A 64,894-nucleotide genomic window follows, 5' to 3' on the forward strand; every position below is an offset into this window, starting at 1 on the left:
GACTCTGGATTGGGAATAAACCCCGGATCCAGCACTGAGAGCAGCCCCACAGGAGGGAAATCCTGCTGGGATGCCCAGGGAACGTCCCCGTCCCTGCTGGTGCCACTCACCTGAGGATTGTCCCCGGGCAGGCAGAGTTTTTGGGGTGACACCCCAGCCCAGAGAGAGGTTTTGGGGTGACACCCCCAGCCCAGACAGAGGTTTTGGGGTGACACCCCAGCCCAGACAGAGGTTTTGGGGTGACACCCCAGCCCAGACAGAGGTTTTGGGGTGATGCCCCAGCCCAGACAGAGGTTTTGGGGTGACACCCCCAGCCCAGACAGAGGTTTTGGGGTGACACCCCAGCCCAGACAGAGGTTTTGGGGTGACACCCCAGCCCAGACAGAGGTTTTGGGGTGATGCCCCAGCCCAGACAGAGTTTTGCAGCCCAGACCCCACTGAGGCATTCCTCCCACCATTTCGGCACAGATTTGGGCACAGAGCAGCAGCTCCTGCTGCCCTTTGCCCCTCTGGAACGGGATCATCCCTGAGCCCTCCCAAACCCCCCGAGGTTCCTTTGGCCACATTCCTGGCTCAGAGGAGCCCAGGAAAACCCGAAATTCCTGCCGGGATTTCTCCCAGTGCATTAAAACCCAGGAGCTGTGGTGTTCCAGCTCCAGGCCCTTCGGGATGCTCGGCAGGATGGAGGAAAAGGGGATTTCATTCCTTGTGCCCTCGCCCAGCCGACCTTCCCCAATCAAACATTAACTCTGCAGCAAACAACCATCAGCGAGCCTCTGCTGCCTTTAATAATTAAGGCTTTTATGAATCCACCGGCTCCCCGTGGAGCAACAGGTGCCTGCAGAAGGAATTCTGCCGTCACTGAGGGGAGGAATAAAGGAACGGCAGCGCCGGGCGGGCGAGGAAAAGGGCTTTGGATTGCTCTGCACTGGCTGGAGGTGCTGGAGCTGCTGCTGGAGCTGTAATTACACAGATTATTAATTGCCAAACGCCAGGCTCGGGCCTTTCCGGAGAGAAATTGGGCTCCTGGCAGCCCAAAGTGCAATCAGGCCTCCAGCAGCTGCTGGAAAATCCAGGGAGAGGGGAGGAGAGGAATCCAGGCAGGCAAAGGAACCCTCTGGAATGAGGAGAGGAAGGAGCTGCTCCTCCTCAGAGCCCACAGCACCCAGCTCAGCGACGGCTTTGGCTTGGGGACGGTGCTCGGAGCTCCAAGAATTTAAAAAAAAATTTAAAAGAATTTAAAAAAAATTTAAAAATCAGTGCCAGGGGGAGCCCAGAGCGTTCTGCCAGGCAGGAGTGGCAAGCCCTGGCTCTCCTGTGCGGTGACAGAACAAATAAAGTCACCAGAGCCACCCAGATCAGCTCTTCCAGCTGGGAAAAGCTTCTCCCCTTTTCTCCTTTTCTCTTTTTTGTGCCTTTTGGTGCCTCCTCAGCTGGGTCAGGGCCGGCCGGGGCAGCTGGCACACAGGACTTGCAGAGGGGGAAATCGATAACGTTGGTTTATGTAACTGCAGGGGAACGTCAGTGCTGCAATAGGGGCAGCAGGAAACGCTCCCGTTGGATCAGAACCCGATGGGAACGGCAGGGAGCAGGAAACACCAGATTCCCAGTTAAAATAGGAGTAATTTAAACATTCCTTTTGCTGGTACTGAAGTTTGGCTGCTGTGGGTAAAACACCCGAGCACAAACCCGAGGATTCCTGAGCTCCGGGCTTCCCAGAGAAATCCCCTCTCCCTTCGCACAACAACAACGCCACGAAGTTACATCCGGAGGTCGCATTTAGGGAAAAAAAGGGAATTTTTTCCAGCCCGTGGGGCTGGAGAGAGCTCAGGGTTGGGTCTCCAGGCTCATCCAAGGCGCCCTGGGCCCTCTCGTGGCTGCTGGGGACAGGACACGAAGGAATTTTCCTTCGATTTTCTGCCACACACCCATTTGGCGTTATTGGAAGGAGAATTTTTTGGGGGGTTTGGAGTGCAGAAAAATCTATCCGCTGCACACGAATGTCCTGGAAGAGAAAATGTTTGGAGCAGCTCCTGGGCACGGGAAGGGGGTTGGATTGGGAATAATCCAGGTGGGTGTCACACTGGTGGTGGCTTCAGAACAAAAATTAAAAATATAAAGGTGATAAAGATAAGAAAAATGATAATAAAGATTCCTCAGGGAAGCCCTGGCAGTGTCTCCAGCAGGATCCTGGGGCAGAGCAGGTTGGAATTTCCTGGTAAATTTTACCTGGACGCCAAATGCAGCCCAAAAATTCAGGAGCCAAAGGAAGAGGGAAAACCCAAATTCACCCCAAATCCAACTGCAGGATTCCCAAGAGATTTTACAACGCAGAGAAGGAAAACCAGGGACAAGCTGCTCCTGCTTTTGTCTGAAAAAGGACAGAGGTCAAACTTTGACTTCTCCAAGTCCAAGAAATTTAAATTTACCTGATTTTCCAGCCCACAGATGGGGGAAGCTGCTGATTTTATACAGGAACCCAAAAAAAGAGCTGCTCTTCCTTCTGTTTCCCTGCTGCCAAAGGAAAAACCTACCTGGAATAACAAACCCAACTTACCCTTTGTGCTCCTACATCAGGGCAGCTAAAAAGGGAAAAAAAATTAAATTATTTCCTTTTTATCTGCAAGAAGATGTTTATTCTTGGTAAAGCCCACAGGAATAAAAAAGGATGCAGCCATGACCAAGGACTGAACAAAACCTGTGCCCCAGGGGGCAGCCAAAGGAGGGAGCTCAGCACAAAAATCAGGGACAAAATTCCACGTTCTGCAGGAGGATCTGACAGCTCTGGGTGACACTCCCGTGGTGACAGTGACACGGGGGTGGCCCCAAAACCCAAATCACAGCAACACCCACACCTGGACAAAGCTGGGAGCTGGAGCCCAGGGCAGCTCAGGCATTGAAAGGATGGATTTGGGATTTCTCCATTGGCTTGAGTCTCCTCCTCCTTTTTTGCTGTTGTTCCATGAGGCAACGTGCCAATTAGCACCATAATGAAAACCCCAAATAGTTCCTTTTTAGAACTTCCAGAGTCCACTGCATGTTTGCAGAATCCTAAAGCTGAGGTTGGGATTTTCTCTCGGCTTCCCCCCCCCCCCCCCATCCCAAACTCTGACCCATTGCAGGGCAAAAACCCCTTTAAAAAAATCCCTTTTCTGTGGATGGAGACACACATTTTAAACTTTGTGTGCAAATCTGTGAGTTTCCTTAAAAACCCCTTAACCAAAAAAACCAAAAAAACCCGACCCAAACTCCTTGGCTGGAAACCACTGAGACAGAAGGGGAGACAAAAAGCGTATAAATGACAGGTGAATAAAATAAAATAAAATAAAAAAACCCCAGAACTGCAGCTTTTATTAGGCAGCTTTACAGTGTCTCGTGTACAGAACATTGCACAGCTCCACCTTCACCCTCCTGGGGGGAGCACCCAGGACACAACAACTGCTGGGTTTGGACCAAAAGGAAACAGAGGATGGAGCCCGTGCTGAACACCCACAGCAGCAGGAGCAGCGGGCAGCAGGCTCTGCAATGAGCTTTGATGCAGAAGCTGGATGACAGTGAAAGGGGAGAAGGGTGGGGGAAAAAATAGTTTAAACCATCAAGTTTCCTCTTGAAATGTCTTTTCCCAAGGCACTGTGAACAAGACTGTTGAGCAATTCTCAATGACTGAAAAAAAAAAGAAAAAACAAAAAACCAGCAATGGGGATTTATAAATATTTCACACAACAACCACCATCACATCATCAGCTGTTCTTTATTCCTTCCCTTCAACAACGCCCCTGGAATTTGTTTGGTCCTTTGAGGGAGGGGGGAGAGAAAAAAAAATCAAATTATCTTCTGCAACATCCACGTTGTTTTGTATTTAATACATCCATGAATCAAAGCTTTGTTGGATTGTTTTAACCCTTTCAACTGGGGAAAACTGAAGGGTTTTTCCTCACTGGATGAATCTGCAAATTCAATTTGATCATTAAATAAAAAAAGAACTGAGGAGAAAGGGTTGAAAACCAAGCAAAGCCCTGTATGGTTTTTTTTTTTGTTTGCTTTTTTTTTTCAAGAGGAAACCATGCAAGAGTACATAAAAAGGCAAAAAATTGGCTACTTGAAAAAAACCAAGAATCGTTTTTTAATGCGTTGGCCAAGGGAAAAAAAAACACAAATCGCAAAAGAAGTTCTGTGTGTGAGGTTTCCTAAAGATTTACAAGAAAAAAAAAAAACAAAACCTGATGGGCAGTTCTAGTCAAATGCTCTTTTTTCTTTTTTTCTTTTTTTTTGTTTTTTCTCCTGCTGGAAATGACAACAAACACAGTCCCACACGAAACGATTTTCCTCATGACTGCAAGAGAGCCCTGGGGGATTCCTGCAGGGCACAGAGAACCCGGGCTTCGATTTATTTCTTCAGGGGCTGATAGACAGAGGCGTTGGGGTCCAGCCCAGAGGGGCTGGGCTCCACGAATTTGGAGGAATAGTGTGGGGACACGGGGCTCAGAGTGCTGGTGGCTGCAGTGTAGGTGATGCTGGGCATCACTGCCATCACCTCCGCGATCTTCTGCTTCAGCTCCTTGATCTCCTGGTCCTTCTGCAGGATCTGCCCTGAAAACGCCAAAGCACAGCGCTCAGAAACAGCAGGTCTGGAACTCTCCAGGCGGTCAAAATATTCCCTTCTCCTGTGGCCTGACAGCCCTGAAATCCCCCCCAGAGCAGCTCCTGATTCCTCTGTAATCAGCTCCAATTACCACAGGATAAAACCCGACACTCCCATTTTAATTTTGCATTGTTTGGATTCACAGCTGCACCACCACCCCCAAGGATTATTTCTATTTCATCTCGTTTTTTTCTGCCATTTTTTCCCTGCCTTTTGCCATTGCCCTTCTCCAAACTCCTCACAAAAGCCCAAACGTTTGGTTGTAAAACCTGTTCACTTTCCGAACTGCCCCACTCCCATGGTTTCTCGCTGAGCTGCCACACCACAGCAATTCCTGAAAGCAGGTGACCAAAAAAAACCCACTGCTGAGACAAAACCAAACCATTTCTCCCTCTAATTAAATATCCCTGCAATCAAACAGCCCTCTGCAGGGAAATTAAACTGGTGTTAAAGGCAGAATTATTGAATTTTGCTCCGTGGTTTACACAGCTGCACAAAGCCTGGCCTGGGTTTTGTTTCGGTTTTCTGCTCCCTCTGGTGGCACCAGCAGCAGTGCCCACACTCCCCTCACTTGCTGAGGCCTAAAACAGGTCGGCTTCTCCCCAAATTTAAGTTTTATTTACTTGAGGAGCAATAAAATATTAATATTAGGATGAAAAGGCAGCAGCTTAATAACAGGCTCAATTAAACTCATTGATCTCTTTTAGAGAGGGAGTTTTTTCAGAGCTTTAAAAGATCTCCAGCTCCTTGTAATGGTTTATAAAATGCAGGAAATAGTCATTAATTAATTGAAACACCTATTTTAATGTCTATCATCAGCTTGATGGGCTGGGAAGGTGAGGTCAGATGGTTTAAGCTCCACATTCCCAAAGCTGGAAACTCCAAATTCCCTCTGAGAACTGAGAGGGGACCACAAAATTCCAGGATTTCCCCCTAATGTGTGTGGAATGGAAGCCCCCAGGTACCTTGGGCAATCTCCAGCTGCCTTTTTGCATCTCCGAGGGCAGAGAAAAGGTCCAGCTTGATCCTGGTCTCTGCACTCAGGCTGTTCTCCAGGTGCTGGGTCTTGTCCTGCATGGCTGACAGGGCTGACATCAACACCTCCGTGTCCTTTTCGTTCTCCTTGTACTTCCTCAGCTCCTGCAGGGGAAAATCCCCATGGGAATGGCAAAAACGTCAGCCTGGGGGGCAAAAGTGTCAGCCTGGGGGGCAAAAAATATCATCCTGGGGGTAAAAATGCCATCCTGGCGTGCAAAAAAATGTCACCTGGGGACAGAAATGTCACCTGGGGACAGAAACACCATCCTGGGGGGCAAAAAATTTCATCCTGGGGGTAAAAAATGCCAGTCTGGGAGACTTTACACAGCAGAGAGCCCCAAGAGTCTTTTCCCTTCCCCACACTGGGCCTGGGTTAATTAACCTGCTGGTTAATTAAGGTCGCCAGTATCACCGCCAGTAATTACAGGTGGGCAGCCTGCAGGTGATTGAAGCCAGAACTGCAGCCCCATTTGCTCTGGGCCTCTCCCTCCACCCAAAAAAGCCCCAAAATCCCTTTCCAAGGGGCAGCTGAGCTCCACAGCCAGGCTGGAGGAGTGGAAAAAGGCTGGAATCACACCACTGGTCACTCTGAGAGCATCAAATCCACCTCAAACACATCCCCAGGTGCCACATCCACGGGTCTGGACACTTTTTGGACACTTCCAGGGCTGTGGATTGCACCACTGGGCAGCTCCTTCCAACACGGAAAAAGCTTTCCTAAAATCCAATCTAAATGGCTGATTCAAGGAATTATTTTTAGCTCACATCAAACCTCACTGTGCTGCAAATGCCAGAAATTGAGGGAAATTCAGGGAAAAAAGAAAACAAGGAGTAATTATCCTGGATGTAAGAGCCAGGCAACCTGTGGCTGGGGGGAAATAAAAAATACCCACAGAAATATTCTGTGCCTTCAAATGGAGGGACAACAGTGCAAAGGAGGAAATATTAATGCCTGCAACAAAGAGCTTCTCTAACGCCTTGAAGATGCTAAAAATGCATAAAATTAAAAAGCTTAATTAGAGCTGGGTTTAATTGTCTGAAAGCCGTGCTCAAACACTCCACGGATAATCCACACTTGTTGTGGAGGGTTTGGTAAATCCAGGGATGAGGAGGCTGCACCTGGGCTGGGAAACAAGTCCCCAGCAGCAGCAGGTGGGTTTGGAAGAGGCATTAAAAATCCATTTTCATGCAGCTTGTCAGTCTGAGCACATCTTTAGGACAGGAGTAAGGGCACACATTTGAGCTGTGACAAAGCCAACCCTGTTTGCTGCACGTCTACCATGAAGTGTTTTCAATATTCAGGCACTTTCACAAAGAAAAAAAATAAAATAGCCTGGCAATTGCTCCAGACTGCCCTGAACCAGCAGCTTCTAGTGAAATTTAGATTTATTATAATGAGGCTGCCACAGGCTCCTGGCATGAAGAGAAAAATGTTGTTGAGGGGATTCTACCCTCAGCCTACACAGACCAGAGGGTTTGGGGGAAAAAAAATCCCCATTTAACAACAGAATGGTGCGGATTGAGTCTCTGGACGCTCCCTGAACATGGAATGGTGTGGATTGAGCCTCTGGACATTCCCTGAACATGGAATGGTGTGGATTGAGCCTCTGGACATTCCTTGAACATGGAATGGTGTGGATTGAGTCTCTGGACGCTCCCTGAACATGGAATGGTGTGGATTGAGTCTCTGGATGCTCCCTGAACATGGAATGGTTTGGATTGAGCCTCTGGACACTCCCTGAACATGGAATGGTGTGGATTGAGCCTCTGGACACTCCCTGAACATGGAATGGTTTGGATTGAGCCTCTGGACACTCCCTGAACATGGAATGGTGTGGATTGAGCCTCTGGACACTCCCTGAACATGGAGAACCTGCACTCCCTGGGCAGATGCAGGGATTTGGGAGGGCTGGGAGCTCTGCTGGCCCGAGCCCCTGGAGCTGTGGCATTACCTGAACTTTCATTTCCAGCTCTCTGATCTGATCCTCCTTCAGTTTGATGTCGATTGTTAACTTCTTGCACTCTGTCTCCAGCTCCCGGATGCGATTCCGTAAGGACTCGGTGCATTCCCCCCTGCAGGGACAGCACAGCACAGAGCACATGAAATGACAGCCAGGCTGCCACCCCTCAGCTCTTTGCAACTGGGAAAATTAAAATAAAAACCGAAGCATTGAAAAGAAGAAGCCAATTCTGGTCTTCTCAGCAAAATGATTCCCCTCACAGTGACAGTGCAGGAAGTTATTCAGTATTACACCTCAAGGACTTGGAGATTTGGGATATTGATGAAATATTCATCAATATGAGATGCAGGAGGGCAGGAAAGCAGGAATAATTCTGTACAGAAAGCAGGAATAATTCTGTACATTTGGAGCCCTGCAGGTTGAAGTGATCCCAGTTTGTGCTGTGGCACTACAGCAACCCCACAGTGCTGAGCACTGGGAGCCACTGCCCCAGCAGGACAATTGCAGCATTTGGGGCAATGTGACTGCAGAAATCCCGAATTCCCAGTCCCCAGGTGACAGGAGAGGCTCCTGAGAGCAGGATCCAGCAGGTGATTCAGAGCACACTCATCCTGCACACGTGGAAATGTCATGTAGGCACCGAGGCCCAGCTCCAGGGGAGGACATCTCCCAGCGCCGCCTTGTTTGAACACAAATAAACCTCTCAAGGCAAATAAAGCCGGGTTTTAAAATAAAAGATCCACGCCAGGCTCCTCCTCCCTGCCCCAGAGCCCCCCCAAGGGCACAGCACCTGGTAGCAGCAGCGAAGGCCACAGCTCGTGCAGCAGTTGCTTCTTCCAACTTCTTCCTTTTCTTTTCTTCCATTAATTGTTTTTCTACAAAGGTTCTTGCCTCCTGCTCTGCCTTTAGCTTCTTCTCCAGCTGGCTGATCATCTGTTTGTCTTTTTGTTTCATCTGTACAGCGTTGTGCAATCTGCAGGGGACAGGATCCATTTATTAAGGTCAAACTGGATCTTCCTCCCGTTTCGGGATTATTTAACACAATCCCCCTCTGCAGCCCCCAGGCAGGGGCACCTACTAGTCATAAATGACAACACAGTTGGATTTCACATTTCTATACCAGCTTTTACTTATATATATATTTACTAATATACTTATATATACTATATAAGTATATATAATATTTTTATAAAATATAAAAAATACATACACATTACACATAATACTTGTACACATCATATATACATTGTATGCTACAAGTACACATTTTATATACATGATATATAATATTGGTACACATTATATATACAGGAGATATAATATGTACATGTACTTATGTGCATGATATATGTACGTGTATTTATATACATTATACACAATACATACACATTATATATTATAAGTACACATATTTTATATGCACTATATATTTATGCACATTCTGTATTATGCATACATTCTATATACTATCCATACACATCCTATACTTTAAATGCATTATATACTATATATATGTACTAGATCTAGTGTATGTATACTATAATATGTGTATGTATACTACATATAATGTGTATACAGTATATATACTACATATAATGGGTATATATACATACTATATATAATGTGTATATATTATGTATACATATGTACATATATATACTATATATACTATGTATATATACATACTATATATAATATGTATATATAGTATGCATACTACATATATTGTACAGATATAGTATTTCTACTATATATATTGTATATGTATAGTATGTATACTACATATAATGTGTATCTATACATACTATATATAATGTATATATAGTGTGTATATATAGTATGTATATATATGTCGATATATATACACTATATATAACATGTGTATATAGTATGTATACTACATATAATGTGTATATAGTATTTATACTACATACAATGTGTATATATACGGTATATATACACACACACACTAGAGATTTTAGCCTATCTACACGTGACATATCCCCTCCACAGCCACTCTCTGTTATCCACACACGATATATCCCCTCCATCCCCACCCTGCACTATCCATACAGGCCACATCCCGCCCGGACCCACTCTCCGCGCCCCGTTAACCCTCCGCAGCCCGGTGCGCACGTACTTGTTCTGCAGCAGCTCGTTCTCCTGGCGCAGCTGGCCCATCTCGGCGCGGCTGCCGCGCTCGGCCGAGCTCAGCGAGCTCACCTGGCTGCGCAGCTCCTGCTCCACCTGCCGGCTGGCCTGCAGGTCCGCCTTCAGCTTCTTGATGTCCTGCTCCAACCTGGGGAGACAGCCACACCTTCAGCCCGCCCCCAGCCGGCCCTGGCCGCTCTCCAGGCCCGTGTCCTTGCTAAACCATCGGGTTCTATGGAACTCCCCACAGACACTTCAGAGCTTCGCACAGGAGTTCGCCTCCGTGACGCGGTAAAACAAATCCCATGGGATTGCATTTCCACGCACACGCAGAGCCAGGCTTTGTTCTGTCCACGAACGCTGGGTTTGGCTTGTCACCCAGAGCTGAGCTCTGCTCAGTTGTCACCTCCACAACACGTCGGTGTTTCCTTGCAGCACATGATGTGCTCGCTGAGGAAGGAGGACGTGTGAAGTCATCCCCAGCTCGGGAGTCAGTAAATTTAGTTTTAATTGCTCTCGAACACAGCCCATCTGCTCTACGCTTGAAATTGTAGCTTTGGAAAGTTCCTGAAAGATCCGTGTGATCTTATTAATTAAAACCTTGTTAAATACAACACAACGTTTCGGAAGGGAGGCACTCAGCTCGCTTTGATTTTCCCCCCCCCACAAATAAGGTTATTGATTCTTAGAATAAAAACACATCACAGCTGAATAATCAACCTCTTTAAACTCCGCTACACACTCATTTAAAGCAAATCCACCCCAGCCGTTCTCACACAACCCTCCTCTGCTCTGCCAGGTATTGAGCTGAGAGCTTTAAAATGCCCATCAAGAAGATGAAGGTGGTTTTATTTCCCGAGGTTCCATTCTGGATTCGTGGCAGTGGGACATGAAGATGAGGAGAACAGTCACAAGAGCCAAGAAGAGCTGCTGCCCTCAGTGACACCCAGCACTACAGATGAATGGCTGCAGCTCTTTGATTCCTTCAAGAAACATTTCTGGGTTTCAGGGCAGGGAAATCACTGAGAGATGAGCAGGGAGAACACCCCGTGCCACTGAATCCAGAGGGGAAGCGTGGAACCACCAAAGATGTGGGAATCCAGAGAAAAATCTCAGCCCCCTCCTCCTGCCCCAGCTGCCTCTCAGGTCTATGAAGTGCCCTCCTGGGAAGAGGAATTCCTTCAGTGCACCATAAATGGGTAAAAACACCCTTAAACAGGAAAAAAAAAATCAATTTACAGGCAAATAGCAAGAGCACAAGGCAAACACCCACCTCAAAGGGAAGTGCCCAAATCACTTCGACACCTGGTGCTCTGCTGAGGGAAAGGATTTGCAAACCTGACCAAATACTCTAAGCTCAGCCTCAAAATGGGAGCAGCAGCAGCTGCTTTTGGGTGAGTGGTGCCAGCCTGTGCAGGGTTAAATGATGGACAGGGCAAAGAAAGCAGAGTTTCATCTCGCCTGCCATAAAAGCAGCAGCCCAGTGTTTTAGAGAGAGCAAATGTTTTAATTAAAGGGAGTAAGAAGCTGTAGGAACCACAACCAGGCCGGTGTGTGCCAACAGCTGATTGGTTTTAATCCAGGTTTTCATTAAAAAATGCTGTTCCCATGGAGGAACGCACCTGAACCCCCACTTCGCACCGACCCACAAATATTTCCAATATCCATGGCTACAGTGAAGTGACAACTGAAGAGAAGAGCTGTAAATTACAGCTCAGACTATGCCAAAGTAAGACAGCCCAGGATTTATTTTGGGTATTGAGTATTCCAGGAAAAAGCAGCCCAGAGCACACAGAGCCAGAAGAGCCCAGAGGTGCTGGCACAGGACAGGCTGAATTTGTATTTTTGGCAGTGGGGAACTGCTGTGAGTTCAGGGCTGTGGGGGCATCTCTGCTTGGTGACATTCCTGCACCTGAGTGTTCCCAGGGCTGCTCCAAATAAAACTGGGATGGGAAAACCTGCAGGATCCAGCCCTGCAGCAGAGATCAGGTCACAGCTTGTCCCTCTGTGTGTGGGGGATTTGTGGGATGGGGGCTCAGGGAGGGTGGAACATCCAGGAGACATCACTCCAAAGGGGCCAGAATAAAAATTAACACAGAAAATTCCTCTCCTTCCAGCCACACAAACGCATTGGAAATTGCTTTATCAACGGGCTTGTTGGGAATGAGGCTTCACAGGAAGATTTTAGCAGGTTTTAATCACCCCCTTTTCATTACACTGAAGGTTTTGCTCCAGCTTTAAACACCAGAGCAGAGAATATCTGTTCGGTGCCAGTTACAGAGCAAATGCAGGCTCCTGCCTCCCCAAACCAGGGAGGAAAATCAAAATCCAGCATCATGCAAAGGCCTCCCTGGTGCTTCCCCTGCCCCAATTAGGCAGAGACAAGTTCATTAAGAAAAAGAAAACCGGGAGGGAGTCACCCCTCAGACCCACAGGTGCTCCTGGCACTGTCACAGAGCTCACCTCCCCGAAAGGACATGGAAACCACCCCAAAATAAAAGCCCATCAAGGTAAACCAACACAAAACCATAAAAAATGACTGCTGCAAAAAATGAGTGCAGGGAGCTGCCCTGCTCCCCTCTGGACAAACGAGCCACTAAACCAGCGTTTTCCTCATTATTGTTCTCCTCAGCCTGATTTCATTTGCTGCTTACGTCTCCTACTTCCAGGGTTATTGGAGAAAGTGATTTCCAGAGGAGGGGGAGCAAAGCAACCCCGAGGTCTGGAGGATGTTTCACTCCTTCTGACACAGAACTGCTTTTAAATGAGGCTTTGGGTGCAGATTACGTCGTGCTGTTTATACAAGCGAGGCCAATTCCCTCCGTTTGTCATTCCTCTGACTGCAGCTTTACCCGTTCCCTCTGCTGAGCACCTCCCGTCGCTCCTGGAGAGGAGAATCCACCAGGGAACACCTCGGGGAGGGAGCATTTCCCCAAACACCTCTGGGGACACTGATGGGTGAACTTAAAACAACTCAATGCAGCTTTAATGCTCCCCAGGGCCGATGTCGGGGTGCTCAGTTTACTCCATCCCATCATCACCCGGCAATTCCTCTCGAATGAAACCCAGTTTATATAAGAATTATCATTTTAAAGCGCCCACGAGGCGCTGAGCTGCTCTCCAAAAGGCCCAGCTCTGGCTCGAGCAGCTCCTGCAGTGAAGCCGCTCCTCTGAAGTGGCCACTTGTGCTCCTGCAGCCCTGAGCTGCTCCTGCTGGCTCTGAGGAGCAGCTTCCATTCCCAGAAAAAAGCCAGGGATCCACGGAAAACCAGGATCCTCCTTTCATTCCCCAAAAAAGCCAGGATCCCCCTTTCATTCCCCCCCAAAAAGCCAGGAATCCACAGAAAAACCAGGATCCTCCTTTCATTCCCCAAAGAAGCAGGGATCCACAGAAAGCCAGGATCCTTTCCCTGCTCCAAGGCAGCTCAGTTTCTGTGCTCTCTGCTGCCTTGGGAAGGGTCTGCAGGAGGGATTGGCTCCCACAGTCCTCACTCACGTTCCCAATCCTGATTTTCCTGCCCTGTGCTTGCAGGGAAGCCTGGCCCTTACCCCCTACAGCTGACGCAGGAAACCTTCTGCTGCTTTAGTGCCCCTCAAGGCACGGCTCCAGTCCCCTCTCTGCCCAGCAGTGCTGCCACCAAATCCCACACCATCAGCACCAAATGGCCACAAAAATCACATTAGAACCCCCCGGCCTGTCTCTGCAGGCAACACCATCTAAAAAAAAAAAGCCAAATAAGCTGTGCCAGAGCACCTCTTGCTTCCCCAAGAATTTTCCCAGCCCAACTGCCAGGAGATGTCCTCGTTATCCGGGGGAATAATTAGTACATGAGACAGCTTGTTCATCACCTCGTGTGCCAAAGGCAGGACCTCTGTGGATACACACAGTCCTGCCAGGTTTTTTTGGGCGCTTTCAGTGCAGGGATTTTTAAGGGTGCTAAAAGGCAGGGGCAGGTCATGGGGTTGTTTCGTGCAATAAACAGCAACAACAACAACAACAAAAATAATTCTGCAGCAATTGCAGCTTGGATTTGTTCCATCTGTTGAGGCTCTGAATCTGCTTCGCCTCAGAAGTGAGAGTGAGATGGGAAAAGAATGGATTTGCTCTGTACCTCCTGACAAAGAGCAGCAAAGGGCAGAGGGACACCAGGCTGACCCCAAATGGATCCCCCCACTGGCCCCGCTCATTCCCATTGGGAAAGAAGCCTCAGAACCCAGAGGTGCAGTGGTGAGGGGCTGCACAGGCACCAGCAGATTCCAGCACCCCCAGGAGATGTCTCAGGAAAGCCCAGAGCTCCCTGAGCCTCTGGGAACCCTCAGCTCTGCCTCGGCACGGATGGAACAACCCCCAGGGATGGGCAGCAGGGAGTTCCTCTCCACAGAACCACCCAGGCCCTCTCCGTTCCACCAGACAGAGCAAAAAATAAAAGTTCAGCTTCAAATAAGAGCAGTATTGTCTATATAAAATGTGTAATTATATATAAAATATAGAATTAATTATAATTATGCTGGACCCTTCCAGAGAGATCACCCCAAGTGTACCAAAGTGAAGAAGCCTGTAAAAGTCCTGCTCTCCAAAAGCTGCTGATCCTGTCTCCAGCCCTGTCAAACCCAAGCCCAGCAGCAGCAGGAATATTTCCCATTTGCTCCTGGTTACTCAGCTCAGGGCCACCGTGAGTGGACGCAAAAGGAAAGCAGCTGGGCTCTGCTATGCTGCTGAGAGGCTGCTGGACACGGGGTGACAAGAAGCTGCTTTATTTGGAAGCTGAGCAGAGCTGACCTGGGCCTGGACAAACGCAGGGCTTCACTCAGCCCTTTCCAGGCTCCAGCAGACTGGAAGTTTAACACCAGGAAGGAGTAACAAACACTCCTGGAAGTGGGAAAGATGAAGAACAAATGCCTGGCACTCCAGGGACGGGATAACTGATGAGGTTAAAATAAAAAAAGCCCCATGAATTTTTAAATTTAAGTGCATCCATCCCATCCTATTTGTCAGGTGGGTTTATGCTCCCAGTGGTGTGGGAGCTCCACGGGCAGGATGAGCAGAAACAAGATTTCCTGGATGATTTCAGGCAGCAGCTGCAGCAGCAGCACGCTGGGGTTTGCTGCTCCCCCTGCACAGGGACATCAGGGACAAGGGATTTGCAGCACAGCTCCACACCCACACATCCCCAAAACACTCGTCTGAAGAAGTTCAGTCCCCTCTCAGGGCGGAGTGAGGCACTTTCTGTGCTCTCTGTCCTTCCCCAGAGGGCTCCAGGAATTCCCTAAGGAATTCTGTTTGGTTGCAGACTTGTGATCCAAAACTCACCTTGGGCAGTTGGTGACATTTTGGGCAAGGTGACATTTTCCTGAGCTCCCACGTAAGGGTTTCAACGTGAAATTTAAGCTTTAAACACACCCCAGGTTTAAATCTCAGCGCCTGTCACAGCCACACAGTTCTGAGCCTGGCAGGTCATTCCTAAAGGATTCCTTCCCTTCCCTCTTCTCAAGGCTTTGGAATGTTTGCAAGTGCTGAGCTGACCCTAAAAACAAACCAACCTTATAAAGAGCGCAGAGCTGCCAGCTGAGCACAGGAACAACCTGCATCCCATAATCCTGCCTGCCCTGGGTTCACAGTCCAGATTGATCAGCTGCTTCTCTGATTTAGGTATCAATTAGTGTGGCTCTTTAATTGGCAGGGGCATGTCAATCAAGGGCAGAGAAGAAAATAACGTTTCCATTGAAGTAATTGTGCTCCCACAGCACAAATCCTCAGAGACAAAAGCCCAATTACCAAAGGTACCTGCAGGGAAAACAAGCCTGATGTGCCAATTAAGTTGGCCAACGCTGATTTGGAGGAAGAAGGAAAAAGAGAGGCAGGAGGGAAATGCTGGAGAAGGGCAGAGTTGTGGAGCAGTTTTTGTTGCAGACGTCTCCCCATGCACAGTCACTTCCCTCACTGCTGCTTTTCCTGGCACCATCTGCCTCACATCTCCCTCTGAACCTCCCAGGAGCAGAGGAAAAGCTGCTGAGAAATTCCCAAAGCAATCCCTGAGAGCTGTGCCTGCACCAGGGCTGTGGGCAGAGCTGAACCCAGCCCCACAGCAGCCCTGACCCAGCCCCACAGCAGCCCTGCCTCGCTGCACCCTCTGCCTCCACGCTGGGAATTAAAGATTAAAGCAAAAGCCAAACACCTCAAAGGAAAAACAAACCCAAAGCACTTGTTCAGGCACCAAGAGACCCCATTGAAGTCCCTGGGGAGGCAGAGGTCGCTCCACAGAAGAGCTGTCAAGGAGAGGTGAGCTGATTTTCTCCACGTTTTCCTCCTGCCTTCCACCAGGGTATTTGTGGTGCCTCACAGCAGCCCTGTGAGGCTGGGGAGCAGCAGATCCTGAGCCAGAAATGAAGCAATCTGCTCCAGGCTGCACATCAAACAAAAAAACCCAGCAACAGAGCCCCAGACATCTCCTGCAGATCTCATCCCACCACCACCACACAACCTCTGCCTTCTCTACGTGAGCATCAAGGACATTTTCCTAACGAAAAGCAAACGAAAGCCCTGATGGGCCAAGGCAGGACGAGACAAGGCTCAGGCCCAACTTACCTGACCAGTGCATCTGGTTTGCTTAGCTGGTTATTAGGAATACAGTTTTCCATTAAGTCCTTGTGTGTGCTGGGGCTCTTGCTGGCACATTTCTGTTTTCTCTCGTTTTTGGAGGAGGAGGAGGAGGAGGAGGAGGACGACGGGATGCTCCCGTTGGTTGCACTGTGGCTGCGGGGTGAGGAGTTCACAACCCCACTGACATTTTTGTAGTTTTTGGACGAGGCAGTGCATGAGTCCTCTTTCAAGAGGTTTTCTGTACTTCCTACAAGATCATTGTTTAATCTTTTACTATTGATATGGTTCTCCATATATTCGATTTCTTGTATTTTAGAGTCTACGGGTTGCAAAATGTTGTTGTTTATCCCAAGGTTGTGTTTCTTTGCATCCTTGTCCTTTTCTTTCCCTTTTTCTCGATATTCCAGCTCTGGCAACGTTGTAGAGATTTTTTTATTGGCTGGAATGCCTCCATTGTGCTGCAGGAGTATTGAGGAATCCATATCAGATAATCCTTTGGCTGCTGCAACACCAAAGTGAAAAAAAACCAAAAAACCAACTTAGTTCATTAAATCCATCAATACCGGGCCACAGAAAAGAAAAAATCATTATGGACATCCATCATTCCTGCAGGAAACAATCAGTGTTGGAGAGGCTCTAGGAAAGAGCGTCCACAGTCACCTATCAGAAGGCTATTTGCCTCATTCCAGGCAGGAAACGGGGATTTAAAAATAAATGCTAGATTTAATTTAATCATATATTTAATTTAGTAATAAATACTAGAGCTTCACTCAACACTGACTGAGCAGATTGATGCAGCTGCTGATGAGGAGCTGAGCAGAGGGGCCATCATTCACTTTTCCTGCCACGTTAACCACCCCAAACTGATTTCACCCCTGAGCTCACCACCCCCCCGGCAAACCCAGCACTTCGTTTTCTCTTTCTCAGGGAACAGAGAACACAAGGAGGGAAAACTTGCCTTCCTCTGCCTCCCTCTCTTGCCTTTGCAGCATCTGCTGCTCTGGGGGCAGAGCCTGCTGCAGGAGCTGCATGTAGAACTCGTTCTCCTTCTGCACCTCCTTCTGCTTCCTCAGACGCATCTTGTAGCTGACGTAGCTTTTAAAGCCAAAGCCCAAAGTCACAACTGGGTAGCCAATGCTAAACAGGGGAAAAAAACCTTATTATTAGCCATTATTATTTATATAATTAATATATCGATATTATATATATAGCCATGAGAGCAAATTAATCAAGTGTATCCACCTGGGAACAACTTCCCCAGGAAATGGGATTTGCCACAGTTTATTCCCCCAAGTCACAACTGGGTAGCCAATGCTGAAGAGGGGAAAAAAAGCAATATTATTAATAATTTCTATTATTTTTTAATATTATATAAACTATAGCCATGAGAGCAAATTAATCAACTAATATACACCTGGGAACAAGTTCCCCAGGAAATCATCTAGGAAGTTGTTTTTGCCACTGTTTATTCCCCAAAGTCACAATAGGGTAGCCAAAGCTAAGGAGGCAAAAAACCCCCAATATTATTAGTCATTATTCTTAATATAATTAATATATTAATATTATATAAGGTATAGCCATGAGAGCCAATTAATCAGGTGTATACACCTGGGAACAAGTTCCACAGGAAACGATCTAGAAAGTGGATTTTGCTGTTCCACAGGAGCTTTTGAGAAATGTCCACACTACAAACTCCTGACAGCACAGAGAGGGGGCACTGGGTCCTTGTTCACACACATTTCCCGTGGAATATTTCATGGCAGAAGCCAAACAAAAGCCCCAATTATTCATTTTCCTGCTGAAATCCAGGTGAACAGGAAAAGGACAGGGAAGCACTTACCAGTGTGCTGCAAATGGACGGCAAAGGTCCACGTGGAAGTTTTTTAAATCTTTAAATCTAATGGCTGCTTCAATATAAACAAAAAGTATCCACAGTGATACTGTTGGTAAGCACACACCTCGTTCTGTGGAGAGAAGGGAAAGAGAGGCACCTCAGGGACAGAAAACAGCCAGCAAGGGTTGGAAAAAAATTGATTTTAAAACACTTCAGGAGTCTAAGGAAACAAACCTTAAAGATTTCACCTAAAAAGATCATAACTGAAAAAAAAAATTTAAAAAGCAAGTTCTTATCAACTGGGATGAGCAATTCCTGAGGCTGCCATGAATTCAAATATGAAATCAGCTCAAGAGCTGCAGCTAAAACTGGCCCATCAAGTTCCTCCTTCCAAGCATCAACCCTGAACAACTCCAGATGAGGCTTTCGCATATTAACACAGCTCTAAAAATAACCCCAGCTTCTGCAGGTACCTGAAATTGGGCAGCAAGTGGTTCCCAGCATCTGCCATCAGCTCCCACACTGCCGTCATTAGCTGTGACTAATTTGTCACTAATTTGTCACAGAGCTGGGTGAGGGATGATCCACAGCGCCCTGCAAGCCCCTGGCACCAGGGCTGACACAAAATGTCCCACAAAGCCCAAATCCCAGGGATCTGGGGAGGGAAAATTACCCCTAAAAATAAAATTAAATCGGATTTTATTCCTCAAGTGTTTTGATAGAGGGAAGGAACGAAACCACCTCCTCCCCCAGCTCCAAACCAGGGATTTATGAGAACAAACCCAAATAACTCAGGGAGAAAAGGGCAGAGCAGGGGACAGGAATTCTCCATATAAGTCTCCAACTGTCAGGGCAGGCTCTGCTCTCACCAGCTCAGGAACTGGACCCAGCTGACACAAAGCTTTGCTGAAGCAGAATTAAACTCTGGTCACTGAAATAACTGATATTTGATTATTGTTAACTCAATTAACAGCACACCAACTGACTGTGGAAGAACAGAACACTGCCACCAACTCTCCCTGTGTGCTCTGCATTCGTTGAATCACTGCAGGAGAGTTTTAAAGTCAGGAATTTCATTTTCCTTTAACTGCTCTGGAATTCCTGCGCATTCCACTCCAGCTCCTCCTTACTGGAGACGCCCCCCAGGCGCAAAACAAAAAACCAAAACATTTTTACAACAAAAGTTACCAAAAAAAGAAATGACAAATCAAGAATGATGCCCCACCTGTGTGCCACACATACTGTACCCACACGTAGGTGCTGGCAGCAAAGAACAGCCACTGGATTGGGATGAAGAGCAGACAGATGATGTTGGAGGTGAATGCTACACACACAAAAAACACTGAGAAGGCCTGAAAGAGAGGAGGGAGGGGGATCAAGTAGAAGGTTTGGTTATTCCAGGAAAAATAACCAATAGAGGGTTTTTTACAGGTATTAAAATACATAATATCTACAATACAATATAATAATACACATATAGTACATTTTATACAAAATACCTAACAGCTGTAATTTTTATATCACACCAATCTTTCTAATATTACATGTTTATTTAATTTTAAACATATTAAAATATATTAATATATATAGCCCCAATATTTAAACATATTAAATACATTTTTATATATAACCCCCTATATATATAGCTAGACAGCATATGTCTGTGTGTATATACATACACATAAATGAATAAATTAAGATTTTGGAGAAATCTTTATTTCCACTGGCCACAGATAAAATATCCACCAGAGAGAAGAGATAAATCTGAGAAAACCCCTGTGCTGTGAGGAGGGTTTCAGTGCCACTGGGGCAGCTGTGGGACGTGGAATAACCCCTGGAGTATCCCCTGGAATCTCTGGAATACCCCTCTGGAGTATTCCCCTGGAGTATCCCCCGGAATACCTGAAATATATCCCCTGGAATATCCAGAGTCTCCCCTGGAATCTCCCCGGCACTCACCAGGCCCTGGTATCGGAAGGAGTCGTAGACGCTCCTGATGAAGAGCCAGAAGGGCCACAGGTACTCAAACCTGAACTCCAGCACAAAGTCTGCCAGCAGCACCAGCGCCCACACCACCAGGAACTTCAGGTACAGGAACGTGCTGGGGGGGAAGGAAAAGGAGATTTCAGGGTCAGGGTTTGCAACAGGCAGACTGGTTTCTTTTTTCTTTCTTTTTTTTTTTTTTTTAATTAAAATATTCAGAATTAAAATGAAGGATGGTTGTAATACACAGAAGGAAATGTCAGCCAAAATAATTTGATAATAAGTTTAGGGTTTGGGGTTTTTATTATTATTATTATTCCATTACAGCAGGCCTGGTCTAATGAAGCTAATACTGAATTTGCATTTATTTTTCCTGATAAACAGCAGGGTCACTGCTCTCACCCAACTCCCTCTGCATTTCCCTGCCAGAGGTAACTTCTCCCAGCTGGAGTTGTCCTTTCCCAGCCCTGGAGCTCAGGAATTTCAGTGTTCCCCCGTTTAACACCGACTGCAACACCAATAACCTCAGATGTATTTTAAGCCTCCAGCAATTTAAAGAGTATTCTGATACTGAGTTATCAGTGTGAGATTTGAAAACATTTCTGTGAAGGCTTAAAAACAAACAAACCAAGCCCCAGGAAAATGGAAGCACACAGGCCTGGGACCAGCCTGACTTCTGTTTATTAATTATTCCTGAGCCACATTCCCATGTTCTGAGTCCCGCACTTGGAAGCACTGATGATCCTTCTTGGCAACAGAGCTTCCAAACACTCTGAGCTCAGACCCAAACAACACTGAGCCAGCAGCCCAATCCATTCTTCCAAAAAAAAAATGAGGCAAAACCCCTTTTTTCCCCCCAAACCCACCACCCCCAGATGTGTTACTCCCCAATACCTTGCTGCACTCTGCTGGGTCAGAACAACAAAAAAAAAAAAAGGGGAGGCGGGTTAAAAATATTTTTTCTCTGTTAAATCAAATGCAGATTTTCCTTCCAGCGACTTGTTTTCCCTCCTCTCCCAGCAGAACTTTGCCCTGGAATGTTCGGTGGGAGGTGCCAAGGGTTTGCCAGGCAGGGTCGGGTTCCTGCCCTGCTGAAATCCACGGGGAAATTCTTATTTTTAGGAAATTATTCAGAACTTTGGGGAAGAGACAGAACACAGAATTTCCAGGGGAAGAGCTGGAAACGACCGAACTCGTGTAATTCTCACCCACTTGTCAGCCAAGGTCAGGTGCAGGGCACGGGGCTGGGAAATCACTGGGATTTTTTGGGAATCAGGGGTGGATGTGCCTCAGTGCCCTTATCAACAGAACGGGGTAGGAAAAAACCAAATCCAAAAGCTGCAGGAAGCACTTGAATGTGATGGAAACAAAATTAATGGCGCACACTTGGGAGAGTTAAGGAAGTGCTGGTTTCATCTCTGATGGACACAGTCACCAACTACTGTTGGAGGAGAATGAAACTACAGTGTGTTAATTAAAAAAATCCCTCAAACCCAACAAGATATCCCACAGCAAACCAAGCCACCCCAAACCCACCAAAACCCCTGAAAGGGTCACATTGTGCTGTGGATGATGCTTCCACAGGCTGCCTTTCCCTGTTTAAAGTTTAAATCCTCATCAGAAAGCTGGAAAAAGCAGCTGCATTCAGAGAATATTTGACACTAAAGGTGACATTTGGGGTCAGGCTCTGCAATTGTACCTCAGATGTGAGGAATTCTATAAAACCATCCCAGCCAGGAGCTCCCTGTCCTGTTCAGTTGTCTTTTCCTGGGTTCCACTCGCGGTTGTGGTTGGTTTTCTCCACGAGGAGACCCCGTTTTTCCCAGCAAAAAGGGCTGGCAGGGCGAATGCTGCCGCTCTGAAGTGCCACTCCAAGGGAAAGCTGAGCAAGAGTTCTGTAACTGCCATTAAAGTGATTTCTGAGATTAAATTCAGATCAATCCCAGGGCCCTGCTGACACTGAGCACCTCCTGAAGTGGAATTGGAACAATGCAACACTTGTAAAGAGGTTTTGCCAACAGCATTAAAGAGCCCATTTCTCACTGTCTGAAGGGCTCCGAAGCCATCCAGAATTCCAGGAGTGGAGGGAAGTTTAAAAACCTTGTGTTGGCCCAAAGCTCAGCTCCTGCTCCCCCCGAGGTGCTGCACAGGCAGGTTTGTGTCCAGGGAGAGCTCAAACACTTCCCCAAGGAATTAACAAACCCCCTGCAAAACCTTTTTACTGCAGAGCCTCGAATCTGTTCCACCGGAATTCTGAGGTGGATCCCAGCACGGGGGAAGGTCCTCGCAGATAAAACACCTAAAAATCTGTTACCCAATTTCCTGACACGTGTCAAAAGCTGTGCCCTGGGTGACCCGGCAGGGGTTTGAGGCCAGGGCTCTCCCCAGGAGATCTCACCCTGCAGGGGGAGAAAGGGAAGGGGAGGATGGACACATCCACGCCGCGGGCACAGGGCAGGGAGCAGCAGCGATCACAGCGCTGCGGTTCCTCTGAAAGGTCAATTCATGCCTCGTCTACACCGCACAGAAAGATTTATTCACGACCCCGCAGTGCCTCTGCTCCACCCCTGAATCTGCAAACAAATAATTTTCCTCCTCATCCTTGCTCCCCCTGCAAGTGCCAGATGCCATTTCCTTTTTTTCTTTTTTCCCCCTCTCCCTCTCTTGTTCTTTGTTCTCCTTCTCCTGCCCCGCACAAGCTGATCTCTGCTGGCTGTAAGGTAACAACACTGCCGAAAACCCCGAGGAAAAGACCCAATTCTGCACCCCCCGAACCCAACCCGGGGCTCCACCGAGCTGTCATTTTACCCCGCTACGATCAGCAAGGCCCAAAGGCTTTTGGCGAGGGAATCCTGGCAGGTTCCACTCGGCAGCCTGACTCATCCCAGACAATGCAGTGGGAGGCATCCCCAGGCTGGCGGCGGCCCAAGGGCACAGGTGAGCTTTAAAAAAGGCGAATCGGAGCGTTTGAGTGAAATTACCAAATAATAAACACCCTCCCCCCCCCAAGAGCCAGCTCAGGGTTACCCAGCAGCCACAACACCGGGGATGCTGAGGGGAGATCAGGAAATAGAAAAGCTTCATGTAAATAAACACACAAACAGATCTCTAAGATTGTTGTTAGTGGGCAGAAGTGGAACAGAGGGAGCCTGAAAGGCAGAAAACATCACTGCTGGCACTGGCCACCTCAAACACCTGCCAGCTACAGCTTTGAAAAGGAAAAGAAATGCAGAGAATCCCAAGAAAACTCCCTGACTCCTGGATCTGTGTCTCGTCAGGGCACAGGAGGTTTCCACCCCTGAGCTGGGGCAGGAGGCAAAGGGAAAACCCCGCCGAGATGGGAGCCCAGGCAGCCTGGGAATTGAGCTGCACACACCAAAGCCGGGCTGACACTCCCTGTGCCACAGCAGAACACGGTGAATGTGGGATAAATGACTCTGCAGCCCTGCACTGAAGTTCCAGTCATAAAAGGTTGCCCTGCTGCTTTGTTCCAGACCTCCAGGGCAGCTCCAGCACAAAATGCTTCACCCTCTAGAGGAAGCTGGTTTAAAATTAAAACAAAACAAAACAAAAAGTGCCAGAATAAATTAGCAGGAGGAATCATTCTGGATTTTCAAGAAAAGCCTAAAAAAGGCCAAATTCCTAGAGGTAGTGCTGATGTTTTCCTACCAGTTTATCTGTCAGAAACCCAGCCCTGGGAACTCAGCCCTGGCAGGATTTGGGGTTGGCAGAGGGAACCAGGAGGGGTTTAGGGGTCGTGGCACCCAGGAATCCTGTCCTGGGCCACCAGGAGAGGAGACACCCTCCCCTTGGCTGCCAGCCCACGGAGTGTCTGCATAAAGGGCAATCTCCAGCCCCAGCTAAAATAACCCTGGCTCTGGAGGAACACGGAGAATTTCAGGAGCATTGTCAGGGAATCCAGGAGACAGCAGCCACCAGCTGATATGCCAGCACAACCAGGGATGTGTGGAATTCACCTTGAAACTTCCCCCAGCTCCAAACGTGGGACCAAGCAGAGGCAAAACAAGCAACACCAGCAACGCAGCTGGAGGACTGGAACCAGAACTGAACCAGAGCAAAGATGGGCACTGGGAACACTTAGGAACGAGAAATCTTTGATTGTTTAACTGATGACAAGCTGCAATGAATGCTTTAATTAACAATTAAGGCTTTAATGCATGCACACTGCCAAAGGTAGGAGATGTTAAATCACTTCAGCATTTTTAAACTGTTGCCGTTGTTTTACATGGGGAGGGGCAAAATTTGGAATATAAACTGTGGAAATAAAAGATCCTCCAGTTCCTACCGTGACTGTGGTGGGTTTGGAGATCTGCTGAAAGCTGTTATTTTAAATTATCATAAACTTCTTTCCACAGATCCTTCTAAAGAGCCAAAATCAACATTCAGAGGGACCATCCACATCTTCCAGTGCAGCCCAGGATTTTACATTTCTAACTCCGTATTGTTTTTCTCTCGCTTTTAACTATCTGCCTCAGTTTTAGACACTCAGTGAACTCTGCCACGAGAGCCTCCCTGCAGGACGATTCCTTCCCTGCTCCAAAACTGCTCATTTTCCCACCCCACGTGTCCAATGACAGCGGTGCCCGGCTCACGCTCCCAGGCTGGACAGCAGGTCTAATTTAAGATCAGGCTTAATTTAAAAAGCAAACAAAACAAAGAGTTAAGCATCCCAATCCTGCTGTTTGCTCAGCCTGACTGCTCTGCCCATAAACCCGGGATGCTTCCTCCTGATAACTGCATTTACTGGGTCTGTGTAAGCTGATGGGGACAATTAAGATAAGCTGAGTAAATAACTGCTGTAATTACAAGAATTTTTAGACAACTGTAGTTCAGGGAGATGTTACCAGCATGTGATCACTGAATTATGGCATGGAGAGAGAAAAAAATACTAAAAACCAAATAAAATAAAAAGAGAAAGTTCCCAAATTCATGTAGAAGAACTTCCCTCTGAATTTCCCAAGGGAAAAGCCCTTCCCACGATTTCTTTCCTTTCTGTGGGACAGCACTGAGGACACTGATTGTTCCTGTTCAGCAAAACAAAGGCTAAAAGTCCCATTGCTGAACCAAAACACCCCAGGAGAAGCAAAGGCAGAGGTGCCTGTGAGCTGCTCCCAGGACTGCAGCAGCGATTCCTGCTGCACTCACTGAGCTCCTGGAGCTCCTCTGAGCTCCCTCCTTCTCTCACCCCACCTTCCCTGCCAGTCACCTCAACGGCAAATTCTATCCACATCCAAAAGCCGTTTGGAATGACTTTTGAAACCCACTTCTAAGCAATCCCTGACACATTTGAATTATTCTTCACCTTGAATGATAATTTCTACCCGAGGGATGCTTTCCTTCACCATTCCAGGCAGCGTTTCCCCCAAAACCTGAGTGTCTAAAGCCAAAAGACTCTCCACTCTCCCAGATTCACCACAAGTGGGATAAGCAGCACGCTGGGAGAGTTTTATTCCTGTCACAGTTCCCCAGCAGCTGCTCCCCTCGTGCAAGGGAACATCTGAATTGTATGAGCTCGCTCAGGTTTCCAGGCGCTGCGTTCATCAGCCCCACTGAACTAGAAACAGAAATGGGCCAGCAGCACGTTTACTACGGCTCTCACACCCTGCTGCTGATTGAGAGACGTGGAATTATTCTGCATTCCACACAAAACCTCGCAGAGCTCTAAAACACCCTTTAAACAGGCTCACAGCGGCGGCGCTGGGACACAAATCAGCGTTTTGGTGCCTTGTGAACGCCTGGAAAACACATCCCACGTGCATCTTCACTTCCCCGCCGTTCGTTTCCTCATTCCCCGGGTCAGGGCACCACACCGGCCCAGCCATCCCTGCCCCGGCAATTCCCAAAACACCCTCCTGCTCCCACAGCACGGGAAAGACAACTCTGTGGATCCCTGCGAGAGGAGGCGAGGCGGCAGCCCGGGGGTTCTGTCCCCGAACGGCCGCTGAGGGTGAGCCCGAGCCCCCGGGAGTGCCCGGCCGGGAAAACTGCCCGGGAAAACCTCCCTGAGGAGACACAGGGAGCTCTGCTAGCTCTGGTAGTGTCCAGCCGTGAAACCCACCGGGAAAAACTCCCTGAGGAGACACAGGGAGCTCTGCTAGCTCTGGTAGTGTCCAGCCGTGAAAACCCACCGGGAAAACCTCCCTGAGGAGACACAGGGAGCTCTGACATCCCCGGCAATGTCCAGGTGTGAGAGCCACCGGGAAAACCTCCCTGAGGGGACACAGCCCATACTCGGAGCTCTGGTAATGCCCAGCTGTAAGACCCCACCAAGAAAATCTCCCTCAGGACACACAGGGAGCTCTGACACCCCTGGCGATGTCCAGCTGTGACATCCCACCGGGAAAACCTCCCTGAGGACACACAGCTGGGACCCGGAGCCGTGTCACCTCCGGAGCCCGCAGCAGAACCCCCGGGGGTGACACAGGGCGAAGGCCCCGGCGCTGGGCGCGCACCCCCGGCCCGGCTCGGGCCGCTCCCTGCCGGCAGCACCGGCAGCACCTTGGCCAGCAGCTGCCCCGGCCCCGCCGAGCCCCGCGGCCACGGAGCGCCCGGGGCGGGGCAGCGCCTGAGGGGCGGCCGGGGCGCCATGACGGTGACAGGGCCGGGGGGCGGCCGGGGGGGCCCCGGCGCCTCGAACCGCCCGCTCCCGGCGCCGCGGCGGCCGCTCGGTACCTGCCGTAGATGCCCTCGGTGATGCGGTTCCGCTTGAGCGGCCGCCGCAGTTTGCTGCAGTCCGCGCTCCGCCGCTTCATCCCGCCGGCCCGGCCCGGCCCGGCCCGCCCCGCTCACGGCAGCACCATCCGCCCCCGCGGGGGGTTCCGGAGCGCGGGGCCTTTTTTTTTTTTTTTCCGGTTTATTTTTCTTTTTTTCCTTTTTTTTTTTTTCCTTTTTTTTTTTCCCCGGGAAACAAAGAAATAAAAATAATTCCTGGTCCGTCCCTCCCCGCCGTGTCCCCCCGCGCAGCCGCCGCGCAGCGCCCCGCCTCCCCCCGCGCGGACCAATCAAACGGTTGAGCCCACCTGAGTGACGGCATCTCCGACCACTCAGCAGTGAAGATACGCAGATGGACGGTGGAATGGACAAATCGCAGTGCCGGAAAGTTAAGCCCGCCTCGTGCGGCCGCGCGCCACGCCCATCAGGATGAGTGAGCGCCCTGTAACCTAATCAGAGAGGATAATTAATGAGTGATGGCCCCTCAACCAATCAGAACGTAGATTTTGGTCTCCCCCGCCCACTGTGCTGCAAGCTGGTTCCCGCCCCTCGCGGTGACCGACAGCAAAGCTGCCCAACGGAAGACAACCAGAAAAATAAAAGGACAGCTCAGCCATCCACTCGGAAACGGAAGAGGGAGGGCTCAGTTTCCTCTGTCACCGTAGCACCGAGGTGCCACCTCTCCTGCTTGATTGACAGCGTCGCTGGCAAATGGGCAGCTGGGGAAGGGGACACAACGTCCCCGGTGCAAAGGCAGGCAGTGACAGTGTGTACCGCCCCCTCAGCGCGGCCTCCTCCGCCGCCGCCTCACCGCAGGGCAAAATAACCCCCGGGGTGACGATGGGCCGCGCCGGCCAATAAATAGCGCGCGGAGCTGAGTGACAGGCGAGCGGACTAATCGCAGCGCAGGACGCGGGGCCCTTAACCGGCCGGTGCTGATTATAGGCCAATCAGAGGGCAGGAGGAGCAGCGCTCGGCCAATGGCAGGGCAGTCCCTAAGGGCGGCCTGTGGGGAGAGGGCGGGCGTTCAGCGCGGGGCGGGGCCGGGCGGGGCTCGCCGCTGTCACCGGGGGCTGCCGAGTCACGGCTGGGACCGGCCGCGGCCCCGGCCCCGCTGTGGGCCCCGGCCCCGAGCCCCCGCTCCGGAGCTCCGCTCGCCAAGGCCGCCCGGCCGAGCCCCCACCCCCGGGCCCGCCGTTGGGGTCTCCCTGGAGCCCCCGGCCCGAGGCCGCTGTGGGAGCCGTGAGGGGAACAATGGCGGCGCCGCTCCTGAGGGAGGCCGCAGCGCGGTGCCCGCGGCCCGGGCTGCCCCGGCCTGGCCGGGCGCTGGGCTGGGTGCCGCGGGCCTGCCGGGGGTGATGGAGCTCCCAGAACGAGCGTCAGGCGGTGATGGGCTGGGCGTGAGGATCACTGGTCCCAGAACGCCGCTAAAACTGTCCCGGGAGGAGTCGGGGTGTTCTCCTGGTAGTGGAGTTGTAATTTAGAATTGGAGCATCGTGGATTGGTTTGGGCTGGAAGAGACCTTGAGGATGATCGTGTTCCACTCCTGCCATGGGCAGGGGCACCTCCCACTGTCCCAGGGTGATCCAAGCCCTGTCCCGCCTGGCCTTGGGACATTTCCAGGGATCCAGGGGTAGCCACAGCTGCTCTGGGAAACCTCATCACCCTCCTGGGGAAGAACTTCTCCCTAATAAAAAAGTCACTTGATGCTTCACCCTGTCCAACATCACCAACTTTTGGTCTCTGTTTGGTAGGATAATCTGTGAATCTGAGCTTTTACACCTTTCCAGTGTGTCATCCTGAGGGAAAAGGGGTGAATTCCTCCCCTTTGGGGGGTTTTCCCGGGATGTTAACACTGCTGGGATTTAGCAGCAGGTAGCAAAAGGGCTCGTTGTGTTAGCTGAATTAATTCCTCATTTCCTGCTTCAGCTGCTCTCCTGTCTAGAGAAAGTTCACCAGGTGTTCTGGTTCTGTCTGAATTACACCCAGGCTCACAGAATTCCCAGGAAAAGGACCTGAACGTGGATCTTTCTGCATGAGGATTTTCCTGAAGCCAGGGCAGTGCTTTGCATGCCTGGGAAAGGTTGGTGTTTTGCTATTGTTTAGGAGTTTCTGAAGTAAATGCAGGTATATTGAACTATATTAGGCCTAAACCAAAGCTGGGAAAGGGCTTTGCTATGAAAGTGGTGTGACATTAAAGCAGTCTGATGTTGGATGGGAGGAAGGTTCAGGTTATCACCACAAACCACACCTTGCAGAGATGCTGTGCACTCTGTTATTGTGCCCTCCAGCCCGGCTTGGCAGGAGGGACGCCCTGAAATTGAGGTGAACTGTGAGTTTTCTGGGTGTGTTTTTGCCTGATCAATGTCCCTGTCACCAGCAGGTGGCTTTGTCCCTATTTCTGAGCACGTTTCTCCCCGTTTCTGGGCTCTCTCCTCAGGGTGTGCTGTGCACAGAGCAGAGTCTGGGCTGTGATTACAGTGCTTTAATCTGAACTGCCTCGGCAAGGAGGGAAAAATGAGCAGGGAAAAATGTTCCTCCAGTGCCTGAAGGAGGGTTATAGAGGGAGGAGAGGGATTTTTATACGGCAGGACACGGGGGAATGGCTTTGAACTGCCCGAGGGCAGGGGTGGAGTGGATGTTGGAAAGCAATTCTTTGTTCAGAGGGGGTGAGGCCCTGGCACAGGTGCCCAGAGCAGCTGTGGCTGCCCCTGGATCCCTGGCAGTGCCCAAGGCCGGGCCGGACAGTTCTTGGAGCACCCTGGAATATTGGGAAGGTGTCCCTGGAGTGGCACTGGAGGGGCTTTAAGTTCCCTTCCCACCCAAACCATTCCATGGATCCCTGAAGTGTCCCTGGAGCTGTTCCCATGGCCCTGTGTGAACAGCAGCCTGATCCTGCAGCAGCAGAGGGGATGCCGCACCTCCAGAGCTCCCTGATTCCCAACCTGCCCTTGGGTTGGATCCCTCAGTGCCAGGTTCATTGTGGGGATGTGTGTGCAGAGCTGTGGGGTCACCCTGGGGCTCTCAGCAGGACCTGCCCACCTTTCTGTGCCAGCACCTGGGGCCAGGTGAGCACACAGTGATTCTGCTCGTGGTGTCCATGGTGTCCTGGCCCTCTGGCCGGGCTGCCAGGCCCCAGCAGCTGGAATATCCCAGCAGGAGTGTCCCAGCAGGAATGTCCCAGCAGGAGTGTCCCAGGAGCAGGGCAGGGCTGGCAGTGGCTGAGCTGGGCTGGCTCCGGGCTCCTGCCGCAGCACAGATAAGGAGCTGCTCCCTGCTCACGCCTCTGAGCCCTTTTATCTCCCCCTGAGCTCTCAGTGCTGGCCCCCCACAGTCCCCTGCTGTTGGTGTGAGGGCACTGGGACGCTTTTCCAGGGAAAAGGAAGAACAATCCCTGTGTGAGTGCTGGATGTGGCCGGGAGCACCATGCCTGCCCGGTACCTCAGCTTCCGCTGCAGCGTGCCCTGGCTGCTGCTGCTGCTGCAAACCCTCCTCCTCCTCTGCTCCTTTGGCCTCCCCCGTGCTGGGGACGTCTACTCCCCATCCAGCTTCTACCCAGGTAAGCCTGGCATCCTGCTGGGACTGATCCCTGTCCTGCCCAGGGCTGACACACAGCATAGGAATGCTTCAGTATTGATTTTATATCTGTATTTATGACTGTCTCATCAATGGGAATAGGGTGAATCGTCTCACAAGAGGCACAGCAGGGTCTGCTGGTGAGAAGGAGAATGGTTTTGTTGCTCTTTGGACTTGCCAGGAGTGGGGGGAGTTTCTTTATGTCACAGGTGGGATGGGGATCCGAGACTAAATTGTGGTTTTGGTCAGTTTTCTGCTGGGGTTTTTGGACCTCTCAGCCCTCATCCTGCTGCATCCAGATCACTGTGTAAAAATAAATTCAGCATTAAGGCGATTTTTTTTTCTCTGATTATAGATTGGAAAGAAAGCTCTGGAATTCTTTGCAAGCTCTAAACATTAGTGGCACTTAAATTTTTTTCTGAAGGTTTCTTAGTTAATTGTAATTTTTTTATTGATTTTTTTTTTTTTTACCAGAAATCTGCATGAACAATTTCACTGCTGTCCTGTTCTTTTCCATCCTGCAGAATTTCAAGATGTCAACCACATGGTGATTTTTGGATTTGGCTTCTTCCTGATGGTTCTGAGAAGATATGGCTTCAGCAGCACTGGATTCAACTTCCTGCTGATCGTCCTTGGTGTCCAGTGCTCTGTGCTGGTGGAAGATTTCTTAGTTTTCCTCAGGGTGCAGCAGAGTGAAGTTGGGATGAGAAGGTAACGAGTTCATGTGAGGGCTGGGCTAATGCAGAGCTGCTGATGGCTCCTCATAGGGATGAGCAGAGTCACATTTACAGGCATTTTTGGAGGTTTTGGATACATTGTTCTGTGTCATTCCTTTTTATTGGCCCTGGTGTCACCCCGAGACTGAGTTGTTTTTTTCCTTTCCTTCCTTCCTTGCAGTCTGGCAAAGGCTGTGGTGAGCATGACTGCTGTGGTCATCTCCAGCGGGGCAGTGCTGGGCAAGGCCAGTCCTGTGCAGTTAATTGTCATGACCCTGGTGGAATTAATCATCTTCTACGTCAGCAGGTGCATCAACAGGACATTCCTGCAGGTACCCTGCTGGGATTTTCAGATGTATGTGGGGGGAAATGTCACTGGAGCTGTGTCAGGAGCTGCAGCCAGGGCTTTGTGTGGCCTCACTCAGCCCACAGAGGGGGAATTCTCTGTTGTGCAGGTCCCAGAGCACCTCACCCTGCTGCACGTGCACCTCTTTGGAGCCTACTTTGGTCTGGCAGTGACCTCCCGCTTCCCTGAGCCCCCTCCAGGGCTGGACAAGGGCAGGAGCACCCCAAGGTCTGAGCTGTTCTCCATGCTGGGTGAGTCCTGGGCTGGGGAGGGAATTGCAGGAGAACACTGGAGGGTTGGGGATTTTCACTGCAGAATGCAGCAACTGCTGCTGTGCCTCCTGCAGTGTCACCATGGCCACTTTCCCTGGCCCAGAGGCCACTCCTGGGCTCCCTTTGCTTTTGTCACCTCAGCACAAAGGCTGCTCCAGGTTAACAGCTCTCTCTCCAGGTTCAGCACTCCCTTTGCTGGCCAGGCTGTGCCCCTTGGCTTGCCCAGGCCTGCTGCTCAGGGGCTGTGTGCCAGAGCTGAGCTCAGAACTTGTGTTCCAGCTGAGCTCAGGCTGTTTCTCCAGCTGGTGCACACAGATAGAAAGGGGTAGTCCCTGCTGGTGACAGAAATAAAAAGATAAAGCCTGGTGAAGGGTGGGGATGTGATACAGGCAGCCCCACGAGAGAGGAGCTGGGGGAGGACAGCCTCAGTGCCTGGGGATTCCATTCCTTTTCTTATGGAAGCAATTTGGTGTCTTTATTGTCACAACTTCTGCCACCAGCCGAGCCCAGAGCTTCCTGCAGGGCTCCACAGTGTCTCATTCTCAGCCAGTCTTTGCCCAGTTTAGGGAATACAACATTTAGATGCTGCTCTTTGGTGTCCCTGGAGTTCTTGTTTGCTGTTTGCTTCCAGAGCTGAGCAGATCCTCAGAGGAGTGCTTCAGTAGGCTTTATATCTGTATTTATGGCTGAATAACTGCCTCGTCCATGGGAATAGGATGAATCATCTCACAAGCCCTCAGTGCCACTAGCAGTTTAGAGTTGCTGGAATGGCCTCTCCTGTCTGGGGCAGGGTTATCTCTGCCTTGCTGCACTGAAATCAGGGATATCAGCAATGGAAAGTGGATTTCACAGAGCCAGGACAAGCTGGGACAGGATCAGTGCCTGCCAGGGCTGCTGGAAACTGGGTTTGTGCCTCATAGTGACACTGCCCGTGTCCCTTGTTAGGGGTCTGGGATAAGAGCACATCAAATGTCACTGTCAGGTGGATTGCACAAGGCTCCGGGGCCTCTCTGGGATGGGGAACACAACATCACTGATGGCAGTGGAAGCAAAATACAGCAAAGTACCAAAACTGGGCAGTGCCAGAGGAGCTGCTGCTCTGTGTTTGTGCCGGTGTCTGTGCCCTGTGGCATCAGCCTGAGGTGCTCTGAGGCCGCCCAGTCCCTCTGCTGGCTGGAATTCCACCTGTGCAGTGCACCCCTAGTCATGGAAGGAGTCATGGATCCCAAAGGCTGACCACTGGGGGCACAGGGGCAGCAGAACCTGTTTGCATTCCTGTTAGAGAAGCCCAGTGTGACACTGACACTTCCTCACTGGGAGTGGTCTCAGAGTGATCTCTGCTTTGGGAAAGGTTTGGGAATGGCAGCTGGAGCCCTCAGAGCCTGGCAGGGATGGGTTCCTGTGGTTCAGAGCAGCTCCTGAGGGTCTCCTGTCCTTGTCCCCAAGGCACTGTGTTTGTCTGGGTGTTCTGGCCGAGCTTCAATTCCATCCTGGCTGACTCCAAGATGGAAGCAGTGCTCAACACCTACCTGGCCCTGGCAGTGAGTGCTGTGTGTGCCTTCATGCTGTCTGCCCTGACCTCCAAGGATGGCAAATTCAGGATGGTGAGGACCAGGGGAAAGCCTGCACGGGGGTTTTGTGTTCAGAGAGATTCCCTGGTGCCCTCAGGGGCACACTGGGAACACAACAGCTCCAGAGTCTGACAGCCACAGGCTCACAGAGGGGTTTGGATGGGGAGGGGCATCAAGGATCACCTCATTTCACCCCCTGCCATGGACAGGGGCACCTTCCACTGGCCCAGGGTGCTCCAAGCCCTGTCCAGCCTGGCCTTGGGCACTGCCAGGGATCCAGGGGCAGCCACAGCTGCTCTGGGCACCCAGAGAAGTTCCCTGTGTTCTCCCAGGGAATAATTCCTTCCTGATATTTAATCTGCACCTTCCCCCTTTCAGTGTAAAGCCATTGCCCCTTGTTCTATCACTGCAAACCCTCATGAAAAGCCCCCTAACTCCGTTTTGTTGTTGTTGCACAGACCCACATCCACAGTGCAGTGCTGGCTGGAGGGGTCACTGTCAGTTACACAGCTCACAGCATCCAGCACCCGTGGATTGCCATGATTTTGGGGCTGCTGGGCAGTGTCATCACCGTCCTGGGCTCTCACTGTTTGCAGGTAATGCTCAAACCCCTAAATGGTTCTTGCATAAGCTGTGTAAATTTCTTTTCCAATGCAGGATGCCCCAAGGAAAACCTGTTTTCCAAACTGAGGTGCTCTGTGCAGAGTGCAGGATTGCAGCTCCTGAGAGCAAATCCATCCTCCAGCTCTGCAACAGCTGATCTGCAATTACCAACTCGTGGTTCTGGGTGTCAATTAAACCTTTTCTTCTCCCCAGAGGTGCTTTAATCCTGCTCTGAAGCTTCAGGATACTTCTGGAGTCCATTTCACTTTTGGTTTGCCTGCCGTGCTCGGAGCTGTGGCCTCTGTTGTTCTCTGCGTCGTAAAAAGAGGGATTGATAACCAATGGAATGATTTATCCAGGTACATACATTCCTAAATAATTAAATTTATTGTTAAATAAATTAAATAGTGAAGGTAAATCATCAGGGAGGGAGAAATCAGGAGTGCAGCATGAGGGCCTGACACTCCTCATCGTGTTCTTAATGAAACAAATTTCATGAGGTTTTAATACCAAAAGAATGGACTAAAACAACTCCTCTGAAGGCTGCATTAGGCTTCTGGTATGTTCCTAAAACACCTCACTGCAGCTGCAGATTTGAGAATTACAGTTTCTAGGAGAGATTTTGATAGATGCAGATCCATTAACATCACAGGGTTAATACTAAATAAAAGGTAAAACACTTTTTTTTGCTTTCCAGTCTGGGTTATTTGGCCTTTGTTGACATTGGTGCCTTCTGCCAGACCATCAGCACTGCCTTGCTCACAGGTTTGATCACAGGTCAGTGCTGAGACATCCCAGGAACGCCTTTATTTCCTTGGGGCAGGTTTCTATGGGAAAATCACTCGTGGAATAAATGGGAACACGGATGCCAGGGACTCTTCCCAGCTTCTGAAGGAGAGGAGCTGTTTTGCACAGAAATAACCCAGCAGCACCATTCTTTCAGTGCTGGAGTTTTATTTTAACCAAGGTTGAACAGCTGCCTTCAACCTGCAGACAGAAGAGCTGTGGAGATGAAAATATTTCCACTTTGGGGTGTTGTCTCGGTGACACAAGATGCCCCAATCTGGGGCTTGTCACTTTTTAGGCCATTTGGAGCAAATGTGCAGTTTCAATAACGTCAGGAGCTGCCTCAGCCCAGCTGCAGCCCTTTGATCAAGAGATTTGGGGATTTTTTGGGGGCTTTTTGCAGCTTTGGGAGCAGCAGCACTCACGTGGCATCCAGCTGAAATAACCAAACATTCAGGGCTTAACCAATGGTTTGAAAATCCAGAGATCCCAAACTAACAGTGCTGGTAAAGCAGATTGTTTTAAATACATGGGCACTTCTCATGCAAGAAATTCATCATTTTGATGTATTTTGATAATCTAGCAGCTGTTTAAGGGGGTTTTACCTAAAGTAATTCATTTTTAGTATCCCAAGCCTGGATCCTGGCAAGCTTCTTGTTGTATTTGAGGCCAGCTGGAGTCAGGGGGCTCTGCTGGAGGATTTGGGGCTGAATTTGTGTTTTGATCTGTTACATTTGGATAAATATTGCCAAGAAACTCCCCTTACACCCAATCCTCCCCTTGCCCTGGTGTTTGTTTTGTTTATTTTGGATCTCTTCTCTTCTTACCAACAGGTTTAATCTTAAACATCAAACTGCTTAAAGCCGTGCATGTCTCAAAGTACTTTGATGACCAATTTTACTGGGAGGTGAGTTTCAAATTTATTTCAGATTCCCTGTGGGGGAGTTCATTTAGCACCTCGATGGAGAACTCCAGATATTTGAATTAAAAATGTGGGGAAAAAAATGGGTTATTCCTTTTCTCAGCACATTTTGATGTGCAAACAGTCCTTGGGCACCCTTAGGTGCTGATGTGAGGCTGGAATCTGAATTACAGGAATAACAAATGGGTGAAAAGAAACTTTTGATCAGCTTTTCCATTGGTTTGAGGGGCTTTTCCTGTGATGGTTTGATATGTTCTGACACAAGAACGTTTGTGTTCACAGTTCCCCCACTTGTCTGTTGGGTTTTGAGTGGAGGATCCCAGCTGACAGACAGGACCAAGACAAGATTTTCCTCTTTATCACCAGAAGACCTGAACAGCTCTGATGGGTTCCAAGAGCACTGAAATACCAATTCTCAGCCCCACAGGAGCCACCCCAATGGACACTCCAAAATCAAAACTGTTCCAGTTACTCCTGAAAGGTACAGAGGGTGAATTCACAGATGCAAACCTCAGATGTTTTTCTGCTTTGTTGGCCTCACCTTAAACTTTTTTTTTTTTTGTAAGATATGTACAAAAAAAGTTGGCTGCACTCATGGCTTCTCAATCCAAAGGCTTGGAAAACATTAAACCATTTTTAGCTCCCGAGTTTACAAGGCAAAAGGATGGATTTGAATTTCTAATTCCTCAAGGAGCACTTCTTACCCAGAAAAGCACTCAGGTCTTTAAGCTGAATTGATTCTGCTGAAGGCCTTGACAAGCCAGGGTTTGATGAGCGAGCTGGAGCAGGGCCAGGCTGAACTCCTGGAGAAAATCTGGCACCACTTGGCTGGGGCTGGATGTTGGGAGGTTCTGATGGCAGAAAGTTCAGCTGTGAAACTTTCCCTGAACCCTTTGGGGATTTCTGGCAGATGTAAACCACAACCAGAGCTGGGGGCAGTGTCTGGGAGGGCACAGGCCCTGGAACTGCAGGGACTTTGGGGACAGAGCATTCTCTGCCACTGAATCCATTTTTAAATGGATTTTAAATGGATTGTGATCCCCAGCGTTTCTTACTCTCAAAACCAGCTGACACAGAAAAACCTTCCAGCAGTGCTTACCTAATAAAGGAGTGAAAACTGTGGCTGCTTCTCCTCCTTGCTGAGCAGTGAGTGAATGAGGAGCTCGTGACAAGGCTGAGCCCTTTGATGAGGCTCCCTGGCCTCATTCCCTCCCTGGGATGAGCATTTCCTGGGATCAGCATTCCAAGGAATGCAGCCTGGCATTCCAGGGCCAGTTTTCCTTGTTCCCAGCTCCCAGCAGCTGCCCAAACCTTCTACACTCAACTGGGAGTTGTTAATTCCCAGACACTTCCTCTTTATCATCACAGGATAAATGAAATATTCAGGGATGGAGAAAAAAAAAAAAAAAATCCCAAGGCACCCCAGTTCTGAATGACACAAGAAAAGCCACACACACCAGCAAGCTTTGAAATTGAAGGAATGGTTATATTGCCCAGATATAGGAAATATTTAATAAATATCTGTTAAAAGGTTGCTTTAATGCAGTTTTAGATTGTAGATAACATCATAGAAACAGCTGGTTAAATCCCCCCATGTTCCACTCTCCTTGCATTTGTAACAAACATCATTTTAGAAAAGTGACCCCACCGTTGTCTGCAGCAATTTTACATTTCCCAAAAACACCACAACACTGAAGTGGACGTCCAAGAGTAAAAAAAACCAAACAGGACAGAGCTGGGTTTATTTAGTGCTTTCAGCTTTCCTTGCTTCCTCTTCAGACACGATGGAAAGTTTACAAAATGGTTTTACAAAACTCTCCGGGGTGCAGTGAGAGCCCAGGGGGGTTCACTGCCACAAATCCTCTGTGCGGCCAAACTTGAACACCAGGCCCCTGTGAGGACACAGCAAAGGGACAAATCAAACTCCTCTTGTTTCAAACACAGCCTTTCAGGGGGTGTTTGTTAATCCAATTAACATCCCAGTTCGTTCACACAGCTCTGGTTACAAACCAGGACTTTAGGGCCAAGCGGATCACGGCCGATGTCAGTTTTTTATCATTAAAAGCCAATTAAATAGGAAACAAATAAAAAGGGGAGAGTCTTACCCAAAAAAGATGAATGCGTTCTGGAAAAACACAGCAATTCCTGGGTACACCACTGCTTTTTCTAAGAGGAAAGAAAAAACAAAACATAATTTTTTTTTTAAAGTAATTTTCAAGCCTGTCCCGTTTGTGACATGTCATTTTCCCTTGTGCTAATTCAGCAGAGAGGCTTTGGGAGCAATCTGCAGGAACTCAGTAATTCCTGTTCTGGGAATAAATGTTCACCCAGGGAATTATTCCCTTAAAACTGCAGCAGTTTAATTATATCCACGGAGTTCCCAGTTGGGCAAGAGCTGGGTTTGTAGAGGAGGTTTGTCCTTAGATCAAATCCATCCCAACATCAGTAATAATACAGGACTGTGGTGTGCAGGGCAAGATATTCAAACTGGGGCTGCCCAGAAACCCTCTAAGTACCAGTTCTAAAACTCAGGAGTCACTTAAAACACCTTCAACTTTCAAAACCAGGCTCAGGTCTTACCTTTAACCACGTAGCCCCCAAAGAGGATCCACATGGAAGCAATGAGGGACCCAAAGGCCATCATGAAGCCGATGAAGAGCCAGATCCGAGCCCCTGCAATGGGATGGGGGATGTGCTGTGGCTGTGGGACCCCACAAAGCCCCCCTGGCCCCACAAACCCTCCCCATGGCACACCCCTGGCCCCACAGACCCCCCTGGCCGTGTCCCCAGTACCTGTCTGGCCCAGGCAGCCCTCGCTGTAGCTGTCCCCTCTCACCTGCCCGTTGGACACGGCGTTGATCCTGGGACAAAGGGACAAAGCTGCCATGAAACCTCTGCCTGTCAGACTTGGTCAGAAAAACCCTTTTCTGACCCACACACGGGGCTCCTCAGAGGCGTTTTAAGGGCTTTCACTCCATTTTCAGTCTCATGAGGAGGGTGAGATGGTGCAGATATTACAATTCACACCATCAAAACCAGAAGCCAAATTATTTCATAATTACATTATAAGTGTTTTTTGGACTATCAGCTTCTGCCACACCATGCTGCTAATGCTTCTAAACCAATTATCTATTAAAATACCCCACGTGGGTTTGGTACAATGCATCTTTCACAGTTCTATTTCTCAAAAAATTATCTGGTCTATTTGCAAGGTCGTGATTTGAAACTAGTTTCCAGTTCCACTTCTCTCTCAGCAATGCCTGTCCCATCCCATGGCCTTTCTAAATCAGCAGTTTTTATCTCAGAGTTTGCACACAGATGTACAAAACTGTGTGAGCCTTCTGTCAGGCTTTGGGAATTCCCTACAAATCCATTTTCCACAATTTCTGAGTGCACAGAGGAGCTGCTGGGGCTGTGGGGGACCCTTACATCAGGAAGGCGATGGTGGCAATGACCCCGCAGGCGTGGTAGGAATGGTTGAAATCTTCCACCTGAGGGTATTTCACTGCAGCATCGATGATGATCCACCAGCCTGTGAAAAACTGGGGGGGGGAAACACAGCTTAAACCACACACAACAAGCCTTTCCTCAGAATCCTCTGGATTGCTCTAGGAGAAACATCATCAATATTTAAACACCCTCACAGTCTCCAGCCCAGGCTAAACTGGGAACACCATTTGTTTTGTTGTCAGTTTGGGATCAAGCTGACTGCAAAGCCAGGGATTTGCCCACTCCAGCAGTTACTTCCTGGGTAAAACTGAAACTTAAATCAAAAATGGATGGAGGAAGCCAGGCCAGATTTTGTTGGTGACTCCGCTGCCACACAGAGGGACAATGTACCCCTGTTCTTCCTTCCCCTGGAGCTCCTAAGGTTGGAGCAGCCCTCTAAAACCATCAATCCACCACTAAACCGTGTCCCCAAATGCCACATCCACGGATTTTTAAAACATTCACAGGGCCAGTGACTCCACCACTGCCTGACCATCCTCCCAGTGGAGAAATTCCCAATTTTATCCCACCTAAGGCTCCACTGGCACAACCTGAGGCCGTTTCCCCCCATCCTCCCACTTGTAACGCAGGAGAAGAGACTCCCAAACCGCTCCTAATTTTTCTCTTACTCCAGAAAAGCCCAAAGAACCCCAAAGCCCCGCGCGGGGTGGGGCCGTACCAGCACTCCCGCGGCCACCGAGGCGATGGTGTTGCGCTTCTCGCCCCAGTCCACGCACTCGGAGCAGCGCAGGCTCTCCAGGAACCCGGACATGGCTCAGCGCTGCCGGCGACTGCGGGAGAGGGAAAGGGGAGGTTCGGTCCGCGCAGGAAGCCGGCGGAGCCCGGAGACACGGCGCCGTCCCCGCGGGTCACCGGGCACCGACACCGGGGCGCGCCCCGGACCCGCGCACCGCCTGCACCGCAAGCACCGCGCACCCCGCGCATCCCCCGCAGCCCCGGCCCCGCTCCCCCCGCAGCCCCGGCACCGTGCGCGTCCCTGCTCCCCGCACATCCCCCGCACCGTGCGCGCTCCCGCCCCGCGCATCCTCCACGCGTCCCCCCCGCATCCCCGGCACCGTGAGCACGCCTGGCCCCGCGCGTCCCCCGCACCGTGCGCGCCCCTGGCCCCGCGCGTCCCTCGCACCGTGCGCGCCCCTGGCCCCGCGCGTCCCCCGCACCGTGCGCGCTCCCGCCCCGCGCGCTCCCCGGGCACCGTCACGGGACGCGGCGGCGGCCGCGCGCAGGCGCAGTGCGCGGTGGGGGGGCCCGGGAGGGGCGCGGCCCGAGCGTGGGGGGCGTGACCGGCGCGCGGAGGGGGGCGGGGGGCGTGACCGGCGCGTGCGCGGTGGGCGCGGGCGTTGCGTAACGGGAGGGACGTTCTGGAAGGTTCTGGGTCGGCCCCTCAGTCGCTGGCGGGCGGCGGCGGCGGGCGGAGGCGGCTCCGGGTTCCGCGTCTGTCGTGCTTGTATCGCGGTTCTGTCGTGCTTCTATCGCCGATCGCGGCTGGCGCAGCGGGCCCGGCGCTATGGGGGTGACTCACGAAGCGGGGCTCTCCCCTCAGGACCCGTGCGGGGGCAGCCCGGCGGGCTGGAGCCGGTGAGGCGGCGGGCCGGGGGGCGGGAGGGGCCGCTGGCGGTGGGCGCTGCGGAGGGAGGGCCGTGGGTCGCTCCCGGGTGGGTTTTTATGGGTGTTTATCTGTTCTATTGCAGGAGCGCCCAGGTGCCTCAGGGGAACCAGCGCGGGGCGTGCCCGGCGGCGCCCAGCGGTGAGTGAGGGAGCCCGGAGGGCTCGGCGGGCTCCGGTACCGGCCCGGAGGGCTCGGCGGGCTCCGGTACCGGCCCTGAGCCCCCATGGACCGGGCCGGACACGGGCCGGGAGGGGGTTGGCTATGGCAGGTGGCACTTGGGGAATTCTTTATTTACCGTCCCAGCCGTGTGACCTTGGTCCTGGCGTAGTGGTGACGAAGTAGTGAAACTTTACCTGGAGTAGTAGAGGGAGAGGTGCGGCTGACAGCTCTCATGCAACTTAAATTACAGATTTCAGTGACGGGGTTGGATTTCTTGCCTAACGTGGCTTTGCGTTGAGCGCTAAAATAGAAATTTCCGTGTCAAAGCAAGCTTCCCTAAACTGTAAACTGGTTACGTAACTCAGGGCTTAAGTCTTGTGATAAGATCCTTACCCCGAGTAACCTTTGGAGCCGTGAAATGGCCGCCGCTGCAGGGACAGCCATTTTCATTATTAATACCGAGCCCGGGGAGTGCCGCGTCCTGTGCGAGCGCGGCCGCTGAATCACCGCCGCCCTTTGCTCCGGTTGTGCCGGCCGTTTCTAACAGCAGCTTGTTGCACACACTGCTGGGACTGTGGGGCTGGGCTTTATGACACGGTACAGGCGAGGTCTTCGCTGCTTTAGACTTACAAGATACTTTTGTTTCCCCTGGTTGGAGTAAAAGCCTCTGTGGAATTGTAGCAGGAAAGCGCTGTGTTTGTACTGAGTTGGGAGGCGAGTGGTTATTTTGTATCGTAGAGACCATGGGCTGTATTTAGGAGAGACGGAAGATAAAACACCTTGAAAATTCTTCCCAAGGATGTCAAGGTTTTCCCTTTTGGAGGCACAAAGGAATTTCACTTAAAACCCACACAGGCTTACTTCTCCAGACTTCCACACGGTTTAGAGTGAACCACTGGTTCAGTGGTTTAGAACCGCTCAGGGTGAAGAGTGAAGCCCTCCTTTTTCCGTGCGGCCTTGTGTGTTCAGTGTTGTGGCGGGCTGCAGGGGAGGGAATGGCAGAGCTCGGTTGTTTCTGGGGGTTGTTGGGCTGTTCAGTCACCCCGACTGTGCTGCCCGTGGTGCCCGTAAATGCTGAACTCCCCTCTCCACCCACAGGGACGGAGACCGGGCACTGCCGGGCGGCGGCTAAGCCCGAGGCGGGGGCTGAGGGCGCCCCGAGGAGCAGCTCCGGGCACACGCAGGCGATGACGGATTGCATGGACGACCTGACCCTGAGCTCGCCCAAGGCCAGGCCGTCCCCGGGCAGCTCCCGGCGGAGCTGCGCCCGCTCCTCCAGCCGCTCCTCCAGCCGCTCCTCCCGGCGCAGCTCCAGCAGCTCCAGCAGCTCCAGTTCCAGCCGCTCCTCCCGCAGCTGGAGCCGCTCCCGGTCCCGCTCCCGCCGCCCCGGCTCCCGGCGCTGCCGCCGCTACTCGCGCTCCTACTCCCGCAGCCGCTCCCGCTCCCGGGGCTACCGGCGCTACCGGCGGCGCTACCCGGCCCGGCACTACCGGCACCGCTACCGCCGGGCCCGCTCCCGCTCCTGCTCCCGCGGCCGGGGCTGCTACCGCCGCTCCTTCTCCCGCAGCCGCTCCCGCTCCCGCGGCCGGCGGTTCTACGGCTTCGGCAGGACCGTGTACCCCGAGGCCTACCGGGGCTGGAGGAGCCGCTCCCGCACGAGGTCTCGCAGCCGGTCGCCTCTGCACCTCAGCGAAAAAGGTACTTTGTAACAAAAAATGAGGGGTTTTTGGGGGTCTAAAGGTACTTTGTAACAAAAAATGGTTTGTGTTTTTTGGGGTTTTTCGGGGGTTCTAAAGGTACTTTGTAACAAAAAATGGTTTGGTTTTTTTTGAGGTTTTTCGGGGGTTCTAAAGGTACTCTGTAACAAAAAATGTACTTTTTTGAGGTATTTTTTTTATTTTGGTTCTTTGAGGGTTCTTTGTGTGAGAGATTTAAACCCGGTTTTGTTTGTGCTTTGCCTTGCTTGGTTTGTAAAGCCCGAGTGAAGGAAAACCTCAGGCTGTTTGGGCAAATGTATATGTGTGTTTAATATATGTGTATATATAATAATTTATGTATAACTATAAAGGTATGCATGTATTTAATATATGTATAGAATATGTATAACTGTAAGTGTATATATGTATTTAATACTAATTGTTCAGAACACTATTGGCATGGGGGACGGGCTGTGATGAGATCAGTCCCAGGTGATGTTTGCATAGGTACGAAACCTGCAGGATTTAGGCTTGAGTAGGTACACACCTAGGTGGATTTTAACATGACATAAAGCACTTTTTATTTTAATTCCTTCCTCTTCTAGACAAGAGGGAACTCCTGGAAATTGCAAAAGCCAATGCTGCCAAAGCTCTGGGTACAGACAACATTGTCCTGCCAGCGAGCCTGAAGATCTCTGCTCCTGCCAAGAGAGATGAAAACAGAGAAGCAGGAGCGTAGGGAAGGCACGGAGTCAGCTGAGGTAAGTATGGAGTGTTCTCCCTGGAAAGGTAAACACCTCTTACACTTGTCTGCATGGCTGTGTTGTTGTTCACCTGTGGAGGTTGTTGTTATGAGTTCAAACTCTTGAACAAAACTTTGTCCAGAAACCTCGAGGCGTTGCCTTAAGCTGGAAGCAGAGACCCTCTCAGAGGTGTTTGGTGCCCTGAGTGTCCAGGAGGGACAGCTGGGGAAGGAGAGGAGACTTGTTCCTTTGACTTGTTCTCCTGTGGGATACTTCCCATGAATTCCACTGCTTTATGACCTAAAACCAGCAGTCTCCTTGCCAAACCTAGTCAATAGTGTGGGGTTATTTTTTTTAAAGGTTAAATCTTTCTGCCTTTTTTTTTTTTAAACTGTTAAAAGCTTTTCATGTGCAACAAACTGTTTCCAGAAATTCCATACCCAAGCACACAATGCATTTTACATACTTTATTTCTGTCTTATAGAAATCATGACTATGGTTCCAGACATGAGGAAGAAAATCTGGTGGTAATTAAGGGACTTTGTGGGCTGTAGCTGCTGTGAATTGAAGGGAGGGAGAAACTCGAGCAGCTTGAAGTGAATTTTAGTTTGGTTCTGTCGTGGTGTGTTACCCTGAGTCACAGTAAATGCAAACCTGCAGCCCCTGCATGGCTCAGGTGCTGCTTTGGAAAGGGAATTTGCTGAGGGTTTGACACAAATGCTCCAGGCATCCCTTTACATAAACATATGCAATATATTCCAGATGTTGAGAGAGTACAGAAGAAGAGGCCTTGCATCCCTTGCAGATAAGTTTATTGTTGTTCTCCAAAGCTGTGCAGGACTCTGTGTCCCTGCTGTGGTGTGGCAGCTCTGCTGTGACTCTGAGTCCTCTGTGAGCTGTGCCTGGGGCTGCAGCTGCTCCATCCCCAGGGGACTGGCACAGCTGGCCAGGTGTGCTGCCCTCCCTGGGCTCAGCACTGCTGTAGCTTCACAGCTGTTTTAGATTAAATACCAAAACTCTCCACGCAAAGTTGTGCTGTGCAGTGCCTGCCTGCCCCAGGGAGCCACACTAAAGCTGGGTCTGCTCTTCTCTAGCAACCTGGGAGTGCAGCTGAGGACGTGAGCAAGGCTGGCATGGAGAGAGCAACCTTCCAGAGGAGCATTTCCTTCAGCCCTAATGTAAGTGTGGGGATTCCGCAGGAGCATTTCCCTCAGCCCCAGTGGAAGTGTTGGAATTCCAGCTCTTCAGCCTCCTTTGGCTTTTCCCAAATGGAGATCTCCATAACAAAAGGAATTTCATGTTTGATAATGAAGGAGTTGGTGGAGCACCCTAAATACACCTCAGCACTGTGTTTGAAATGAGACCTAGTCAAAAACACAACTTACCTCAATTTACATGTTTTAGTAATGCAAACTTCGGATTCAGGGATTTCTCCTGTGTTCAGAGCACACGATTGATGCCCAGTATAAGCATCAGGAATTCCAAGAGCTGGAGAGAAGACACTTCTATGATTTATATGGGAAAACACTTGTATGATTTATATGGGAAAACACTGACATGATTCATGTGATGAGCACAGATAAAGCCCTTGGTTTTAGCACCTTTTCCTACAGGAAATACCTTTTTTTTTTCCCCCAGAACACAATGGCCAAGCCTGCCCTGCAGAAGCCAGTGAGCCATGCTGTGGTTAAGGAGCCCGTGGTTTCTCCCCCCAGGGAGGATGACAGGAAGGGAAGCCCCTATGGGCAGTGGGTTCCTGTCAAGAAGGAGGAGAAGAAAACATTCCTGAACTTCTCACCCAAAAGTTCCCTGTTCAGGGCACGCTGATGGAGCCCCTGGTGGACTGCAGCACCTCTCACCTTTCCCTGGAGAGATGGAGAGTTCTGATGGGCTTGAAAAGTTTTGTTAATACTGAGTATTTATTTTTTGAGGTCTTAATTTTTGGAATCTTAGGTTTCTCTTTCAGATAGAGAGCACACAGATCCAGAAGCCACAGATGGGAATCTTGTGTATATTTGTAAATATTTTGTATTGCTTTATTGGACTAGAACTTGCAGGTGGGTAACTTTTTCTAAACCATAGTTGAGTAGCTGTTCTTTGAACACCTGGATTTATTTACTTTGTGTAACTGTTTACTTCAAGTGAATAAAGTTTAGTTTTGCACTGGCTGTGGCAGGTGTCGGGGCCCTGTCCCTGTGGTTTTTTCTGGGTTTCCCTTTGCACTCCTCTCACCAGCTGCAACACAGGAGAGCTGTTGTATCATTCTGAAAATGGATCTTCCCTCTTGAAAGGCTCCTTCCTTCCCTGGGTTCCCTCTGGCAGGGGGACTGTGTAGGATTTCAGCTCCTGCACAGAAACTGGGGCCATTCCCAGTCACAGCTCGAGTTCCTACAGGATTTATTTGGTCTGCTTTAAAACCAGCCTCCCTTGAGGTGGGAAGGAAAAGGGGCAGGAGGGTTCCAGACCTCTGCTCCAGGAGAAAGGAGGACAAGGAGTAACTTGGATTTTGTGTAAATAAATTAATTAGTAAAATAAACTGAACTGGACTGCTCCTGTCTGGAAGCTTCTTGAAGAAACCCTTGAATGGGTGGGAGGGTCCTGAGTTTATCCTGTCCCTGGTGAGGCTGGGCAGCTGCAGTGCCAGGGGGGAATTCCACCCTTGGAATTGCTGCCAGGGGGGAGAATTCCATCCCTGGAATTGCTGCCAGGGGCAAAATTCCATCCCTGGAATTACTGAGAGGAGCTGCCTTTCCATGGCAATGTCCCTGTGCTCTCCATCCCACTGGCAAACAAACCTGAGGACCAGACACCAAGTCCCAAATTAAAAGAGAGTTTATTTAGAGCCCAAAAGGCAGCACCTGGGTGCTCCTGCATCGAAGCTATTTACAGCTGGATTATGCAAAACTAAAACACCATTAAGCCTAGAGAGCAACAGCTCCAATCCACTGATACAAACTGAAATTAGTCTGAACGCTGAGGGGGCAGGAGTGAGCTGAGCCGTGCCAGGCTCGCACAGCTCCGCCCCGCCCCAGGCTCGGTCTGTTTCTGTTGGGGCTCACACGGCTGTGCCCCGCTCCAGGTTCTGTTTGATCTCCGCCGTGTATTTCCCGTAGAACCTCTCCGCCTTCTGGTTGAACTTGGCGTTCCTCTCGTTGATGTAGTCGATGTCGGCGTCGTCGTTGTAGGGCCTCCTGCGGCTGTACTTCTCCCTCTTCTCGATCCTGGGCGGCGGCAGGGGCTGAGCCCGGGCCTGCCGCCCCCCAGCCCTGCCCTCCCTGCCTCCCCCCGGGCACTCACTGCTTCTCCAGGTCTGCCACCATCCTGTCCACGCCGGCCTTGGAGGGCACGTGTGTGCCGTGCAGGAGGCTGTCCGAGGTGGGGTACAGGGCCTCCCCCCTGTGGGCACAGCGGGGCACCCCTGACACCCCTGGGGGGCTCTCACAGCCCCACGAGGGTCCAGACCCTCCACTCCCACCCCCAGTGCCCCAGGGGGCCCCCAGCCCCGTCCAGCCCGGCCTTGGGCACTGCCGCGCACCCCCAGGGAAGGAATTCTTCCCAAAATCCAACCCGGACTTCCCCTCTGTCAGCCTGAGCCCCTCAGCCCTTGTCCTGTCCCTGGGTGTCCCTGTGGTTCCACTGCTGGTGCCTGAGTGTCACCGTCACACCTCACTCGGCTCAGGTGACAAAAGCCAACACTAACCCTCAGCTCTCGGTTATTTTTTCTGACAGACACAGACCCTGTGGGATGCTCCACCTGTCTGAGTGCAAACCGGGCAGGTCCCAGCCCCTAAACCCACCTGGGCCGCCCAAAAACCCCAAAACACCCAGCTCCAGGAATGACGGATCACACTGAAACCGGACCTGAGTGAACGTTCTTTCCAACTCAGCAGTGCCAGGCTTGAAAGGATGAACCCCATTCATCACCCCGTTAATTACCCCCATTAATCACCCCAGACCAGGCTGGAAGGATTTCAGGGCGTCCCCGAGTGTCCCCAGGACTGAACCCAGGACTCACTGCTGCTCCTTGAGCCTCTGGTACTCCTCCAGGTCGGGTTTGATCTGCCGGGTCAGGCGCTGGTACTGCCGGAGCTGCGCCGCCGCGTAGTCTGGGGGGGAATTTGGGGATAAACCTGGGGGTGTGACCCCCCTGCTGCCCCCAAACACCCCCCCAGGGACACCCCAGGGCTGTGACCCCCACCTGAGAACCCCAGGTCGGGATTTTTCTTCTTCTTCTTCCTCTCCCACCTCTCGGCGTCCTCGGCGCTGATCTCCAGCAGCTTCACCCGCTCGTAGTCCTCGCCCCTGGCTGCACATTCCTGCAGGGACAGAGCCCAAATGCCAGGAAAAAACAACCCAAATCCACCCCAGCCCAGCTGGAGAGACCCCCCAGCTCCAGAAAAACCCCAAATGCACCTCATCCCCACTGGAGAGACCCCAAATTCCAGCCAAAACCCTAAATGCAGCCCAGCCCAGCCATCCCCTCCCGAGCAGGGCAGTAACTGGGGCACTCAGGGTTAACCAGGACACGGATTTTGGGCGACACGTGAGCCAGGCTGGCGCTGTGTCCCCGCACGCCCTGGCCTGTCTGGGACGGTTTTTTTTTTTTTTTACCTTCTTCTTCTCCTGCACCTGCAGCTCCCACTCCAGCCGAGCCTTTTTGGCTTCCCAGTTGGGCGGCAGCTTGAGCCTTTTGTCCTCCTCCAGCACCTCGTGGCTGTTCAGCTTGCACGCCTCGTGCTGCAACGGGACCCGGCACCGGGAGCACGGCCGCCGGGGGGCACAGAACACATCAAACCACCCCGGAACAATAACAATAACAATAACAATAACAATAACAATAACAATAATAATAATGGGAGGGAGCTTTGGGGATCTCCCAGCCCTGCCCGTACCCGCTTCATGTGCAGCTCCCGGAACCGCCGCAGCCGCTCCTCCCGCCGCTGCTCCGCCGCCGCCGACGGGCCGGGCTCCGCCGCCTCCTCCTCCTCCTCTTCCTCCTCGCTCTGTAAGGACCCGCAGTGAGCCGGGAGCCCCGGGAGGGAGCCGGAGCCCGCCCCGGCCGCTCCCGTCCCCGCCTCACCCCGACATCGGCCTCGGGCAGCCCCAGAGCGCTGAGCGCCGACACCGCCGCCGCCATCGCGCCCCGCCCGCGCTTCCGCTTCCGTGTTGCGCCACTTCCGGTGCGTGCTGCCGGGCGCCCCCCAGCGGGCGGGAGGTCCTGGAAGTCTCCCGAATTCCCGCAAATTCCCCAAATCCCCCGATTCCCCCGCGTGTCCCAAAACGGGCACAGCTACCGCTTTAAAACAAAAGTAATAATTTTTTTTTTTTGCAGCTTCTGTGCAGAGAAACTCCAAATTTCCGCGGCGTCGCTGCCGTGGCCGGGCTCTCCCAGCCAGACGTGGAGATTTATTTTAAATATTTCACTGCATTGGTAAAAACACATCTCTGTGGAAAGCCTCGGGGCTCGGGATTTGGGGTTTCCTTTGAAGAAAACGCCCCCAAAGCCCTTTGGGTGAAGAGCTGAGCTGGTTTTCCACTGGAGCTGCGACTGCCCAGTGTGAAAAACGAGGTTCAGTGTTTTGGTAAAATTGGAAAAAGTTTCATAAAAAGACAACGAGAGACACAAAAAAGCCGATATGATATGATATGATATGACATGCTACACTGCAATATTTGGAAGACCAGCAGAGGGAATCACAGCCCCAGCCATGGGCGAACCCTGCTGCCTCTGCTCCCTTTGACTCCTCTTTCTTGCGCTGCCAAGGGATTTCATCCTGCCGGGGATTTAAAACATCGAGAGACACTTTCAGGGAATGGGAATGGGGCAGGAAGGACAGAATTGGATATAAACGTGGGGAAGGTGACTCAGAGTCCACCTGGGGTGTAGCCCCGGTCAGGCTCTGGTACTGCCCACGGTGTGTCCTTAAAGGCCTTTTAAATAAATATTATTAATAAATTAATTTAAAAAAAATCAATTAATTAACTACAATTAAATTTATCGCTGAATTAAATTTAGCTAAATTTTAATTTTAAGAAACATTTATCCCTTTAACTCTGTCCAGCCTCTGTCCTGGAGGTGCCCAGAGCCCCAAATCCCCAAACCCCGGTGCCCGGGAGGAGGGAATCATCCAAATTCCCTGCCCTGCACCAAACCCCACCGAGCCACAATCCGCTGCTACACCTCACAGTTATTGTGTCTGAGAAGCGCAGGAGCGCGGACAGGCAGCGCTGCCACTGACACCTCATAAAGTATTTTTAGATATTTTTTTTTTCCCAGTGTTTTGTGCTCCTCCATTGTCTCCCGCGGCTCGGCCTCCCCCGCAGCGCCGAAATGAAATGAGGAATTCCAGTTGCAGGGAGAGCAGCTCGGAGGAACTGACTCATCCCGGGGAAATTCTGTCCTCCCGAAGGGGAACGTCCTGCCCGGGGCTGGGGGAGCTGCGGCCCCAGGGGTCTGCTCAGAAATGTCCCCTTATCTCCCCCAAAAGCCTTATTGGGGTGTCCCCTTATCTCCTCCCAAAAATCTGATCAGGGATCTGCACCCAGGGCCCCTCAGGCTGCAGCTCCCGGGGCTGGGGAAAAGGAGAGGGTCGGGAGGTTCCCGGAGCAATAACGGGGTGACAGAGGCTGAGACCCCGCAGGCCCTGGGGACAGCGACGTGGAGCTCTCGGGTGTGCAGTGCTGTGATTTGGGGTCTGTGATTCTGTGTCTTGGGTGTGTAATTCTGTGTCTTGGGTGTGTAATTCTGTGTTTTGGGTGTGCAGTGCCACAATCCACACCTGCAGTGGACCTGCAGGACCTGCGCACCACAGTGGGTCACTCCTGTGTCCCCACAGCTCTGTGATGGTCACTCCCGTGTCCCTGAGCTGTGATGGTCACTCCTGTGTCCCCACAGGTGGCTCCTGTCCTGGTGCCCAGCCCTCCCTCCCGCTGTCCCCCCCGTGTCCCCGGTGCCACCAGCGCAGCGCCACGTGTCCCCTCGCGTGTCAGGCGGGGAGTTGAGGCGGCAGCCGCGGGCCGGCAGCTGCGGGAGCCGCCGGCGTTTCCTGCCCGGGATGTTCCGCAGCTGCTGCAGCCCCGGCCCGGGCGTGCTCCGGGCGGCCCCGGCGGCGGAAGGGACCCGGCGGGCGGGGCACGATCGGCCCGCGGGGGGACAGCGCTGGGGATGTCCCCGGGTGGGATGGGTGTCCCAGGGTGGGGATGGGTGTCCCAGGGTGGGGATGGGTGTCCCAGGGTGGGATGGGTGTCCCAGGGTGGGATGGGTGTCCCAGGGTGGGATGGGTGTCCCAGGGTGGGGATGGGTGTCCCAGGGTGGGATGGGTGTCCCAGGGTGGGATGGGTGTCCCAGGATGGGGATGGGTGTCCCAGGATGGGATGGGTGTCCCAGGATGGGGATGGGTGTCCCAGGATGGGATGGGTGTCCCAGGCAGGGATGGGTGTCCCAGGGTGGGATGGGTGTCCCAGGGTGGGATGGGTGTCCCAGGCAGGGATGGGTGTCCCAGGGTGGGATGGGTGTCCCAGGCAGGGATGGGTGTCCCAGGCAGGGATGGGTGTCCCAGGATGGGATGGGTGTCCCAGGCAGGGATGGGTGTCCCAGGGTGGGATGGGTGTCCCAGGGTGGGATGGGTGTCCCAGGCAGGGATGGGTGTCCCAGGGTGGGATGGGTGTCCCAGGGTGGGATGGGTGTCCCAGGCAGGGATGGGTGTCCCAGGATGGAATGGGTGTCCCAGGATGGGGATGGGTGTCCCAGGATGGGATGGGTGTCCCAGGCAGGGATGGGTGTCCCAGGGTGGGATGGGTGTCCCAGGGTGGGATGGGTGTCCCAGGGTGGGATGGGTGTCCCAGGCAGGGATGGGTGTCCCAGGATGGAATGGGTGTCCCAGGATGGAATGGGTGTTCCAGGATGGGGATGGGTGTCCCATGGAGGGGACAGATGTCTCCAGCCGCAGCAGCCATCTCAGACCTGCTTGCAAATCTCCTTTTCTTTTGGAAGTGCTGGGGAGGGAAAGAGGCAGAGCCAGGGGTTCCCACAGGGCTGGGAGCAACTGGGACCAGTGGGCTACTGGGACCCCCCTCCCTGGGAAGCCCTGTGCAAGCAGCAGCCCTGGTCTGAGTCAGGGAGAAGAAAACCAGGCCTGAAACTCACACAGGACACGATCAAACTTGTGAAAATGACATTAACGCAGCAAAACGGGGGGATGTAAACAGGTGGGGAATGAATTAGGGACGGATCTCACTGCGAGTGGCCATTAAACCACGGGGAACTTCGGAGGGAAGGGAAATGTGAAGAGGGTTTGGTTTTCAGGTGGGAGAGAAGCTGGTTCTGCGTGCAGGCCGGTTCCTCTCCATCACTGGCTCCTCTCTGTGTCCCCTCGGGTTGCAATTACAATCTTTCAGATCAGACACAAAATCATTGGGCTGCAGAGCCAGAAGCACCCTGGCTAATGGGATTAACAGAAATTAACCTGGTTACGTGGGGACTCCATCGAAAATGAGAAAGTGCTGAGGGCCAAAATCAATTCCTGCCCAGCCAAATGACTGCAGGCCTGGCTTAGGGTTTCAGTTTAATGCTCAGCCCTTCCAACAATGAGCAGGGTGGGATTGAATTAGGTCCTGATCGTGGAGTTCAGATGATGGCAGCGGTTTGTCTTTAATGCCAGCAGAGAGCCAGGGGGGAGAAATGGGAAATCCTCCCTGACTTTCCCCTGGAATCACAGGGAGGGCCCCGCTGGCTGTCCCTGGCATGGGAAAAGTGGGAAATCCTCCCTGACTTTTCCCTGGAATCACAGGGAGGGCCCTGCTGGGTGTCCCCGGTGCCCTCAGGAGGGGCTGCCTTGCCCACACCTGCCCTGCCCGGGGTCAGAGCTGGAACTGGGGCCTTGGGCTGGGGACAGTGGGGTGGGAAGGGTTGGGGTCCACAGTGGGCTGGGAGAATGGGATGGGAGGGTCTGGCATCCACAGTGGCCTGGGGGTGTAGGATGGGCCGGTTTGGGATCCCCAATGGGGTGGGCAATGGGCTGTTTTGGGGTCCCCAATGGGCTGTTTTGGGGTCCCCAATGGGGCGGGCAATGGGCTGTTTTGGGGTCCCCAATGGGCTGTTTTGGGGTCCCCAATGGGGCGGGCAATGGGCTGTTTTGGGGTCCCCAATGGGCTGTTTTGGGGTCCCCAATGCGCTGTTTTGGGGTCCCCAATGGGCTGTTTTGGGGTCCCCAATGCGCTGTTTTGGGGTCCCCAATGGGCTGGGGCTGCGGGATCGCCGGCTCGGGATGCACAGCCCCCGAGCCCCTAAGCTCCATCTCTCCGGGCAGGTTTCCGTCTCCCCTGGGAGCCGTTCCCGGCCTGCGGGGGGGCAGCTCCCGGCAGCTCCCCCCGCTCTGCTCCTCTCCCCTCCGAGCCGGAACGCGCCGCAGTTTCCTGCCCTCGCGGTTCGCTCAATCCCGCGCCCTGCCAAGGAGGCAGAATTTGTGTCTCATCACCCAAACACTGCGTTTTAGCCCTCCCCGTGCCTCTGTCCCCTCGGGGACAGCCCGGCCCGTGTCCCCACCCGCGGGGAGGTGGCGGTGCCAGCCCGGCTGTCCCCAAAGCAGCGGGGATGGAGAGCTGGGGACGCGCGACAAGTGACAATTCATTAACTGTCCCCGAGGCGGAGGAGAGAGCAGCGAGCGGGGAAGGGACAAGGGGTGGCCCTGGCAGGACCCACAGCGACACGGGACACGCGGGGGGGTGCCCTGTGTTACAAACGCATATTATAAACTTGGCTTTTCGCAATCGCGCCGTGTTATGTTTTGTAAATGGAATTTAGAAAAGCGACGAGCGTATTTTTCTGGTTGTGACACCATATAGATGGTAAGAGGACTCGGGGTGTTTTTTTTTTTTTTTCTTTGTGACGTCTGGACTGACCAAAGCCAAAAATTATGGAGAAGTCATCACTTTATAGCCCTGCAGGAAGGCTGCCGGATTTCTGGGGTTTTTATCAAAATAAAACCAGCCGAGACCCGTGTTACCAAGACACAGCGGAGCCACTCACAAATAAATTCATCAGATGAGATGATTGGAGATGCTTGAAACTGAAAAGAATGTTTTAATATCTACTGAATATGTAAAACAGCAACCCTTAAAAAACACAGTCACTGAAAGAGAAAGGTGTGCGCTGGGACGTTTGCCCTTTTTGTCTCTTAATTGCCTATTTTTTTTCAACTTATAAATTTTTGAAAGAAAGTGGAGCTGGTTTTTCACACCCGGGCGCTCAGGATTCGCTCCTGTCCCCTCCCCGGGACACCCCGGCGGGCACACCCCGAGGTCGGAGCCATCCCCGAGGGCAGCCGCCTCCCCGGGGGCTCGGGGGAAGGAGGATAACGTCACCTTTCCCCCGGATCAATGAAGATTTTATTTTATTTATTTATTATTTTTGGTTCGGGAGTTATTAGCCCGGTGTCATAAACCATCTGAAAACCACAAAAGTAAAATGATAAATCTCCGCTGTTTGCCTCCTGCGCGGGGTTTATAAGTACCCGGCTCCCTCCAGGCAGCGGTTCGATATCGCAGATCTCACAAATCACCCGGACAGAGCCGGATTTTGGGGAATATCGCTCGGGCTTCGCTGTTTTCCAGCGCTCGGCCGTGGCCGGGGAAGCTCCCCCGGGCTCCTCGGGCGGGGCCGGGGGTGTGAGGTGGCTCCGGGGATGTGTCCCTGTCCCTCCCGGGACAATTTGGGACGGTTCTTGCATGGCAAACGCCCTTCGGGCATCATTAAATGATTGGAATGCGGCTGGTGCTGGCAAAGCAGCAGGAGCGCACCCCCAAAGCGGGGTTCAGCGCTGAGGGGGACAGGGGCGGCTCCCCCCAGTGCTCCCCGTGCCCCCCTGGGTGCCCTTCGGGGGGTCCACGGGGTGTCCCTGACCCCTCCCAGCCCCAGGTTTGCTTTCCCAAGCTCTTTCTGGTGGCGTTTCCCGGCGTTTTTGTCTCCGGGCCGCGGCTGTTGCATCCTCCCTCCCTCCCTCCTGATTTTTATTTCCAGCCTTGGGCTGCCCCGTGGTTTGTTCCCTGGTTCGCCCTCATCCCAGCGGGCTCGAAACCCAGCAGAATAAACCTCTCAAAGGGAAAAATAGCCCCAAGGAAAAAAAAAATTAAAAAAAAGAAAAAAAGACAAAAGACAAAATAAACCCCACAAAATAAACCCCACAGAACAAACCCCACAAAGGATTCGGGGCAGTTCCCTGCGCAGCACCGGCAGCCGCAGCCGGGGAAAACTTCCCGCGGGAGGGAAACGTTCCCCGGAGGGAAAAGCGAAGGACTGGAGGTCTGAATACTCTGCGGGTATGACACAATTAACACCGACCGCTAATGAGCGCAGCCCCAAGGGCAGGGATGGGGCTGTGCTGTCCCTTTCCCAGGGCCACGCTGGCGGATCCCTGGGGCACATCCCGGCCCCGGGAAGGCTCCGGGACCCCCCGAGCCCGCCCCACACGCGGCCCCACAGCCTCGGCGGGGCCGGGAGCGGCGCTTCCCGTGCGGACACCTGGGGCCGAGCATCCCCCGGGCTCTTCAAAGGCGTCCCGAGCCTCTCCCCTGCCCGGCGGGCTCCTGCTCCCTCCGTGCCCCGGGGATGGGTGCTGGGGGGCCGGGGGGGCAGCGGGAGCCCCCCGGCAGCGCAGATCTCTCCGGCCATGCGCTGGGCAGCCGGCGGGGCAGGATGCCGGCCCCGCGATCGTGCCTCGCACACCATTCCCCGTCCTCTCCGCGCCTCTGCCCGGGGCATCCCGCCGGCCTGGAAACAGGTGCGGCTTCCTGGGTTTCTGCTGAGGCGCGCATTTCGGCCCCTAAAGCGCTAAGTGAGTGCTAAGCCCTATAAAATTACCATTTCTGCTACTATTTCTGCGCAAAATTAAAAAAAAAAAAAAATTGAAAAAAGGCTCCTCCGCCGCGAGATACGCCAAAGCGCCCGATGAAGTCATGCGTCTATTCTCATTTGTGACATTTATTATTAACGGGGAAAAGAAACAAAACACAAAACAAACCAAACCAACAAAAAAAAAGAACCCCGACAAATGGCAGTCAGAAAGAACTCCTAATTGAAGCACCATTGTGCCGTGGTGTAGCTGCCGTTAAATTAATCCGCCGCGTTCCTTTTCCACCCACGCGCAGCTTTCAAACTTCCTGGTTCTAATTAGAACCGTTTAAAGCCAATTTTGACACTCCTCGGATGATGCAGTTCAGCTGCTGAGTACGGCGAGGCTCGGGGGAGAGGAGAGGAGAAGGGCTGGGAGCAAGCTGGGGCTGAGCCGGGAGCTGCTGCTTCTGCTCGGGGATGCCAATTCCAGCCCGAATTCCACTTTAATTCCCCTCTGGAGCCTGCTCCATCCCGCCTGTCCCGCGGGAGATGCTCCTGCCCGGAGTATCCCTCACTCACATCCCTCCCCGGCTGCTGGCCAGGGGATTTGGGGAGGTTTGTGGGGGTTTTTTGGGAGCCCCTCGAGCTCTCCCCGTCCTTTGTGCCGGCCAAATATTAACCAAAGGCAATAAATCCCCGGTGGAAAAGCGTTTGGGCGTTTCGGTGAGGGGAAAAGGCGCCAAAAAAAAGCCCTGAGCGCAGGGCTGAGAGAGGGTTTTTGGGGGGAAATGGGGGAATTTAGAGGTGTGGGGAAAAGACACCTGAGCGCAGGGCTGAGAGAGGATTTTTTGGGATGGAATGGGGAAATTCAGAGGTGTGGGGAAAAGAAACCACAGTGCAGGGCTGAGTGAGGATTCTTTGGGAATTTAGAGGTGTGGGGAGAAGACACCTGAGCGCAGGGCTGAGAGAGGATTTTTTGGGATGGAATGGAGGAATTTAGAGGTGTGGGGAGAAGACACCTGAGCGCAGGGCTGAGAGAGGATTTTTGGGGGGGAAATGGGGGAATTCAGAGGCGCGGGGATGCCGCCCAGCCCTGCGCCAACACTCCGCCTGCCTCGGGGCCGGGAGATCTCGGAGGATGCTCCGCCAGGCCCGGCTTTGGAGAAGATGCTCTGGGCGCTGAGGTGTAAACAGAGAAACCCGCGGGCCCGGCCGGGAGCTGGCGCGGGTGTCACTTCTGCAAACCTTGTTCCTGCTGTGTTCCTTTATCTGTCACCCTCGGAACCACCTGGGCGCCTTTTGATGCTATCGGGGCCCCGCCGAGCCCCCGGCACATCCCCGGGGCACCGCCAGTTCCTCCGCGGCGCTGGAAGATCCCGTTAGTCACGGTATCTCCGCCGTCACCTTCTGCTTCCTTCTGCATTTGGCTTTTTTCTGCGGGGACATGTGTTCGCCAGGGATCCCGGCAGCTTCCTCACCCCTCGGCCGGGGGTGGAAAAAAATTTAAAAATGAAATAAAATGAAATGAAATAAAATGAAGTAAAATGAAATGAAATGAAATAAAATAAGTTAAAAAAATAAAGTAAAATAAAATAAAATAGTAAAAATAAAAAATAAAATAAAATTAAATACAGTAAAATAAAATATAATAAAATATAATAAGATAAAATAAAATAGACAAAATAACTCCCTGACAAAATAAACCCCCACGAAATAAACCCCACAAAATAAAACCCCACAGAATAAACCCCACAAAACCCCCTCAGCAGGGCTGGGACAGCTCCTGGTGCTGCTCGGAGCTCTTGGGACATTTGTCCCCCTCAGGGCCAGCCCCGCTCTCCCTTTTCCATGTTCTCCCGTGTTTTCCATCTCTCCCAGTGACCCCCCCGAGCTCATCCCCGCCTCCCTCCCTGTCCCAGGAGGAAATTGTGGATTTTCCCCCAAACCCGGTCCCCGCCGTGGGGCAGAACCCCAATTTGGGGCTGGGGCGCCGCAGTCGCCTCTGCAGGGCCGGCCCGGCCTGGGCACATTTCCCTTGGTTTGGTTGTTTCTGGGTTTTTTTAATACACAAACTCCAGTTTTTTCACATTTTGAATTTTTTCCTTTCTTCCGTCCTGGAGCAGGATCAACCCCCCCCAGAGCCTGGAGGTTCTTTATGCTTTTCTCTAATCTCTGTCGCTTGGCTTTGGCTTGGGCCGTTCTTATTTTATTTTATTTTATTTTATTTTATTTTATTTTATTTTACTTTACTTTACTTTATTTTACTTTCTTCTTCCCCACCCCAGCGCCGCCTCTTCCTACTCCGTAATTTTTTTCCCCAACTTTGGAAGCGCGACTTCGGAGCGGCCAAAGGCAAAAAAAGAATAAAACCCAGACCCAAAACCCAAAAGAAGGATATTTCTGCTCGCCCGTTAACTCCACAAGGAGCTGCGTGCCTGCAGCCCGGCGGGGCGGTAACGAGAACCAAGGGCTGCGAGCTCCGGCCGGAGCGGGTCAAATTAGCCCGGGGGGCGCAGAGGGGGAAGCGTTCCATCCTGGGGCCGCCGCAGCCCAGATGGGATTTGGGATTTTGGGATTTCCCCCCCCCCCCGGGATGTTCACCCGGCTCCCTTCGCCTCCTCCCCGCCGAGCCCAGCCCCGGGATTTGTCCTGTTGGCTCTCGCCCCGGGCTCGGACATCTCCCCACAGATGTGTGGCTGGTCCCGTCCTGGGGGTCACAGAGGGAGGAGCCGCCTGAACCTGTCCCCAACTCCGCGGGGACACCGGGGCACAAACCCCAGAGTTATCCCACAGTTATCCCAGAGTTATTCCAGAGTTATTCCAGAGTATCCCAGAGTTATTTCAGGGTTATTCCAGAGTTATTCCAGAGTATCCCAGAGTTATTTCAGGGTTATTCCGGAGTTATTCTGGAGTTATTCCAGATTAATTTCAGATTTATTCCAGTTTTATTCCAGAGTTATTCCAGAGTTATCCCAGAGTTATTCCAGAGTTATTCCAGAGTTATTTCAGAGTTATTCCAGAGTTATTCCAATGCTATTCCAATGCTATTCCAGAGTTATCCCAGAGTTATCCCAGAGTTATTCCAGAGTTATCCCAGAGTTATCCCAGAGTTATTCCAGAGTTATTTCAGAGTTATCCCAGAGTTATTCCAGAGTTATTTCAGAGTTATCCCAGAGTTATCCCAGAGTTATTCCAGATTTATTTCAGAGTTATTCCAGAGTTATTCCAGAGTTTTCCCAGTTGTTTCCAAGTGCTCCTTGCCTGGGAGGCGCGGTGGCTCTGCCAGGCTTTGTCACCACGGCCAGGCCCTGTCCCCGTGGCCGTCCCTCTGTGTCCCCAGGGCAGCACACCTGGGTTTTGTCACCTGCAGGATGTGCCGGGGCCACCTGGGTTTGGGGCCGCGGGGGTGAAATTGGGGTTAAAGATGACCCAGGCTGTGGGGTTTGGGGTCCCTGGTGCCCCTGGGGGGGTCCTGGCGTCTGGGTTTGGCACTCGCCCAAATATTTTGGGTATTTCTGGGAAACGCCACTGGTGTCCCTTTTCCACAGAAATGTCACTTGTCCGCAGAAATGTCCACTCAATAAAGGCGGAGATCTGCCCGTGAGCAAACGGGGTTTGGGAATTGCTGCAGGATCGGGGTCGAGGATTCTGCTGGAGCTGGTTTGGGCACCACAGAGGGTAATTCAAGGGGACAATTAGAGGGACAGTCTGTGTTAATTAACACCAGGGCGGAGCGGGATGGGAGAGGATGAGGATGAGGATGAGGATGGGAGGATGAGCTGCTCCGGCCCAGCAGCTCCCGGGATGTTCGGAGCCTCCAGGTGAGCAATGGGAATATCAGGTGCCTTGGGGAAGGCTGAGCTGGAACAGAGACTGGAGAATAAGGCAGAGATTTATTGAAAGATGTTTAAGGACACACCTTGGGCAGGACAAGAGCCTGGCCAGGGCTGCACCCAAGGTGGACCTAAAATGGGCACAAAATAGTCACAAAATGGGCACAAAATGGGCACAAAATGGGCACAAAATGGGCACAAAATGGGCACAAAATGGGCACAAAATGGGCACAAAATGGGCACAAAATGGGCACAAAATGGTCACAAAATGGGCACAAAATAGTCACAAAATGGGCACAAAATGGGCACAAAATGGGCACAAAATAGTCACAAAATGGGCACAAAATAGTCACAAAATGGTCACAAAATGGGCACAAAATGGGCACAAAATGGGCACAAAATGGACACAAAATGGGCACAAAATGGGCACAAAATGGGCACAAAATAGTCACAAAATGGGCACAAAATGGGCACAAAATGGGCACAAAATAGTCACAAAATGGGCACAAAATAGTCACAAAATGGTCACAAAATGGGCACAAAATGGGCACAAAATGGGCACAAAATGGACACAAAATGGAGAAATGGTCTCGAGGTCTCACACTTTGATAAGTTTTGGTCCATTTGCACATTGGGGTTGAATTGTGCAATTCCAGCTCCAGGTGATGCAGTCCCATCCTTCTTGTCCCTCCCTCCAGCCCACCCTTGTTTGTGCTCTTGGGGCTGAGATTTCCCCTTGTCGTCCATTTGGGAAAGGATTTGTTTTGTGTCCCTGCTGCGTGCACAGCTGAGTGACACTGACTGTGAGCTCACAGAGTCGGAAACACACAAAATATAAACCTCCAGGCATCCGGGGAACCATTTCTTTGTGCGCTCAGGGATCGGCCCCGGGGGAAGGGCTGTTCCTGGAGAAACCTTTCCCCCCGGGGCTGTCCCCCAGCGCGGTGACACCGCAGCACTTAGCGGCGCCCGGGCCGACCCGCCCCGTGACTTTCCTTGGGTCGCGTTCTCTCCATTTGCTCTATTGATTTGGGTTCCGAGGCTGCCATGAGGATGGTTTTAACGCTGGTTTTATTGGGTGGGGAGCTGCGGGGTAAAGGGAGTTATGGCCGAGTTTTGGTGAACCCCAGGCCGCTGCGGGCAGGGCTGAAGGGATTTGGGGGTTTCCTCTCTGGCGCTTTGGGGTGAGCTCGGCCCTGGTGGGTTCCCATTCCGTGCTGGGCGTCCACAAACCCGCCCCAACCAAACCCCGCACACCTTGGGTGGCTCCCGCATTAAATATAAATGGGGAGAAAATTACCTTAATCAAGTCTAAGCCGAATTGATTAATATTTTAGTCAAAACCTCACGCTGGAGTTGAACGGACTGGTTAAATCTCAGCTGGAAAAAACCACTGTGGTTCCCCACCAGCTTTTTTTTTTTTTTTTTTTCCCCTCTCCTTAAACCCAGCCTGGTTTCCACGGCCCCTCTCTCTGCCTGCGCTGGGGTTGCTGGGGAGCTCTTTGCCCTTTAGCTGAGCGAATTACCAGCGGTTTGAAAAGGCCCCTTCTCCCCCTCCCTCCTCCCTTTTATAGGTACAATAATCAGATAAAATATTTCTGGAAGACTATTTACAAAACCCCTCCCGTCCCCATCAATCTTACGGTTAAGAAGGAGAGGAGGAAGAAATCTTAACCTCAAGAAGCTGCTAATGCAACCCAGCCCTTTAATGGTGGGGTGGAGATCTGCTGCTTTTTTTTTTTTTTTTTCTTTTCCCTGCTGCCATTACTACGGAATACATAATAACATCAATAATTAAATATAAATTGGATTTAATATTTTATGCTGGCGACGTGTAATTTACACTCTACCCGAGAAATCAAAAGGTCACGTCTGAGGAGAAGGCAAGGAGGGGAGAGGGGCACTGAGATGGGTCTGGCGTTGGGAGGCTCAAAGAAATCGCTCCGGGGAGGGGAGGGACAGCTTTGTTTGGGGTGAAAAATTAGGAGTTTGGAGCTGGATTGCAGGTGTGGGTTTGCTCCTGCGCAGGATGCGCTGGTTCTGGGCTCTGGGGCGGTTTTAGGGGATGGCTGTGGGGCTGGGCTGAGCGGGGAGCGTGGGATCCCCATCCCTGCTGCCCTGGGCATCCTCCGGGCCCGGGAGGAGAGGCCAGCAGAGCTCTCCGGCATCGATCCCGCGGGCTGAGGGCAGCTCTGGGTGTCCTGCCAGCTCGGCAGCTCCATTACCGCCCCGGTAATTCAGGAACCGCCCGGGCTATTTCTGGGACGGGAGGATTTTCAGCCTTTTTGTTCCTCTCCCCGTTGGGTCATCGAAGATTTGGCCGATTTTCCGCCTCCATCCCCAGGGTTTTGCGCCCGGCAGCCCCGGCTCTCTTTGCCTTGAGCTTCACAGCTTCGATGATTTAAAAACAGGAGGGATCAAACCTCTCCTGGGCGGATGTGGGGCTCTCCCAGCTGCCCATCCATGGGCTGGTGGCATCAAGGAGCAAACCCGGAGCCATCCCTGGCCCTGGGGGACGGAGGATTTGTCCCCTCAGAGGAATTCTTGCTCAGGCCTGCGGGCAGGGAGGTTTGGGGCTCCTCGGGGCTGCCCAGCGCAGGTTTCTCCGCAAGCGAGGCTTCTGCTTTTTTAAAGGTTGTGCAACACATCTGGGCAAAGCCACTCCTGATTCTTCTTCTCCTTCTCCCCCCGGGGCGGGTTAGGCTGGGGAAGTTGGGGGGAACCAGCCCTGGGGGCGGTTGGGTTTGGGGTCTCACCTGGCACGAACGTGGGGGAGGCAGGTGGAGGGGCCGCTGGGGATGTGAAATTACAGCGGGAGCTTTGGAGGGGGAATAAATCTCCTTTTTGTGCGCCGTGGGGAGGCTGCCTGGAGCTGCTGGAGGGGGTTTTGGCCGCCTGGGAAAGGGAGGGATGGCCTTTAGGGGAGCTGGGCAGGCAAGGAGAAGCCCTGCGTGCACCCTTGGGTGGCCCTTGAGGGTGCACAAGGGGCCCACACCACCCAGCCCCTTCGCTGGCATGCAGAGCTGGGGGTGCCAGGGTCTGATTTTGGGTCAGTTTTGCCCAATTTCAGCTGCTGCCATCTCGTCCAGGAGGGTCGGAAAATCCTCCCTGAGCCTGGGGGTCGTTGGACATCCGTTTGTTTGCTTCGGCCCCCGTGGGCAAGTGGAGTAAAAACCCCACAGCAGCCAAATTTCCACCCCCTGCAGGAGCCACAAAGCCGCTCGGGTCACTCGGGGGTGGGCAGGAAATGCCCCGCCGGGTCTGGCAGAGCCACAGCTGGGGCCGGGAGGGCTCAGTTCGGTTGGCCACAGGGCCAAAACCCCTCAGGGCAGCCCAGCCCCGGTGGAAGAATTTGGGAAAGGCTGGGTTGGACGGGGCCTGGAGAAACCTGGGATGGTGGGAGATATCCCTGCTGGGGGCTGGATGGGCTTTAAGGTCCCCTCCAGCCCCCAAAAAATCCCATAATTCTGCAAAACGGAGCTGATCCTGCCCCACAGCGAGATCCCAAATTAGGATTAACCCTAATTAGGTTTTTATCATCGCCTGGGGGGTGCCAAGAGCTGCCGTCTAGGGCACAGCTCCTCTGGGGGCTGAGCTGAGCTGCCCCCAAACCACCCAAACCACCCAAACCACCCAAGGCTGAGCTTTGCAGGGTCATTACCCCTTTCCACGAGGCTGCGGAAGCCGCCTGGAAAAAGACCAGGTTGGGATTTGGAAAGGGTTTTGATCCAAAATGCTTTTTTCCACCTCCTGCCCCTTCCCTTGATCAGCACCTGCCCTGGGAGGAGGAAGGATCTAATGAACTGCGGGAGGATGGGCCCGGCCCTGCCCTCTCAGGGCTCCCTCCACGCTTTTATTCCGTTTTTTCCGAGCCCAGCATGGAAAAATCTCCATAAACCCTCCGCTCTGGTGCCCCTGAGAGTGGAAACACCTGGTTTTCAAAGGGCGAAAACCTCGCCCTTAATGGCGAATTTCCATTTTATGGATGGGATAATGTGGCTGGCTCCCTCGGCGGAGGAGAAACTGGCGTTTTCTTCTGAGGCTTTGAAGTTCTTTTTTGGTGGAGGAGAAAGTTTTTGGGGTTTCCGCGGAGGGTCAGGGCCCTCCTCCGAGTGTCTCTGTTCAGGATTTTGGGGGACACAGCTGTGACAGCCTCGCTGGGAATGTGCTGGAGCCCTAGAAATTCGGAATTCGGGGTTTTAGTGGGTAAGTAATAGGTCTGAGTCAAGGTGGAGGATTCGGGGCGTGGGTTGGTTGTCTTTGTGCGCCTTCTTCTTCCCGAATCCGGGTGGTTTTCTCTAACTGGGTGAAAGAAATTCGGGGTCTGGGCGATCATAATTGGATTCGAAGGATAAATAAAACAGATGTCAGCTGTTTATTGGGTAATTGGGGTTTAAAGAACCTCGAGCAGACAACATTTTGGGTCAATTTCTCAACCTGTTAGGGAGAGCTCACGTCTCTGAGTTTGTGACAGGTAAAGATGATAAACTGCAGGGTGGGACTTCAAAAACTACGTCCCCTGAGTTTTGTTCAGCCTGACCTTGGAGCAGGAAAGAGCCAGGAATTCCAACAGGGATGAGCCAGGAGCCACCTAGACCCCAAAATTTCCACTTTTAACGTCCCAAAATCCAACAGGGATGAGCCAGGAGTCACCTCAGAGCCCAACATTTCCACTTTTTACGCCCCAAAATCCAACAGGGATGAGCCAGGAGTCACCTCAGGCCCCCAAATTTCCCCTTTTAACGCCCCCAAATCCCGAGGAGCCCCGCACCGTCCCCGTCCCGACGGGCTGAGCCGCTCTGCCTCCCCAGAGCCGAGCAGCCCGGTGGAGCCCCGGTTGTTTTCCATCTTTATCCATCCCCAGGTGCGGCAGGAATGGCTCCCCCCAGGCCGTTCAGAGGCTTTTAACGGGCCGCTCTTGGCCAGGTGCCGGTTTACGGCCCTGAGGAGGAGGAAAAGCTCCGCGGGCGCTTTGCGGGGCTCGGGGTGAGTGATGGATGGCCGGGAGGGCGAGCCCGGAGCGCTCAGAAATTCACATTTAACCCGGGGAACCGCCCGCGGGACACGGGGGCGGCGGTGCCAGCCGCAGCCTTTGGGGTCGTGTTTAGGGTTAAAGGCGTCAACCTCGCGGAGTTACGGGATCTCGGCGTGGTTGGGGTGGGAATGGCTTCAAATCCGTCCGGTGCCACGCTCTGCCGTGGGCAGGGACGTCTCGCAGGGTGTTCCAGCCTGGATTTGGGAGCTGCCGGGGATCCTCCGGGCACCCTGCGCCGGGTCCCCGCCCTGCTCTGGGTGACCAATTTCCTCCCGGTATCCCACCTCAATCCCCCCTCTGTGCGTTTGAAGCCACCCCTTCCCTCGTCCTGTCTCTCCCTGCCCCTGGAAATTTCAAAAATTTTTATAAATAGTATTAAGTTTTATATGATATTAATATATATTAATATAATTATTTATATAATATTAATGTCGTTGTTATTATAAGAAATGATATGAGTTTTATAACCCCTGGAGCTGCAGGGAAGTCTCCCCAGAGCCTCCCCAACACCGAGGATGTCTGCAGACCTTAATTCCAGGCAGCTCCAGGGAGAGACAAACCCCAGGCGCGAGCCCTCCCAAAATCCCTCCAGCGCCCTTTATTTCCATCCCGGAGTTTTCCTGCTCCTCCGAGCTCCCTGGCCGGGATCACTCCCCGGCACGGGGGTTCAGCAGCTCTTTCCTTTCACCTTTGGCAGCACAAAGCAATCCCAGCCGCCGGCTCTGCCTCCCCAAACCCGACCCGCCT

At 52.0% G+C, this 64,894-nt stretch overlaps 5 protein-coding genes across 12 annotated transcripts; 2 read left to right on the forward strand and 3 right to left on the reverse strand.

Moving 5' to 3' along the window:
* Positions 1-3,320: 3,320 nt before the first annotated feature.
* Positions 3,321-27,726, reverse strand: MACO1 (macoilin 1). 2 transcript variants are annotated; one of them, XM_066204224.1, is made up of 11 exons: positions 27,251-27,726; positions 20,187-20,328; positions 19,453-19,579; positions 18,234-18,357; positions 17,352-17,530; positions 16,379-16,895; positions 9,782-9,940; positions 8,432-8,614; positions 7,633-7,753; positions 5,608-5,782; positions 3,321-4,590 (listed from the first exon to the last, which is right to left on the reverse strand). In XM_066204224.1, the coding sequence occupies exons 1-11, from the start codon at positions 27,262-27,264 to the stop codon at positions 4,388-4,390; spliced, it is 1,944 nt and encodes a 647-aa protein (XP_066060321.1). In that variant the 5' UTR covers positions 27,265-27,726; the 3' UTR covers positions 3,321-4,387. The 2 variants fall into 2 exon arrangements, with proteins under 2 accessions (XP_066060321.1, XP_066060320.1); XM_066204223.1 differs by lacking the exon at positions 27,251-27,726 and adding an exon at positions 26,904-27,201.
* A 714-nt stretch (positions 27,727-28,440) lies between these two features.
* Positions 28,441-37,627, forward strand: LOC136301376 (RH-like protein). 5 transcript variants are annotated; one of them, XM_066204357.1, is made up of 12 exons: positions 28,441-28,692; positions 28,872-29,025; positions 30,318-30,501; positions 31,043-31,229; positions 31,416-31,566; positions 31,690-31,831; positions 33,299-33,456; positions 33,882-34,019; positions 34,240-34,385; positions 34,724-34,803; positions 35,646-35,719; positions 36,017-37,627. In XM_066204357.1, the coding sequence occupies exons 3-12, from the start codon at positions 30,369-30,371 to the stop codon at positions 36,041-36,043; spliced, it is 1,236 nt and encodes a 411-aa protein (XP_066060454.1). In that variant the 5' UTR covers positions 28,441-28,692; positions 28,872-29,025; positions 30,318-30,368; the 3' UTR covers positions 36,044-37,627. The 5 variants fall into 5 exon arrangements, with proteins under 5 accessions (XP_066060454.1, XP_066060455.1, XP_066060453.1 ...); XM_066204358.1 differs by having other exon boundaries at positions 28,932-29,025; XM_066204356.1 differs by having other exon boundaries at positions 28,441-29,025.
* On the reverse strand, positions 37,200-40,485 carry TMEM50A (transmembrane protein 50A). Of its 3 annotated transcripts, none has more exons than XM_066204361.1 (7): positions 40,402-40,485; positions 39,903-40,014; positions 39,164-39,276; positions 38,528-38,595; positions 38,315-38,407; positions 37,840-37,900; positions 37,200-37,626 (listed from the first exon to the last, which is right to left on the reverse strand). In XM_066204361.1, exons 2-7 carry the CDS (start codon positions 39,993-39,995, stop codon positions 37,581-37,583), a joined length of 474 nt encoding a protein of 157 aa, XP_066060458.1. In that variant the 5' UTR covers positions 39,996-40,014; positions 40,402-40,485; the 3' UTR covers positions 37,200-37,580. The 3 variants fall into 3 exon arrangements, with proteins under 3 accessions (XP_066060458.1, XP_066060459.1, XP_066060460.1); XM_066204362.1 differs by lacking the exon at positions 40,402-40,485 and adding an exon at positions 40,334-40,388; XM_066204363.1 differs by lacking the exon at positions 40,402-40,485 and adding an exon at positions 40,245-40,264.
* Positions 40,486-40,640: 155 nt separating this feature from the next.
* RSRP1 (arginine and serine rich protein 1) lies at positions 40,641-45,617 on the forward strand. Its single transcript, XM_066204304.1, is given in 7 exon segments — positions 40,641-40,819; positions 40,933-40,988; positions 42,108-42,707; positions 43,312-43,427; positions 43,429-43,467; positions 44,544-44,627; positions 45,088-45,617. Coding segments are annotated over 7 exon segments (1,155 nt in total). The 5' UTR covers positions 40,641-40,748; the 3' UTR covers positions 45,277-45,617.
* Positions 45,618-46,263: 646 nt separating this feature from the next.
* Positions 46,264-48,606, reverse strand: SYF2 (SYF2 pre-mRNA splicing factor). Its single transcript, XM_066204514.1, has 7 exons — positions 48,530-48,606; positions 48,342-48,452; positions 48,061-48,186; positions 47,648-47,765; positions 47,465-47,555; positions 46,747-46,845; positions 46,264-46,670 (listed from the first exon to the last, which is right to left on the reverse strand). Exons 1-7 carry the CDS (start codon positions 48,584-48,586, stop codon positions 46,505-46,507), a joined length of 768 nt encoding a protein of 255 aa, XP_066060611.1. The 5' UTR covers positions 48,587-48,606; the 3' UTR covers positions 46,264-46,504.
* Between the last annotated feature and the right edge of the window lie 16,288 nt (positions 48,607-64,894).

This window comes from Chamaea fasciata, unplaced genomic scaffold, assembly GCF_029207755.1.
Source record: "Chamaea fasciata isolate MVZ Bird 193981 ecotype frontalis unplaced genomic scaffold, bChaFas1.0.hap1 SCAF_26, whole genome shotgun sequence".
NCBI lineage: Eukaryota > Metazoa > Chordata > Aves > Passeriformes > Sylviidae > Chamaea > Chamaea fasciata.

Excerpts from the sequence above, each read along its gene's own strand:
- LOC136301376 (XM_066204356.1), top strand. The coding sequence starts at position 30,369 with ATGCCTGCCCGGTACCTCAGCTTCCGCTGCAGCGTGCCCTGGCTGCTG. Across the intron at positions 31,567-31,689 it reads TCAACAGGACATTCCTGCAG|GTCCCAGAGCACCTCACCCT; the intron begins GTACCCTGCTGG and ends TCTGTTGTGCAG. Across the intron at positions 34,020-34,239 it reads TGGGCTCTCACTGTTTGCAG|AGGTGCTTTAATCCTGCTCT; the intron begins GTAATGCTCAAA and ends TCTTCTCCCCAG.
- TMEM50A (XM_066204361.1), bottom strand. The coding sequence starts at position 39,995 with ATGTCCGGGTTCCTGGAGAGCCTGCGCTGCTCCGAGTGCGTGGACTGG. Across the intron at positions 38,596-39,163 it reads GCCACCATCGCCTTCCTGAT|GATCAACGCCGTGTCCAACG; the intron begins GTAAGGGTCCCC and ends CCTTTGTCCCAG. Across the intron at positions 37,627-37,839 it reads AACGCATTCATCTTTTTTGG|GGGCCTGGTGTTCAAGTTTG; the intron begins GTAAGACTCTCC and ends GTGTCCTCACAG.
- MACO1 (XM_066204223.1), bottom strand. The coding sequence starts at position 26,983 with ATGAAGCGGCGGAGCGCGGACTGCAGCAAACTGCGGCGGCCGCTCAAG. Across the intron at positions 17,531-18,233 it reads CGTCCATTTGCAGCACACTG|CATTGGCTACCCAGTTGTGA; the intron begins GTAAGTGCTTCC and ends TCCCCTGTTTAG. Across the intron at positions 4,591-5,607 it reads GCAGCTGGAGATTGCCCAAG|GGCAGATCCTGCAGAAGGAC; the intron begins GTACCTGGGGGC and ends TGGCGTTTTCAG.
- SYF2 (XM_066204514.1), bottom strand. The coding sequence starts at position 48,586 with ATGGCGGCGGCGGTGTCGGCGCTCAGCGCTCTGGGGCTGCCCGAGGCC. Across the intron at positions 48,453-48,529 it reads TGCCCGAGGCCGATGTCGGG|AGCGAGGAGGAAGAGGAGGA; the intron begins GTGAGGCGGGGA and ends GGGTCCTTACAG. Across the intron at positions 47,766-48,060 it reads AGGTGCAGGAGAAGAAGAAG|GAATGTGCAGCCAGGGGCGA; the intron begins GTAAAAAAAAAA and ends CTGTCCCTGCAG.